This window comes from Aquarana catesbeiana, linkage group LG09 (assembly GCF_042186555.1).
Source record: "Aquarana catesbeiana isolate 2022-GZ linkage group LG09, ASM4218655v1, whole genome shotgun sequence".
Classification (NCBI taxonomy): Eukaryota; Metazoa; Chordata; class Amphibia; order Anura; family Ranidae; genus Aquarana; species Aquarana catesbeiana.
The window spans coordinates 93,138,803-93,210,891 of record NC_133332.1 but is presented as its reverse complement, the minus strand read 5'-3'; the positions used below and the strand labels follow the sequence as shown (position 1 = coordinate 93,210,891).

Genomic DNA, 72,089 nt, shown 5'->3' with positions numbered 1-72,089 from the left:
CCACTAATTTGTTAGGAGCTGACATTTTGCAGAAAATAGGAGCTAACATTACCTATCACCCAGATGGCACTGTCACCTTAGCTATAGGGGATAATCAAGAACACATGGAGATGTGTAACCTGATACAATACCTAGAGGAGGAATCGGAATTGTCCGGCACACCTCCTTCAGACTTAGATCAGATTTTGTCGTCCCTTCCAGGAGAACTATGGGAAAAACATCCAGCTGATGTTGGACTTTTGCCCATACCTCCGGTTACCCTACAGCTGATTCCAGGAGCAGTGCTTCCCCAACAAAAGCAGTATCCACTTAGTGCACCCCAAGAGACGGCCATAGAAATGCAGGTCCAATCCTTCTTAAAAAGTGGAGTTCTAAAAGAGGTAAAATCACCGGCAAACACTCCCTTGTACCCGGTTAAAAAGAAATCAGTAGCCGGTAGTCCGGTTAAGTATAGAATGGTCCAAGACCTTAGAGCGGTCAACAAAATACTAGCCCCGATGACACCTTTAGTACCCAATCCACATACATTACTGTCACAAATACCATCAACCAGTATGTACTTTACGGTTATAGATTTAGCGAATGCTTTCTTTTCCGTCCCGCTTGCTGAAGAATGCCAACTTTGGTTCGCATTTTCAATAAAAAATCGGCAACTAACCTGGACACGCCTACCTCAGGGTATGGCGCATTCACCTACCTTGTATTCGCAAGCATTGCAAACGGTGTTGGGAGAATGGGTACCACCAGATTCCTGTGTATTGTTACAATATGTGGATGATTTATTGTTATGCTGCCCTGACAAAGAAACTTGTTTGGCCACCACCCTTAATTTGTTGCGATTTTTGGCAGAAAAAGGTTGCAAGGTTAATAAGAAAAAGTTACAAGTGTGTCAGGAAAAAGTTATCTTTTTGGGACATTGTATATCACAGGGTACGAGACATCTCACTGAGGAGAGGGTTCAAGTGATAAAGGGAATGTTACCCCCACGGAATTTCAAACAATTGCGTATGTTTTTAGGTATCGTGTCATATTGTAGACAGTGGATACCACATGCTAGCGCTTTGATGCAGCCATTATACGATTGTTTGAAAATTGTACCGTATGTGCTTACAGAAGTAGCTTATGAGTCGTTTATCACTTTGAAAAAGTTGTTGATTTCTGCTATTGGTATACCAGATTACACCAAGATATTTAATCTGTACATTGCTGAGATCACTGGACACGCCACAGGTGTTCTGACACAGGCACATGTAAAACAAAGACCAGTCGCTTACTTTTCAGCAGCATTAGATCCAGTATCTAGAGGTTCACCGTCTTGTGTACGGGCGGTAGCTGCAGTGTCAATTATCATAGATAAGTCATCAGAGATTGTTCTAGACAATCCAGTCGTAGTGCATACCACACATGACATACATGCAATCTTGTCTCAGGTACAGCCCAAACACATTTCAATGGCTAGGCAATTAAGATTACAGTGTACTTTACTCTTACCTCCAAATGTTACTTTTCAGCGCTGTACAACCTTAAATTTGGCCACCTTTTTGCCTCTTCAGTCACCAGATTTGGCAAGGGGGAATGATAGTACTAATAGTACTAGTGAGAAAAGAAATGAGGACACTGACACTCTTTTGTTTAAAGAAGTAGATCAGCACGATTGTTTTCAGCTCATGGAACAGGAGACAATGGGATTCCCACATGTTACAGATACACCGATTTTAAATGCTGAGCACACCTTGTATATAGATGGTAGTAGGTTTGCTGATGACAAGGGTAAATATCACACAGGGTATGCTGTAGTGACTGATACGCAGGTAATTGAAGCACAGGCCTTACCAGCCCACATGTCAGCACAGGAAGCAGAATTAAAAGCTTTAGAACAAGCCCTAGAATACTTAAAAGAACGAGAAGGGAATATTTACACTGACTCTGCCTACGCTTATGGTGTAGCGCACGATTATGGCCACATATGGAGGGCTAGAGGTTATCTGACAGCAGCAGGTACACCTGTAAAACATGGAGAAGGGATTAAGAGAGTCCTGAACAATCTTCAAAAGGTTAAACGAGTAGCCATTATGAAGATAGCGGCACACACGAGCGCAAAAACAATTGAGGCAAAAGGAAATGCATTTGCAGATTTGACTGCAAAACGGGCAGCTCTAGGGGAAGGAAGCCCTGAGACCTTAGCAGCGGTAGAGGTGAGTATCCCAGAACCAACATGGCAGCAGCTGAGTAAATTACAGGAGCAAGCAGGGGAGAGCGAGAAAGATAAGTGGGTCAGGATGGGAGCAGCACCAGACCTTGACAATGTATGGAGGGAAGGAGGCAAAATATGCCTGCCTGCCTCTCTGTACCCAGAAATGGCAGCGGCAGTTCACCTACCCACACACGTCAGTTCCAATTCCATGTATAGGATTGTGAACCAAGGATGGCTCGCCCCTGGATTCAGTAGCACTGCAAGAAACTACTGTGCAGCCTGCCAAATCTGTCTCCTGAATAACCCAGGACAGAGAGTAAAAACCCCACAAAAACACCAGGTCCGGGCCCAATACCCCTTCCAGAGACTGCAAATTGATTACATACAAATGCCTAAGAGCGGCCCTTTTGAATTTGTCCTCGTGTGTATCGATTTATTCTCAGGTTGGCCCGAAAGTTATCCAGTAAAATCGGCTACAGCTAAAGCCACAGCTAAGAAACTGATCACTGAGTTAATACCTAGGTTTGGTCTTCCTGAAACCATAGAATCAGATAGGGGGACACACTTTACAGGAGAAATCATGCAGAATGTGATGACCATGTTAGGGGTTCAACAAAGTTTTCACACCCCTTACCACCCACAGAGTTCAGGATCAGTGGAGAGAGTAAATGGGACAATAAAGTTAAAAATACAAAAAGCCATGCAAGAGTTAAACAAGCCTTGGCCAGAATGCCTGCCTTTGGCTTTGTTCTCTATAAGGTACACTCCAACAGGAAAGACAGGATTATCCCCATATGAGATACTTTTTGGGAATGCACCTAGATTGGGTTTATACTTTCCACAGAGTATGCAATTGCAATGTGATAGTTTGACTGCATATGTGATACAATTACAACAACGTCTAACTAAGATCCACAAAAGTGTGTATTCTTCTCTTCCAGACCCTAATTCAATAACAGGTACACATACGCTGCTACCAGGAGATTATGTATATGTGAAGAAACACACCAGAAAGATATTGGAACCCAGGTTTGAAGGTCCTTACCAAGTACTCTTGACCACAGCCACCTCAGTAAAGCTGGAAGGAAAACCTACCTGGATACACGCATCACATTGCAAGAAACAACCCGAGAAAATGATGAAATATCTACTTACAGATTTTTTGTTGAAGATTGTTGTTTTACAAATATATGCATGGACTCCTGGTATTAATGTACTTGAAGTAGAGGAAACAACAACTTTCGAATGGGCTATAGATGATCCTAAAGTAGCAAATTATTATTGACAAAGGTAGACTAGTACATCTTTCCTCACAGATACAACAGGATACTGCACCACATTGGTGGGATATATTTAGTGGAATGTCTTCTACAGCAACCAATACCTTTCACTGGTTGTTAAGTCCAATGGTAATTATTATTCTAATATTAATATCACTTACAATCACGAATATATGTGTATACAGGAAAATAAATAGGAAAATTAGAAGAATAGACAGGGTATACTGATAAGTGTGTATTGACATCACCCTACTCCTATAAAACTCCTCTTCTTGAATTTTAAGATGTTGGTAATACCTAGGGGGATGGGTTCTACCCCTCTGACAACTCGCGGTCAGGGAAAGGACTCTGGGGAAAAACTGACTAGAACTTATTCATGAGGACCCAGGGGGAAGGAGAGGATGATGTCAAAGGGGGAAATTGATAGGGTTGAAATAATGACTTAGAGTTCCACTTTAATTGTTTCTGTTTTTTCTTACCTGTGTACGTATCAATTGTTCTATTTAAATTGTTTATGCTCCTTTCTTAGCTGTGTACGTATCAATTGTTCTATTTAAATTGTTTATGCTCCTTTCTTACCTGTGTACGTATCAATTGTTCTATTTAAATTGTTTATGCTCCTTTCTTACCTGTGTACGTATCAATTGTTCTATCAATCTGTATCTAGATGGAATTTGGAACTGTATAATCATTACATGTTCGCTGATGAGAAACTCTTTGTACCTTAACCTCATTTGGTAATGCCGATAAGATTACTGCTTTTGGAACTGCCTATAAAAGAAGTAAAGGGAGCAGTCCTTTTTTTTTTTGCTCAGAACTGTGATACAGACATACCTGACTCCGTGTCATTATTCTTATAGAAGCAATAATTTGGCAAAGCAATATAAACTTAAGCAACTTGTTTAAAAGTTGAACCTAACACGCTCCTGCTCTGGGTACACTTAGGGGGTCACTCTCCTGCTCTGGTTACACTTACGGGGTCACTCTCCTGCTCTGGATACACTTACGGGGTCACTCTCCTGCTCTGGGTACACTTAGGGGGTCACTCTCCTGCTCTGGGTACACTTAGGGGGTCACTCTCCTGCTCTGGGTACACTTAGGGGATCACTTTCCTGCTCTGGGTACACTTAGGGGATCACTTTCCTGCTCTGGGTACACTTAGGGGGTCACTCTCCTGCTCTGGGTACACTTAGGGGGTCACTCTCATGCTCTGGGTACACTTAGGGGGTCACTCTCCTGCTCTTGGTACTCTGAGGGGGTCACTCTCCTGCTCTGGGTACACTTAGTGGGTCACTCTCCTGCTCTGGGTACACTTAGGGGGTCACTCTCCTGCTCTGGGTACACTGGGGGGGTCACTCTCCTGCTCTGGGTACACTTAGGGGGTCACTCTCCTGCTCTGGGTACACTTAGGGGGTCACTCTCCTGCTCTGGGTACACTTAGGGGGTCACTCTCCTGCTCTGGGTACACTTAGGGGGTCACTCTCCTGCTCTTGGTACTCTGAGGGGGTCACTCTCCTGCTCTGGGTACACTTAGTGGGTCACTCTCCTGCTCTGGGTACACTTAGGGGGTCACTCTCCTGCTCTTGGTACACTTGGGGGGTTACTCTCCTGCTCTGGGTACACTTAGGGGGTCACTCTCCTGCTCTGGGTACACTTGGGGGGTTACTCTCCTGCTCTGGATACATTTACGGGGTCACTCTCCTGCTCTGGATACATTTACGGGGTCACTCTCCTGCTCTGGGTACACTTGGGGGGTTACTCTCCTGCTCTGGGTACACTTACGGGGTCACTCTCCTGCTCTCGGAACTCTGAGGTGGTCACTCTCCTGCTCTGGGTACACTTAGGGGGTCACTCTCCTGCTCTGGGTACACTTAGGGGGTCACTCTCCTGCTCTGGGTACACTTAGGGGGTCACTCTCCTGCTCTGGGTACACTTAGGGGGTCACTCTCCTGCTCTGGGTACACTTAGGGGGTCACTCTCCTGCTCTTGGTACTCTGAGGGGGTCACTCTCCTGCTCTGGGTACACTTAGTGGGTCACTCTCCTGCTCTGGGTACACTTAGGGGGTCACTCTCCTGCTCTGGGTACACTGGGGGGGTCACTCTCCTGCTCTGGGTACACTTAGGGGGTCACTCTCCTGCTCTGGGTACACTTAGGGGGTCACTTTCCTGCTCTGGGTACACTTAGGGGGTCACTCTCCTGCTCTGGGTACACTTAGGGGGTCACTCTCCTGCTCTGGATACACTTACGGGGTCACTCTCCTGCTCTGGGAACTCTGAGGTGGTCACTCTCCTGCTCTGGGTACACTTAGTGGGTCACTCTCCTGCTCTGGGTACACTTAGGGGGTCACTCTCCTGCTCTGGGTACACTTAGGGGGTCACTCTCCTGCTCTGGGTACACTTAGGGGATCACTCTCCTGCTCTTGGTACTCTGAGGGGGTCACTTTCCTGCTCTGGGTACACTTAGTGGGTCACTCTCCTGCTCTGGGTACACTTAGGGGGTCACTCTCCTGCTCTTGGTACACTTGGGGGTTACTCTCCTGCTCTGGGTACACTTAGGGGGTCACTCTCCTGCTCTGGGTACACTTGGGGGGGTTACTCTCCTGCTCTGGATACATTTACGGGGTCACTCTCCTGCTCTGGATACATTTACGGGGTCACTCTCCTGCTCTGGGTACACTTAGGGGGTCACTCTCCTGCTCTGGGTACACTTAGGGGGTCACTCTCCTGCTCTGGGTACACTTAGGGGGTCACTCTCCTGCTCTTGGTACTCTGAGGGGGTCACTCTCCTGCTCTGGGTACACTTAGTGGGTCACTCTCCTGCTCTGGGTACACTTAGGGGGTCACTCTCCTGCTCTTGGTACACTTGGGGGGGTTACTCTCCTGCTCTGGGTACACTTAGGGGGTCACTCTCCTGCTCTGGGTACACTTGGGGGGGTTACTCTCCTGCTCTGGATACATTTACGGGGTCACTCTCCTGCTCTGGATACATTTACGGGGTCACTCTCCTGCTCTGGGTACACTTGGGGGGTTACTCTCCTGCTCTGGGTACACTTGGGAGGTCACTCTCCTGCTCTGGGTACACTTAGGGGGTCACTCTCCTGCTCTGGGTACACTTAGGGGGTTACTCTCCTGCTCTGGGTACACTTAGGGGGTCACTCTCCTCCTCCGGGAACTCTGAGGGGGTCACTCTCCTGCTCTGGATACACTTAGGGGGTCACGGTCCTGCTCTGGATACACTTAGGGGGTCACGCAGCTGCTCTGGGTACACTTGGGGGGTTACTCTCCTGCTCTGGGTACACTTACGGGGTCACTCTCCTGCTCTGGATACACTTGGGGGGTCACTCTCCTGCTCTGGGAACTCTGAGGTGGTCACTCTCCTGCTCTGGGTACACTTAGTGGGTCACTCTCCTGCTCTGGGTACACTTAGGGGGTCACTCTCCTGCTCTGGGTACACTTGGGGGGGTCACTCTCCTGCTCTGGGTACACTTAGGGGGTCACTCTCCTGCTCTGGGTACACTTAGGGGGTCACTCTCCTGCTCTGGGTACACTTAGGGGATCACTCTCCTGCTCTTGGTACTCTGAGGGGGTCACTTTCCTGCTCTGGGTACACTTAGTGGGTCACTCTCCTGCTCTGGGTACACTTAGGGGGTCACTCTCCTGCTCTTGGTACACTTGGGGGGTTACTCTCCTGCTCTGGGTACACTTGGGGGGGTTACTCTCCTGCTCTGGATACATTTACGGGGTCACTCTCCTGCTCTGGATACATTTACGGGGTCACTCTCCTGCTCTGGGTACACTTAGGGGGTCACTCTCCTGCTCTGGGTACACTTAGGGGGTCACTCTCCTGCTCTGGGTACACTTAGGGGGTCACTCTCCTGCTCTTGGTACTCTGAGGGGGTCACTCTCCTGCTCTGGGTACACTTAGTGGGTCACTCTCCTGCTCTGGGTACACTTAGGGGGTCACTCTCCTGCTCTTGGTACACTTGGGGGGGTTACTCTCCTGCTCTGGGTACACTTAGGGGGTCACTCTCCTGCTCTGGGTACACTTGGGGGGGTTACTCTCCTGCTCTGGATACATTTACTGGGTCACTCTCCTGCTCTGGATACATTTACGGGGTCACTCTCCTGCTCTGGGTACACTTGGGGGGTTACTCTCCTGCTCTGGGTACACTTAGGAGGTCACTCTCCTGCTCTGGGTACACTTAGGGGGTAACTCTCCTGCTCTGGGTACACTTAGGGGGTTACTCTCCTGCTCTGGGTACACTTAGGGGGTCACTCTCCTCCTCCGGGAACTCTGAGGGGGTCACTCTCCTGCTCTGGATACACTTAGGGGGTCACGGTCCTGCTCTGGATACACTTAGGGGGTCACGCTCCTGCTCTGGGTACACTTGGGGGGTTACTCTCCTGCTCTGGGTACACTTACGGGGTCACTCTCCTGCTCTGGATACACTTGGGGGGTCACTCTCCTGCTCTGGGTACACTTAGGGGGTCACTCTCCTGCTCTGGGTACACTTAGGGGGTCACTCTCCTGCTCTTGGTACTCTGGGGGGGTCACTCTCCTGCTCTGGGTACACTTAGTGGGTCACTCTCCTGCTCTGGGTACACTTAGGGGGTCACTCTCCTGCTCTTGGTACTCTGGGGGGGGTCACTCTCCTGCTCTGGGTACACTTAGGGGGTCACTCTCCTGCTCTTGGTACACTTGGGGGGGTTACTCTCCTGCTCTGGGTACACTTAGGGGGTCACTCTCCTGCTCTGGGTACACTTGGGGGGGTTACTCTCCTGCTCTGGATACATTTACGGGGTCACTCTCCTGCTCTGAATACATTTACGGGGTCACTCTCCTGCTCTGGGTACACTTGGGGGGTTACTCTCCTGCTCTGGGTACACTTAGGAGGTCACTCTCCTGCTCTGGGTACACTTAGGGGGTCACTCTCCTGCTCTGGGTACACTTAGGGGGTTACTCTCCTGCTCTGGGTACACTGGGGGGTCACTCTCCTGCTCTGGGTACACTTAGGGGGTCACTCTCCTGCTCTGGGTACACTTAGGGGGTCACTTTCCTGCTCTGGGTACACTTAGGGGGTCACTCTCCTGCTCTGGGTACACTTAGGGGGTCACTCTCCTGCTCTGGATACACTTACGGGGTCACTCTCCTGCTCTGGGAACTCTGAGGTGGTCACTCTCCTGCTCTGGGTACACTTAGTGGGTCACTCTCCTGCTCTGGGTACACTTAGGGGGTCACTCTCCTGCTCTGGGTACACTTAGGGGGTCACTCTCCTGCTCTGGGTACACTTAGGGGATCACTCTCCTGCTCTTGGTACTCTGAGGGGGTCACTTTCCTGCTCTGGGTACACTTAGTGGGTCACTCTCCTGCTCTGGGTACACTTAGGGGGTCACTCTCCTGCTCTTGGTACACTTGGGGGTTACTCTCCTGCTCTGGGTACACTTAGGGGGTCACTCTCCTGCTCTGGGTACACTTGGGGGGGTTACTCTCCTGCTCTGGATACATTTACGGGGTCACTCTCCTGCTCTGGATACATTTACGGGGTCACTCTCCTGCTCTGGGTACACTTAGGGGGTCACTCTCCTGCTCTGGGTACACTTAGGGGGTCACTCTCCTGCTCTGGGTACACTTAGGGGGTCACTCTCCTGCTCTTGGTACTCTGAGGGGGTCACTCTCCTGCTCTGGGTACACTTAGTGGGTCACTCTCCTGCTCTGGGTACACTTAGGGGGTCACTCTCCTGCTCTGGGTACACTTGGGGGGGTTACTCTCCTGCTCTGGATACATTTACGGGGTCACTCTCCTGCTCTGGATACATTTACGGGGTCACTCTCCTGCTCTGGGTACACTTAGGGGGTCACTCTCCTGCTCTGGGTACACTTAGGGGGTCACTCTCCTGCTCTGGGTACACTTAGGGGGTCACTCTCCTGCTCTTGGTACTCTGAGGGGGTCACTCTCCTGCTCTGGGTACACTTAGGGGGTCACTCTCCTGCTCTGGATACATTTACGGGGTCACTCTCCTGCTCTGGGTACACTTGGGGGGTTACTCTCCTGCTCTGGGTACACTTAGGAGGTCACTCTCCTGCTCTGGGTACACTTAGGGGGTCACTCTCCTGCTCTGGGTACACTTAGGGGGTTACTCTCCTGCTCTGGGTACACTTAGGGGGTCACTCTCCTCCTCCGGGAACTCTGAGGGGGTCACTCTCCTGCTCTGGATACACTTAGGGGGTCACGGTCCTGCTCTGGATACACTTAGGAGGTCACGCTCCTGCTCTGGGTACACTTACGGGGTCACTCTCCTGCTCTGGATACACTTGGGGGGTCACTCTCCTGCTCTGGGTACACTTAGGGGGTCACTCTCCTGCTCTGGGTACACTTAGGGGGTCACTCTCCTGCTCTGGGTACACTTAGGGGGTCACTCTCCTGCTCTGGGTACACTTGGGGGGGTCACTCTCCTGCTCTGGGTACACTTGGGGGGGTCACTCTCCTGCTCTGGGTACACTTGGGGGGGTCACTCTCCTGCTCTGGGTACACTTAGGGGGTCACTCTCCTGCTCTGGGTACACTTAGGGGGTCACTCTCCTGCTCTGGGTACACTTAGGGGATCACTCTCCTGCTCTTGGTACTCTGAGGGGGTCACTTTCCTGCTCTGGGTACACTTAGTGGGTCACTCTCCTGCTCTGGGTACACTTAGGGGGTCACTCTCCTGCTCTTGGTACACTTGGGGGGGTTACTCTCCTGCTCTGGGTACACTTAGGGGGTCACTCTCCTGCTCTGGGTACACTTGGGGGGGTTACTCTCCTGCTCTGGATACATTTACGGGGTCACTCTCCTGCTCTGGATACATTTACGGGGTCACTCTCCTGCTCTGGGTACACTTAGGGGGTCACTCTCCTGCTCTGGGTACACTTAGGGGGTCACTCTCCTGCTCTGGGTACACTTAGGGGGTCACTCTCCTGCTCTGGGTACACTTAGGGGGTTACTCTCCTGCTCTGGGTACACTTAGGGGGTCACTCTCCTCCTCCGGGAACTCTGAGGGGGTCACTCTCCTGCTCTGGGTACACTTAGGGGGTCACTCTCCTGCTCTGGGTACACTTAGGGGGTCACTCTCCTGCTCTGGGTACACTTGGGGGGTTACTCTCCTGCTCTGGGTACACTTAGGGGGTCACTCTCCTGCTCTGGGTACACTTGGGGGGTTACTCTCCTGCTCTGGGTACACTTAGGAGGTCACTCTCCTGCTCTGGGTACACTTAGGGGGTCACTCTCCTGCTCTGGGTACACTTAGGGGGTCACTCTCCTGCTCTGGGTACACTTAGGGGGTTACTCTCCTGCTCTGGGTACACTTAGGGGGTCACTCTCCTCCTCCGGGAACTCTGAGGGGGTCACTCTCCTGCTCTGGATACACTTAGGGGGTCACGGTCCTGCTCTGGATACACTTAGGGGGTCACGCTCCTGCTCTGGGTACACTTGGGGGGTTACTCTCCTGCTCTGGGTACACTTACGGGGTCACTCTCCTGCTCTGGATACACTTGGGGGGTCACTCTCCTGCTCTGGGTACACTTAGGGGGTCACTCTCCTGCTCTGGGTACACTTAGGGGGTCACTCTCCTGCTCTTGGTACTCTGAGGGGGTCACTCTCCTGCTCTGGGTACACTTAGTGGGTCACTCTCCTGCTCTGGGTACACTTAGGGGGTCACTCTCCTGCTCTTGGTACACTTGGGGGGGTTACTCTCCTGCTCTGGGTACACTTAGGGGGTCACTCTCCTGCTCTGGGTACACTTGGGGGGGTTACTCTCCTGCTCTGGATACATTTACGGGGTCACTCTCCTGCTCTGGATACATTTACGGGGTCACTCTCCTGCTCTGGGTACACTTGGGGGGTTACTCTCCTGCTCTGGGTACACTTAGGAGGTCACTCTCCTGCTCTGGGTACACTTAGGGGGTCACTCTCCTGCTCTGGGTACACTTAGGGGGTCACTCTCCTGCTCTGGGTACACTTAGGGGGTTACTCTCCTGCTCTGGGTACACTTAGGGGGTCACTCTCCTCCTCCGGGAACTCTGAGGGGGTCACTCTCCTGCTCTGGATACACTTAGGGGGTCACGGTCCTGCTCTGGATACACTTAGGGGGTCACGCTCCTGCTCTGGGTACACTTGGGGGGTTACTCTCCTGCTCTGGGTACACTTACGGGGTCACTCTCCTGCTCTGGATACACTTGGGGGGTCACTCTCCTGCTCTGGGTACACTTAGGGGGTCACTCTCCTGCTCTGGGTACACTTAGTGGGTCACTCTCCTGCTCTTGGTACTCTGAGGGGGTCACTCTCCTGCTCTGGGTACACTTACGGGGTCACTCTCCTGCTCTGGGTACACTTAGGAGGTCACTCTCCTGCTCTGGGTACACTTAGGGGGTCACTCTCCTGCTCTGGGTACACTTAGGAGGTCACTCTCCTGCTCTGGGTACACTTACGGGGTCACTCTCCTGCTCTGTATACATTTACGGGGTCACTCTCCTGCTCTGGATACATTTACGGGGTCACTCTCCTGCTCTGGATACATTTACGGGGTCACTCTCCTGCTCTGGGTACACTTAGGGGGTCACTCTCCTCCTCTGGGAACTCTGAGGGGGTCACTCTCCTGCCTGGGTACACTTAGGGGGTCACGCTCCTGCTGTGGGTACACTTGGGGGGTCACACTCCTGCTCTGGATACACTTAGGGGGTCACGCTCCTGCTCTGGGTACACTTGGGGGGGTCACTCTCCTGCTCTGGGTACACTTAGTGGGTCACTCTCCTGCTCTTGGTACACTTAGGGGGTCACTCTCCTGCTCTTGGTACACTTAGGGGGTCACTCTCCTGCTCTGGGTACACTTAGGGGGTCACTCTCCTGCTCTGGGTACTCTGAGAGGGTCACTCTCCTGCTCTGGGTACACTTACGGGGTCACTCTCCTGCTCTGGGTACACTTACGGGGTCACTCTCCTGCTCTGGGTACACTTAGGAGGTCACTCTCCTGCTCTGGGTACACTTAGGGGGTCACTCTCCTGCTCTTGGTACACTTGGGGGGTTACTCTCCTGCTCTGGGTACACTTAGGGGGTCACGCTCCTGCTCTGGGTACACTTAGTGGGTCACTCTCCTGCTCTGGGTACACTTAGGGGGTCACTCTCCTGCTCTGGGTACTCTGAGGGGGTCACTCTCCTGCTCTGGGTACACTTACGGGGTCACTCTCCTGCTCTGGGTACACTTACGGGGTCACTCTCCTGCTCTGGGAACTCTGAGGGGGTTACTCTCCTGCTCTGGGTACACTTAGGGGGTCACTTTCCTGCTCTAGGTACTCTGAGGGGGTCACTCTCCTGCTCTGGATACATTTGCGGGGTCACTGTCCTGCTCTGGGTACACTTAGGGGGTTACTCTCCTGCTCTGGGTACACTTAGGGGGTCACTCTCCTCCTCTGGGAACTCTGAGGGGGTCACTCTCCTGCCTGGGTACACTTAGGGGGTCACGCTCCTGCTCTGGGTACACTTGGGGGGTCACGCTCCTGCTCTGGGTACACTTGGGGGGTCACGCTCCTGCTCTGGGTACACTTAGTGGGTCACTCTCCTGCTCTGGGTACACTTAGGGGGTCTCTCTCCTGCTCTGGGTACTCTGAGGGGGTCACTCTCCTGCTCTGGGTACACTTACGGGGTCACTCTCCTGCTCTGGGTACACTTACGGGGTCACTCTCCTGCTCTGGGAACTCTGAGGGGGTTACTCTCCTGCTCTGGGTACACTTAGGGGGTCACTTTCCTGCTCTAGGTACTCTGAGGGGGTCACTCTCCTGCTCTGGATACATTTGCGGGGTCACTGTCCTGCTCTGGGTACACTTAGGGGGTTACTCTCCTGCTCTGGGTACACTTAGGGGGTCACTCTCCTCCTCTGGGAACTCTGAGGGGGTCACTCTCCTGCCTGGGTACACTTAGGGGGTCACGCTCCTGCTCTGGGTACACTTGGGGGTCACGCTCCTGCTCTGGGTACACTTGGGGGGTCACGCTCCTGCTCTGGGTACACTTGGGGGGTCACGCTCCTGCTCTGGGTACACTTGGGGGGTTACTCTCCTGCTCTGGGTACACTTACGGGGTCACTCTCCTGCTCTGGATACACTTGGGGGGTCACTCTCCTGCTCTGGGTACACTTAGGGGGTCACTCTCCTGCTCTGGGTACACTTAGGGGGTCACTCTCCTGCTCTTGGTACTCTGGGGGGGTCACTCTCCTGCTCTGGGTACACTTAGTGGGTCACTCTCCTGCTCTGGGTACACTTAGGGGGTCACTCTCCTGCTCTTGGTACACTTGGGGGGGTTACTCTCCTGCTCTGGGTACACTTAGGGGGTCACTCTCCTGCTCTGGGTACACTTGGGGGGGTTACTCTCCTGCTCTGGATACATTTACGGGGTCACTCTCCTGCTCTGAATACATTTACGGGGTCACTCTCCTGCTCTGGGTACACTTGGGGGGTTACTCTCCTGCTCTGGGTACACTTAGGAGGTCACTCTCCTGCTCTGGGTACACTTAGGGGGTCACTCTCCTGCTCTGGGTACACTTAGGGGGTTACTCTCCTGCTCTGGGTACACTGGGGGGTCACTCTCCTGCTCTGGGTACACTTAGGGGGTCACTCTCCTGCTCTGGGTACACTTAGGGGGTCACTTTCCTGCTCTGGGTACACTTAGGGGGTCACTCTCCTGCTCTGGGTACACTTAGGGGGTCACTCTCCTGCTCTGGATACACTTACGGGGTCACTCTCCTGCTCTGGGAACTCTGAGGTGGTCACTCTCCTGCTCTGGGTACACTTAGTGGGTCACTCTCCTGCTCTGGGTACACTTAGGGGGTCACTCTCCTGCTCTGGGTACACTTAGGGGGTCACTCTCCTGCTCTGGGTACACTTAGGGGATCACTCTCCTGCTCTTGGTACTCTGAGGGGGTCACTTTCCTGCTCTGGGTACACTTAGTGGGTCACTCTCCTGCTCTGGGTACACTTAGGGGGTCACTCTCCTGCTCTTGGTACACTTGGGGGTTACTCTCCTGCTCTGGGTACACTTAGGGGGTCACTCTCCTGCTCTGGGTACACTTGGGGGGGTTACTCTCCTGCTCTGGATACATTTACGGGGTCACTCTCCTGCTCTGGATACATTTACGGGGTCACTCTCCTGCTCTGGGTACACTTAGGGGGTCACTCTCCTGCTCTGGGTACACTTAGGGGGTCACTCTCCTGCTCTGGGTACACTTAGGGGGTCACTCTCCTGCTCTTGGTACTCTGAGGGGGTCACTCTCCTGCTCTGGGTACACTTAGTGGGTCACTCTCCTGCTCTGGGTACACTTAGGGGGTCACTCTCCTGCTCTGGGTACACTTGGGGGGGTTACTCTCCTGCTCTGGATACATTTACGGGGTCACTCTCCTGCTCTGGATACATTTACGGGGTCACTCTCCTGCTCTGGGTACACTTAGGGGGTCACTCTCCTGCTCTGGGTACACTTAGGGGGTCACTCTCCTGCTCTGGGTACACTTAGGGGGTCACTCTCCTGCTCTTGGTACTCTGAGGGGGTCACTCTCCTGCTCTGGGTACACTTAGGGGGTCACTCTCCTGCTCTGGGTACACTTGGGGGGGTTACTCTCCTGCTCTGGATACATTTACGGGGTCACTCTCCTGCTCTGGATACATTTACGGGGTCACTCTCCTGCTCTGGGTACACTTGGGGGGTTACTCTCCTGCTCTGGGTACACTTAGGAGGTCACTCTCCTGCTCTGGGTACACTTAGGGGGTCACTCTCCTGCTCTGGGTACACTTAGGGGGTTACTCTCCTGCTCTGGGTACACTTAGGGGGTCACTCTCCTCCTCCGGGAACTCTGAGGGGGTCACTCTCCTGCTCTGGATACACTTAGGGGGTCACGGTCCTGCTCTGGATACACTTAGGAGGTCACGCTCCTGCTCTGGGTACACTTACGGGGTCACTCTCCTGCTCTGGATACACTTGGGGGGTCACTCTCCTGCTCTGGGTACACTTAGGGGGTCACTCTCCTGCTCTGGGTACACTTAGGGGGTCACTCTCCTGCTCTGGGTACACTTAGGGGGTCACTCTCCTGCTCTGGGTACACTTGGGGGGGTCACTCTCCTGCTCTGGGTACACTTAGGGGGTCACTCTCCTGCTCTGGGTACACTTAGGGGGTCACTCTCCTGCTCTGGGTACACTTAGGGGATCACTCTCCTGCTCTTGGTACTCTGAGGGGGTCACTTTCCTGCTCTGGGTACACTTAGTGGGTCACTCTCCTGCTCTGGGTACACTTAGGGGGTCACTCTCCTGCTCTTGGTACACTTGGGGGGGTTACTCTCCTGCTCTGGGTACACTTAGGGGGTCACTCTCCTGCTCTGGGTACACTTGGGGGGGTTACTCTCCTGCTCTGGATACATTTACGGGGTCACTCTCCTGCTCTGGATACATTTACGGGGTCACTCTCCTGCTCTGGGTACACTTAGGGGGTCACTCTCCTGCTCTGGGTACACTTAGGGGGTCACTCTCCTGCTCTGGGTACACTTAGGGGGTCACTCTCCTGCTCTGGGTACACTTAGGGGGTTACTCTCCTGCTCTGGGTACACTTAGGGGGTCACTCTCCTCCTCCGGGAACTCTGAGGGGGTCACTCTCCTGCTCTGGGTACACTTAGGGGGTCACTCTCCTGCTCTGGGTACACTTAGGGGGTCACTCTCCTGCTCTGGGTACACTTGGGGGGTTACTCTCCTGCTCTGGGTACACTTAGGGGGTCACTCTCCTGCTCTGGGTACACTTGGGGGGTTACTCTCCTGCTCTGGGTACACTTAGGAGGTCACTCTCCTGCTCTGGGTACACTTAGGGGGTCACTCTCCTGCTCTGGGTACACTTAGGGGGTCACTCTCCTGCTCTGGGTACACTTAGGGGGTTACTCTCCTGCTCTGGGTACACTTAGGGGGTCACTCTCCTCCTCCGGGAACTCTGAGGGGGTCACTCTCCTGCTCTGGATACACTTAGGGGGTCACGGTCCTGCTCTGGATACACTTAGGGGGTCACGCTCCTGCTCTGGGTACACTTGGGGGGTTACTCTCCTGCTCTGGGTACACTTACGGGGTCACTCTCCTGCTCTGGATACACTTGGGGGGTCACTCTCCTGCTCTGGGTACACTTAGGGGGTCACTCTCCTGCTCTGGGTACACTTAGGGGGTCACTCTCCTGCTCTTGGTACTCTGAGGGGGTCACTCTCCTGCTCTGGGTACACTTAGTGGGTCACTCTCCTGCTCTGGGTACACTTAGGGGGTCACTCTCCTGCTCTTGGTACACTTGGGGGGGTTACTCTCCTGCTCTGGGTACACTTAGGGGGTCACTCTCCTGCTCTGGGTACACTTGGGGGGGTTACTCTCCTGCTCTGGATACATTTACGGGGTCACTCTCCTGCTCTGGATACATTTACGGGGTCACTCTCCTGCTCTGGGTACACTTGGGGGGTTACTCTCCTGCTCTGGGTACACTTAGGAGGTCACTCTCCTGCTCTGGGTACACTTAGGGGGTCACTCTCCTGCTCTGGGTACACTTAGGGGGTCACTCTCCTGCTCTGGGTACACTTAGGGGGTTACTCTCCTGCTCTGGGTACACTTAGGGGGTCACTCTCCTCCTCCGGGAACTCTGAGGGGGTCACTCTCCTGCTCTGGATACACTTAGGGGGTCACGGTCCTGCTCTGGATACACTTAGGGGGTCACGCTCCTGCTCTGGGTACACTTGGGGGGTTACTCTCCTGCTCTGGGTACACTTACGGGGTCACTCTCCTGCTCTGGATACACTTGGGGGGTCACTCTCCTGCTCTGGGTACACTTAGGGGGTCACTCTCCTGCTCTGGGTACACTTAGTGGGTCACTCTCCTGCTCTTGGTACTCTGAGGGGGTCACTCTCCTGCTCTGGGTACACTTACGGGGTCACTCTCCTGCTCTGGGTACACTTAGGAGGTCACTCTCCTGCTCTGGGTACACTTAGGGGGTCACTCTCCTGCTCTGGGTACACTTAGGAGGTCACTCTCCTGCTCTGGGTACACTTACGGGGTCACTCTCCTGCTCTGTATACATTTACGGGGTCACTCTCCTGCTCTGGATACATTTACGGGGTCACTCTCCTGCTCTGGATACATTTACGGGGTCACTCTCCTGCTCTGGGTACACTTAGGGGGTCACTCTCCTCCTCTGGGAACTCTGAGGGGGTCACTCTCCTGCCTGGGTACACTTAGGGGGTCACGCTCCTGCTGTGGGTACACTTGGGGGGTCACACTCCTGCTCTGGATACACTTAGGGGGTCACGCTCCTGCTCTGGGTACACTTGGGGGGGTCACTCTCCTGCTCTGGGTACACTTAGTGGGTCACTCTCCTGCTCTTGGTACACTTAGGGGGTCACTCTCCTGCTCTTGGTACACTTAGGGGGTCACTCTCCTGCTCTGGGTACACTTAGGGGGTCACTCTCCTGCTCTGGGTACTCTGAGAGGGTCACTCTCCTGCTCTGGGTACACTTACGGGGTCACTCTCCTGCTCTGGGTACACTTACGGGGTCACTCTCCTGCTCTGGGTACACTTAGGAGGTCACTCTCCTGCTCTGGGTACACTTAGGGGGTCACTCTCCTGCTCTTGGTACACTTGGGGGGTTACTCTCCTGCTCTGGGTACACTTAGGGGGTCACGCTCCTGCTCTGGGTACACTTAGTGGGTCACTCTCCTGCTCTGGGTACACTTAGGGGGTCACTCTCCTGCTCTGGGTACTCTGAGGGGGTCACTCTCCTGCTCTGGGTACACTTACGGGGTCACTCTCCTGCTCTGGGTACACTTACGGGGTCACTCTCCTGCTCTGGGAACTCTGAGGGGGTTACTCTCCTGCTCTGGGTACACTTAGGGGGTCACTTTCCTGCTCTAGGTACTCTGAGGGGGTCACTCTCCTGCTCTGGATACATTTGCGGGGTCACTGTCCTGCTCTGGGTACACTTAGGGGGTTACTCTCCTGCTCTGGGTACACTTAGGGGGTCACTCTCCTCCTCTGGGAACTCTGAGGGGGTCACTCTCCTGCCTGGGTACACTTAGGGGGTCACGCTCCTGCTCTGGGTACACTTGGGGGGTCACGCTCCTGCTCTGGGTACACTTGGGGGGTCACGCTCCTGCTCTGGGTACACTTAGTGGGTCACTCTCCTGCTCTGGGTACACTTAGGGGGTCTCTCTCCTGCTCTGGGTACTCTGAGGGGGTCACTCTCCTGCTCTGGGTACACTTACGGGGTCACTCTCCTGCTCTGGGTACACTTACGGGGTCACTCTCCTGCTCTGGGAACTCTGAGGGGGTTACTCTCCTGCTCTGGGTACACTTAGGGGGTCACTTTCCTGCTCTAGGTACTCTGAGGGGGTCACTCTCCTGCTCTGGATACATTTGCGGGGTCACTGTCCTGCTCTGGGTACACTTAGGGGGTTACTCTCCTGCTCTGGGTACACTTAGGGGGTCACTCTCCTCCTCTGGGAACTCTGAGGGGGTCACTCTCCTGCCTGGGTACACTTAGGGGGTCACGCTCCTGCTCTGGGTACACTTGGGGGTCACGCTCCTGCTCTGGGTACACTTGGGGGGTCACGCTCCTGCTCTGGGTACACTTGGGGGGTCACGCTCCTGCTCTGGGTACACTTGGGGGGTTACTCTCCTGCTCTGGGTACACTTACGGGGTCACTCTCCTGCTCTGGATACACTTGGGGGGTCACTCTCCTGCTCTGGGTACACTTAGGGGGTCACTCTCCTGCTCTGGGTACACTTAGGGGGTCACTCTCCTGCTCTTGGTACTCTGGGGGGGTCACTCTCCTGCTCTGGGTACACTTAGTGGGTCACTCTCCTGCTCTGGGTACACTTAGGGGGTCACTCTCCTGCTCTTGGTACACTTGGGGGGGTTACTCTCCTGCTCTGGGTACACTTAGGGGGTCACTCTCCTGCTCTGGGTACACTTGGGGGGGTTACTCTCCTGCTCTGGATACATTTACGGGGTCACTCTCCTGCTCTGAATACATTTACGGGGTCACTCTCCTGCTCTGGGTACACTTGGGGGGTTACTCTCCTGCTCTGGGTACACTTAGGAGGTCACTCTCCTGCTCTGGGTACACTTAGGGGGTCACTCTCCTGCTCTGGGTACACTTAGGGGGTTACTCTCCTGCTCTGGGTACACTGGGGGGTCACTCTCCTGCTCTGGGTACACTTAGGGGGTCACTCTCCTGCTCTGGGTACACTTAGGGGGTCACTTTCCTGCTCTGGGTACACTTAGGGGGTCACTCTCCTGCTCTGGGTACACTTAGGGGGTCACTCTCCTGCTCTGGATACACTTACGGGGTCACTCTCCTGCTCTGGGAACTCTGAGGTGGTCACTCTCCTGCTCTGGGTACACTTAGTGGGTCACTCTCCTGCTCTGGGTACACTTAGGGGGTCACTCTCCTGCTCTGGGTACACTTAGGGGGTCACTCTCCTGCTCTGGGTACACTTAGGGGATCACTCTCCTGCTCTTGGTACTCTGAGGGGGTCACTTTCCTGCTCTGGGTACACTTAGTGGGTCACTCTCCTGCTCTGGGTACACTTAGGGGGTCACTCTCCTGCTCTTGGTACACTTGGGGGTTACTCTCCTGCTCTGGGTACACTTAGGGGGTCACTCTCCTGCTCTGGGTACACTTGGGGGGGTTACTCTCCTGCTCTGGATACATTTACGGGGTCACTCTCCTGCTCTGGATACATTTACGGGGTCACTCTCCTGCTCTGGGTACACTTAGGGGGTCACTCTCCTGCTCTGGGTACACTTAGGGGGTCACTCTCCTGCTCTGGGTACACTTAGGGGGTCACTCTCCTGCTCTTGGTACTCTGAGGGGGTCACTCTCCTGCTCTGGGTACACTTAGTGGGTCACTCTCCTGCTCTGGGTACACTTAGGGGGTCACTCTCCTGCTCTGGGTACACTTGGGGGGGTTACTCTCCTGCTCTGGATACATTTACGGGGTCACTCTCCTGCTCTGGATACATTTACGGGGTCACTCTCCTGCTCTGGGTACACTTAGGGGGTCACTCTCCTGCTCTGGGTACACTTAGGGGGTCACTCTCCTGCTCTGGGTACACTTAGGGGGTCACTCTCCTGCTCTTGGTACTCTGAGGGGGTCACTCTCCTGCTCTGGGTACACTTAGGGGGTCACTCTCCTGCTCTGGGTACACTTGGGGGGGTTACTCTCCTGCTCTGGATACATTTACGGGGTCACTCTCCTGCTCTGGATACATTTACGGGGTCACTCTCCTGCTCTGGGTACACTTGGGGGGTTACTCTCCTGCTCTGGGTACACTTAGGAGGTCACTCTCCTGCTCTGGGTACACTTAGGGGGTCACTCTCCTGCTCTGGGTACACTTAGGGGGTTACTCTCCTGCTCTGGGTACACTTAGGGGGTCACTCTCCTCCTCCGGGAACTCTGAGGGGGTCACTCTCCTGCTCTGGATACACTTAGGGGGTCACGGTCCTGCTCTGGATACACTTAGGAGGTCACGCTCCTGCTCTGGGTACACTTACGGGGTCACTCTCCTGCTCTGGATACACTTGGGGGGTCACTCTCCTGCTCTGGGTACACTTAGGGGGTCACTCTCCTGCTCTGGGTACACTTAGGGGGTCACTCTCCTGCTCTGGGTACACTTAGGGGGTCACTCTCCTGCTCTGGGTACACTTGGGGGGGTCACTCTCCTGCTCTGGGTACACTTAGGGGGTCACTCTCCTGCTCTGGGTACACTTAGGGGGTCACTCTCCTGCTCTGGGTACACTTAGGGGATCACTCTCCTGCTCTTGGTACTCTGAGGGGGTCACTTTCCTGCTCTGGGTACACTTAGTGGGTCACTCTCCTGCTCTGGGTACACTTAGGGGGTCACTCTCCTGCTCTTGGTACACTTGGGGGGGTTACTCTCCTGCTCTGGGTACACTTAGGGGGTCACTCTCCTGCTCTGGGTACACTTGGGGGGGTTACTCTCCTGCTCTGGATACATTTACGGGGTCACTCTCCTGCTCTGGATACATTTACGGGGTCACTCTCCTGCTCTGGGTACACTTAGGGGGTCACTCTCCTGCTCTGGGTACACTTAGGGGGTCACTCTCCTGCTCTGGGTACACTTAGGGGGTCACTCTCCTGCTCTGGGTACACTTAGGGGGTTACTCTCCTGCTCTGGGTACACTTAGGGGGTCACTCTCCTCCTCCGGGAACTCTGAGGGGGTCACTCTCCTGCTCTGGGTACACTTAGGGGGTCACTCTCCTGCTCTGGGTACACTTAGGGGGTCACTCTCCTGCTCTGGGTACACTTGGGGGGTTACTCTCCTGCTCTGGGTACACTTAGGGGGTCACTCTCCTGCTCTGGGTACACTTGGGGGGTTACTCTCCTGCTCTGGGTACACTTAGGAGGTCACTCTCCTGCTCTGGGTACACTTAGGGGGTCACTCTCCTGCTCTGGGTACACTTAGGGGGTCACTCTCCTGCTCTGGGTACACTTAGGGGGTTACTCTCCTGCTCTGGGTACACTTAGGGGGTCACTCTCCTCCTCCGGGAACTCTGAGGGGGTCACTCTCCTGCTCTGGATACACTTAGGGGGTCACGGTCCTGCTCTGGATACACTTAGGGGGTCACGCTCCTGCTCTGGGTACACTTGGGGGGTTACTCTCCTGCTCTGGGTACACTTACGGGGTCACTCTCCTGCTCTGGATACACTTGGGGGGTCACTCTCCTGCTCTGGGTACACTTAGGGGGTCACTCTCCTGCTCTGGGTACACTTAGGGGGTCACTCTCCTGCTCTTGGTACTCTGAGGGGGTCACTCTCCTGCTCTGGGTACACTTAGTGGGTCACTCTCCTGCTCTGGGTACACTTAGGGGGTCACTCTCCTGCTCTTGGTACACTTGGGGGGGTTACTCTCCTGCTCTGGGTACACTTAGGGGGTCACTCTCCTGCTCTGGGTACACTTGGGGGGGTTACTCTCCTGCTCTGGATACATTTACGGGGTCACTCTCCTGCTCTGGATACATTTACGGGGTCACTCTCCTGCTCTGGGTACACTTGGGGGGTTACTCTCCTGCTCTGGGTACACTTAGGAGGTCACTCTCCTGCTCTGGGTACACTTAGGGGGTCACTCTCCTGCTCTGGGTACACTTAGGGGGTCACTCTCCTGCTCTGGGTACACTTAGGGGGTTACTCTCCTGCTCTGGGTACACTTAGGGGGTCACTCTCCTCCTCCGGGAACTCTGAGGGGGTCACTCTCCTGCTCTGGATACACTTAGGGGGTCACGGTCCTGCTCTGGATACACTTAGGGGGTCACGCTCCTGCTCTGGGTACACTTGGGGGGTTACTCTCCTGCTCTGGGTACACTTACGGGGTCACTCTCCTGCTCTGGATACACTTGGGGGGTCACTCTCCTGCTCTGGGTACACTTAGGGGGTCACTCTCCTGCTCTGGGTACACTTAGTGGGTCACTCTCCTGCTCTTGGTACTCTGAGGGGGTCACTCTCCTGCTCTGGGTACACTTACGGGGTCACTCTCCTGCTCTGGGTACACTTAGGAGGTCACTCTCCTGCTCTGGGTACACTTAGGGGGTCACTCTCCTGCTCTGGGTACACTTAGGAGGTCACTCTCCTGCTCTGGGTACACTTACGGGGTCACTCTCCTGCTCTGTATACATTTACGGGGTCACTCTCCTGCTCTGGATACATTTACGGGGTCACTCTCCTGCTCTGGATACATTTACGGGGTCACTCTCCTGCTCTGGGTACACTTAGGGGGTCACTCTCCTCCTCTGGGAACTCTGAGGGGGTCACTCTCCTGCCTGGGTACACTTAGGGGGTCACGCTCCTGCTGTGGGTACACTTGGGGGGTCACACTCCTGCTCTGGATACACTTAGGGGGTCACGCTCCTGCTCTGGGTACACTTGGGGGGGTCACTCTCCTGCTCTGGGTACACTTAGTGGGTCACTCTCCTGCTCTTGGTACACTTAGGGGGTCACTCTCCTGCTCTTGGTACACTTAGGGGGTCACTCTCCTGCTCTGGGTACACTTAGGGGGTCACTCTCCTGCTCTGGGTACTCTGAGAGGGTCACTCTCCTGCTCTGGGTACACTTACGGGGTCACTCTCCTGCTCTGGGTACACTTACGGGGTCACTCTCCTGCTCTGGGTACACTTAGGAGGTCACTCTCCTGCTCTGGGTACACTTAGGGGGTCACTCTCCTGCTCTTGGTACACTTGGGGGGTTACTCTCCTGCTCTGGGTACACTTAGGGGGTCACGCTCCTGCTCTGGGTACACTTAGTGGGTCACTCTCCTGCTCTGGGTACACTTAGGGGGTCACTCTCCTGCTCTGGGTACTCTGAGGGGGTCACTCTCCTGCTCTGGGTACACTTACGGGGTCACTCTCCTGCTCTGGGTACACTTACGGGGTCACTCTCCTGCTCTGGGAACTCTGAGGGGGTTACTCTCCTGCTCTGGGTACACTTAGGGGGTCACTTTCCTGCTCTAGGTACTCTGAGGGGGTCACTCTCCTGCTCTGGATACATTTGCGGGGTCACTGTCCTGCTCTGGGTACACTTAGGGGGTTACTCTCCTGCTCTGGGTACACTTAGGGGGTCACTCTCCTCCTCTGGGAACTCTGAGGGGGTCACTCTCCTGCCTGGGTACACTTAGGGGGTCACGCTCCTGCTCTGGGTACACTTGGGGGGTCACGCTCCTGCTCTGGGTACACTTGGGGGGTCACGCTCCTGCTCTGGGTACACTTAGTGGGTCACTCTCCTGCTCTGGGTACACTTAGGGGGTCTCTCTCCTGCTCTGGGTACTCTGAGGGGGTCACTCTCCTGCTCTGGGTACACTTACGGGGTCACTCTCCTGCTCTGGGTACACTTACGGGGTCACTCTCCTGCTCTGGGAACTCTGAGGGGGTTACTCTCCTGCTCTGGGTACACTTAGGGGGTCACTTTCCTGCTCTAGGTACTCTGAGGGGGTCACTCTCCTGCTCTGGATACATTTGCGGGGTCACTGTCCTGCTCTGGGTACACTTAGGGGGTTACTCTCCTGCTCTGGGTACACTTAGGGGGTCACTCTCCTCCTCTGGGAACTCTGAGGGGGTCACTCTCCTGCCTGGGTACACTTAGGGGGTCACGCTCCTGCTCTGGGTACACTTGGGGGTCACGCTCCTGCTCTGGGTACACTTGGGGGGTCACGCTCCTGCTCTGGGTACACTTGGGGGGTCACGCTCCTGCTCTGGGTACACTTGGGGGGTCACGCTCCTGCTCTGGGTACACTTGGGGGGTCACTCTCCTGCTCTGGGTACACTTAGGGGGTCACTCTCCTGCTCTGGGTACACTTAGGGGGTCACTCTCCTGCTCTGAGGGGGTCACTCTCCTGCTCTGGGTACACTTATGGGGTCACTCTCCTGCTCTGGGTGCTCTGAGGGGGTCACTCTCCTGCTCTGGGCACACTTACGGGGTCACTCTCCTGCTCTGGGCACACTTACGGGGTCACTCTCCTGCTCTGGGCACTCTGAGGGGGTCACTCCTGCTCTGGGCACTTTAATCTTGACAGTCTATGGGGGAAGCTCTAAAGGGGCACTCCTATTTGTGGCACTTTTAAGAGGGAAGCATGGTCTATATTGGCACTGATCTAATTGGTCACTCCTGCTCTGGGCATTTGAAGAGGACTTTCTGCTGCTCTGGGTACTCTGAGGGGTCACTTTTTCTGCTCTGTACACTCTGAGGGGGCACTCCTCATCTGGGCATTCTAAGGAGCAAGCCTGATCTATATGGGCACTGTGATCTTAGGGGTCATTCCTGCTCTGGGCATCCTAGGGTGTCACTCCTAATCTAGGTACTTATGGAGACCACATATAGTGCTGAATTCTTCACTGTATATTCTCTGTTGTAAGTTTTACAATAAAGGGGGCTCACTGACTGCTATTATCCTGGAGGTTAATTATTGTACAGTGTTGGGTTAATTGTGTAGTTCTGATAGTTATTAATGCATATTCCTGGGGGTTTATTGCTGTGCTAAATTATTGTGCCATGCTGGGATTTAATTGTTCTGCCATGCTAAGGGGCTAATTATTGTGCAATATTGGAGGTTTATTGTGTCGTGCTTGTGGTTCATTTTTGTGCTATGCTGGAGGTTTATTTTTGTTCTGTTCCGGGGGTTAGTTATTATGTTTTGCTGGTTATTATGGCTGACCCTGACATGTACTGGAGATTATCTGGCCCTTATACTTACTGGGGAGCTATTGCTGACCTTGACACTTGCTGGGGGTTATCATTGTTATTCCCATTTGGGCTTGTTTTACTCCAGCAATCAATTCTGTGTGTCCAAAGGCACTATTTTGTCTATATAAAGGGGAAGTGCTGTGAAGAAACGCCCAATTTTCAGTCGCCATTGCAACCCAGCCTCATACTCCAGGGGGCCCATGCAGCTTCCCTCTAAACCTGTATAGGAGGGGCGACATATAGAAGAACTGATGCCCTCCATGTTCTTCTCACAGCCACTGAATGCCTGCAGGTGGTAAAGGAAGAAAAGCGGGCATTCAGTGGCTGCAAGAAGAACATGGAGGACATCAGTTCCTATATATGCCACCCCTCCTATACAGTTTACTTCTGCTGCCCACAGGTCCCTCAACGCTCTCCTGGCCCCTCTGTGATCTTCCCCAGCAACTTCTCTGCTCTCCAACCTCCTGCTGTCCTCTGGTACCACCTGTGCTCTTCTTGAGTCCCCCCCCCCCTTGCTGTTCTTTAGTCCCCTCCTGTGCTGTTTTCTGATCTGAGGTCTGTTGTTAAACTTATATTATTATATGTATATAGATGGACTGAGGAAAGGGATAGTGATCATGAAAAAGGTAAAAAGCGCCCCCCAGCACATTTCTGACCTCCACCTCTCTACTAGCACAAGTGGAAGGGGGGGGTCTATGCTTAGTGGAGAGGGGGGTCTGTACTTAGTGGAGAAGGGGGTTACGTACTGAAGGAGGGGGGTCTGTACTTAGTGGAGAGGGGGGTCCGTACTGAGGGAGGGGTTTCTATACTTAGTGGAGAGGGGGGTCCCTACTGAGGGAGGGGGGTCTATACTTAGTCTAGAGGGGGGTACGTACTGAGGGAGGGGGGTCTATATTTAATGTAATAATAAAAATACATTTCAAGCATGGTGTTGGGATAATATAAGTGCTAAAACCAGCCATTTACCCGACAAATCACTCGTCGCCGAAATCCCGTCAACCCGGAGACTACATTCAACACTTACGAATCACTCGCAAATTTCACGAACGTACCGCAATGTATATCACTCGTACTATCGTTATGTTACCATTTCGCGTTATCTGAGAAAACCACCGCGACGCAGGCGTTGCTTCATTTCAGGCATGTCTAAGTTGTTAAACATGTGTCAGTAGACAGCCATAGCGATTTGCATCCTTATCGAACCACGTCAGTTCGATACCAATCATTTCTCATTTTTGAACATTTCTAAATACATTTCTAACATTTCAAACCATTTTGAATCATTTCTTTCATTTCAGTCACGTACCGCGCTCCCATTCGAATCTAGTCGCATCTAAAGATGCACCGATTCGCTCCGGTGTGCCCCAGTAGTTACGGCCTCATTTCAGTACATGCTCCAGAGTCACGTCATTATCAGTCGCTTTCGACTCACCGATTCGTACCTCTGTCATGGTTATCATGCCACGTATCACGCTCCGTTACGAATTCAGTCGCATGGAAATGCACCGATTCGTCTCGGCGTGCCCCAGGTATTGGCCACATTTCAGTACATGCTCCAGAGTCCGATTCGCAGTCAGTCGCTATAGCGGCATGATCGATTTGCGCCTCTGTCATGGCAACAAATGTTACCCCTTTACTTACCGCGTTTCGGTTCGAATCCAGTCGCATCTTCGATGCACCGATTCGTTACGGCGTGCCCCAGGGCCCGGCCTCATTTCTGGACATGCTCCAGAGTCCGGTTCATTGTCAGTCGTAGTTTGCGGCTCAACGATTCGTGCCTCTGTCATGGGAATCATTTCAACTGTCACGAATCACGCTTCGATTCGAATCCAGTCGCATCCATGATGCAACGATTCGTCCCGGCGTGCCCCAGGTATTTTCGGCCACATTTCAGTACATTCTCCAGAGTCCGGTCGTTGTCAGTTGCAATCGCGACATGATCGACTCGTGCCTCTGTCATGGCACGTGCCTCTACCATGACAAATCATTTCATTCATTTCATCATTTCACTCATCTCACTGTCACGTACCGCGCCCCGATTCGAATCCAGTAGCATCCAAGATGCACCGATTCGTCCCGGCGCGCCCCAGTTGTCTTGGCCTCATTTCATTCGTACTCCATAGTCCGACTCGTCATTTGTCGCAGTCGAAAAAAAAACATATATGTATGTATGTATATGTGTATATATATATATATATATATATATATATATATATATATATATATATATATATATATAAAGTAGTATAAATAAAACGCTTGGACCTCAGCCAACACCTGCATCAGAACTTGGTTAGCTATCAGTTGCGGCACAACCAATTCGTGCCTTTGCCAGGGCAAACATTTCACGGTTACATACCACACTCCAATTCAAATCCAGTCGCATCCGTGATGCACCAATGTAATCCGGCATGCACCAGCGTTTCTTTTGCCTCATTTCAGTACATGCTCCAGAGTCCGGGTCGCTGTCAGTTGCAGCTGCGGCACGACCGATTCGTACCTCTGTCATGGCGAAACGTTTTTCATTCATTTCACTCTAAGGCAAACATTTCATTTATTTCGTTGTCGCATGCCGCGCCCCGATTCAAGTTCAGGGCATCCGTCAGACATCGATTCATCCTGGCAAGCCCCAGTTGGCGCGGCCTCATTGGCGCAGTCATGGCACACCAATTCGTGCCTCTGGCATGGCACAAACAGTTCACTCATTTATTTAATGCCATGCACCTGTCGCTTAAACATGTTACAATTTACCTTTCAAACCGGGTAGTCAAACCCTCCACCGGTTCTCATCTGTCATTTCCTCTAGGTCAGTCAAAAAAAAAAAAAGGGGGGGGCACCCCCGTCTTCCTTCGAAGCTCAGTCATGGTCCCGATTTATTCGTTGAAACCTTCGCCTTGCTGCTATTCCCCCTCATAGTCACAGCACATCCAAGTTTAACTTTTTGCAATCGTCGCAAATACGCATCCAAACACAACTTCTTGCATTTCATTGCAAGCACACATCGAAACATAACTTCTTGCTATTGTTGCAAGCACACATCCCATCATGACTTCTTGCAATCGTTGCAAGTACGCATCCAAACAGAACGTCTTGCAATCGTTGCAAGCACACATCCAAGCACAAATTCTCGCAATCATTTCAAACACGCATCCAATCATAAACTTCTTGCAAACGTTGCAGGCATGCATTCAAGCATAACTTTTTGCAGTCGTTGCGAGTACGCATCCAAGCTTAAACTCTTGCAGTCTTGCAAGCACATGCAGCAATAAGAACTTTTCACAGTCACTACAAACACATCTCCACCGACAGAAACCCCCTTGCAGTCGTTGCAAGCACACATTCAAGCACGAATCTTACAATTATTACAAGACACGCATCTTAGCACAACTTCTTGCAAACGTTGCAAGCATGCATCCAAGCATAACTTCTTGCAATCATTGCAAGCACGCATCCAGTCACAACTTCTTGCAAAATGTTGCAGGGACACACCCAAGCATAATTTCTTGCAATCATGGCAAGCATGCATTCAAACACAACTTTATAATCGTTGCAGACACGCATCCAAGTATAACTCCTTGCAGCCCGTGCAAGCACATGCAGTAATACGGACTTCCCGCAGTCACGGCAAACACATCACCATTGACACAAACTCCCTGGCAATTGTTGCAAACACGTATTTAAGCACAACTCTTGCAATCGTTGCAGGGCTCGCATCTTAGCATGACTTCTTGCAATCAGTACACATTTCCAGTGGCACACAATCAGTCACACATCATTCTTCTGTGGCACTTAATCGGCCACTTGTCTCCAGTGGCATTTCATACGAACCACTCATCAATTTCTGTGTCATTTCTCGCTTAGGTCAGTTGACTTCAGGTTCCATCCCCGCACCAGGTATCGTATTCCCACACACAGCTGGCTCCTCTTAACATCATCAGGCTATACCTAGCCAACATCCAGCATTTCTTGCCCTCACAGGACCCCAGAGAGTCATCCGTGTTTACGGCTCATACAGTAGGATCCTTTCTACGTGGCGTCCAGAAGCATCAGCCCATAGCTAAATGGCAAACGCTTGCCCATCACAACTGCCATCTTCAGGGACATGTCAACACCTCAGACATTCCCCAGTCTAGCCATACAAGCAGCCATCTACCTGGCCCTCTGTGGTTTTCTACGGCCTAACAAATTCACTTCACTGGCACAGGCAGCCAGGTACTACGTAGACACAACTTGACTCGCTGGTAATACCATTATGTCCTTCAGCTTGTAGTCTCAAAAAACTCAATAATCCGGAACCGAGGTCTACAATAACCTCCTCCGAGTTAACGAATACCACGCAGGCCAGCCTCCCCCTTGACAAACTGACCCGTATCAGGTTAGTTCCCCAAGACTTCACCTATACACGGGTGTGTACTAACAAGTAGCTGCAGTCTTTCCTAAAAATGTGGACCTATCAATGTCGGAAGGTCCCGTAGTACGTGGATCGGTGTATCAACGATTATACCTTAACTCTAGGGTCTTATCACCTACGTCGCCCTTGTCACCCCAGGTAGCGACAGATGCCACAGCCACCACAGGCATCGCGGCAATTTTTGGCCATTCATCGGTTACAAGTACATGGCCCCCAGAGACACTCCTAAAACCCCGGGTTTACCCGGACTTCCTCCCTCTTCAAGTTACACCCGGTCATGGCAACCGCTTAACTCCAGGGTCTTAACTGGACAGGACAGGCCGTGGCTTTGCCACCGACATGCGGTCCGAGGCGAGCCTCTTAATGAAGCCAGGTCCGCATCGCTCTGTGATGTCCTTCCTGCGCACGCTGGTGTAATTATCTTGGCAACACCAGTTTAATGTCCACGGCATGTTCGTTCCAGGCTGCCATCTTCTGGGACATGTCTACTATATTAACCAGTACGCTATTGGGCCTTCTCCCCAGTTTGGCCATACAAGCAGCCATTTATTTGGCCTATCACGGGTTCTGGCGGCCCAGCGAGTTCACCCGCAGCAATCCCGCAGGCCAAGTTCTGAGTAGTTGGCTCGCTGCCAACACCATTTCATCCTCCACCCTGCAGTGTCCAAAACCCAGCAATCAAGCTCCAGGATAGACATCCATCTCCATAAAGTAAACAACGTCCGGTGGCCAGTAACCATACTCGACCGCCTACTGTCACTCCTACCGGAACACTCAAACTCTAGTCCCCTATTACCTTTCGGCCAACCCTCGAGTGCCTGCCAGTTCATCAAACACCTGGGGTTCTTCTACGCTGCACAAACCTCGACCCCAGTCAGCACTCCAGTCACTCTTTAGTATTGGGGCAGCCTTGGCAGCATGTCGTCATGGGTCCCAGACCACGTCATCAAGAGACCTAGCAGGTGAAACTCTGCCTACCTCGCCCGGTACGTCCCCACTCCTTAGGTGGAAACGGCACAAGCATTCACCAAACTTGCTCAAATAAATAAAGCCAGAACTCATAAAACCACACCCCTGCCTGAATGTTTTTGCCCCCTTATTCTGGCATACCGACCAGCAGACCAAGGCACACTTTCAGGTCCATTTCATCTGGTAAGTCCACACTTCCAGGTCTATTTCCGATGGTAAGTTTTATGTTAACTACAAATGTTATCTATGTCCATATCGGACATAGGGCTCCACCCATCAGTAGGAAGGCCAGTATGGTGGCCTGAATTTATGGGAGGAGCCCGGGGGGTATTTAAGCAGCCCGCTCACCTGTGGTGCTTGTCGGTTTCCTGTGCGCGATACCCACCCTCCCATCCCCATTTCAAGGCATTCATTTCATTCATTCATTTCTCTCTACAGAATAATCATTTCTTAAACTAGGGTATGCCCCCTTATTCTGGCATACCGACCAGCAGACCAAGGCACACTTTCAGGTCCATTTCATATGGTAAGTCCACACTTCCAGGTCTATTTCCGATGGTAAGTTTTATGTTAACTACAAATGTTATCTATGTCCATATCGGACATAGGGCTCCACCCATAAATATATATATATATATATAATGTGCAAAGTGATTTATATATGAATTTATGTTTTACTCAAACACAGATGCCGAGTGAGTTAGGGAACAAGCAAGCCCTGAAGAAGCGGATATAAACCGCAAAACATGTTGGCTATCCTATTGTAACATCATTGATATGTTGTATATACATTCTTGTTTTTACTTATAGGGGGCTGATACATCACCCCCCCCAACCATCTCCCAGTACTGACCCTAGAGAATACGGAACCAACTAACATTTCCTAGTGCTAAGTTATTTGTGTGTATCCATAGGTGTGCGCAGGGGGTGTGCCAGTTGTGCCTGGGTACACCCTAATCACTGTGTGGTGCTGATCCCCCCCCCCATTGCCTGGGCTTCCCCTGTGTTGCTCCCTCTTGCAGTGCTGCTGGCTTCCCTCCTCTCTTTTCCCCTGAGCTCCTGCGAGGGATGTTTCAGAATGGAGTGCTAGTAAATTTGTAAGTTACTATCCCCTTCCTTTTCTAAATGAACACACTAACGGCATTCGTTTATAACTGTAGCATAGTAAACTGTGTTTACTATGCTTCAGTGTATGAATGAACACAACAAACTAAATGTCATGTTTTGGGGGTTTGTAACCATCAGGCCTAAAATGTGCATTTTAACATGAGCAGCGGGAGAGTCATCCAGCTGTTGAAATGAGCACAGGACCCCTTCTGTACTCTTATAGCCCCTGGGACTTAACGAGCACAGAGATCCCAGCCTACCTTCTGTGCATACATACAGCACCATCCAACCATCAGACTGGACAAACAGACTTGCACACAATATTATCCTCCTTTTCTCCAAGCGTCTTCCAGGACAGCCCATGAGACCTTGGGCTCCTCCTACCAGGACAGGAAACACGTCACCCCCACCAGATAAAAGGGCGGTCCTCCAGGCCCATGTCAGTTATTTGTGTTTCCTCCGGACGGGGGGTAACATGTTCATGGAACCTGCTCCCATAGGCCTTATAAGCAGGGGCTTTGTATGGCCTTTTTCTGGGGCATATCACTTACCTCTTCCTCTGCCAGAAGCAGCACACCGCTGGGGAGGTTGGCTGTGTTGCTGTTCTCTGTCCTCAGTGCCTGGAGAGGGCCAGGACCGGTGTGAGGTCGTGCCCCTAGCGCAGTGCATTGCACTCTAGCTCAGCTGAGCTTCGGTTGTCCTTCCCTGCCGACAGCCTGGCTGATCTGAGCAAGGAATGGAGGAAGCCGCAGCGTTCGAGGGGGCGGAGCTATTGCGCTCCAAGCTGGCCCACAGGAAGTGCCTGGAGAGGGTTACTTCCGGGGCATATGACATCATCATCGGGCGCCGGAGACGAGGTTCCAGTCTTCATAAACGGCGCGAACGGAGAACGCTGGCTGCTGGTGTTTCTTGGTGTTAAGCAGCCAGGCTGTGGATGACCAAGAGGGGCAGAATGGATCCTCCTGCAGTACCTGCACAGGCAGCGGATGCAGTTCCCAACACCAGCACCTCACAGGTAAGCCTGGGGTGTTCTGTCACCACCTTACTATCCCTGTGAGTGTTCCCTCCCCCTCCCCCCTCTGTAGTAGTGGGTGTAAGGGGACACATTTCCTCCCTCCTGCACGTGGTGTTACGGAGTGATTGTGTGGCTTTAATTACATTGTGGGTCATTTATTTTGTCTTGCACTCAGGACAAGGCCCAAGCGCAGCCACTTAAAAGGAAATGTGCAGTTTGCGCAAACAAATTGAGCTCCTCATGGAGCAAAGCAGTTTGTCGCACCTGTATAGAAGGCCTAGTAAAGGATGACCCGGTTGCCTCTTGCCAGAAGATGCTTACTTCTGTTAGGGATGAGCTTGCATCCACCTTCAGTTCCTTTAGAACGCTTATTGACAAGCTCCAGACTCCAGCAGAGAGTCCGTCTTCACTGAAGGCGTCTGTAAGCACTCCGCAGCAGGCAGAGAGTGAAGACTCTGAGGCTGAGGTCAGATCTACCCGTTCTTCTCTGGAAGAATCAGGGTCAGATACAGAGCCCAGAGATAGAGAATCCACTCGAGGCTCAAGATTTAAGTTATCTGTTGAGGATGTAGATGACTTATTAAAGGCTATCTATACTACCCTTGAATTAAAAGAGGAAGAGGTTCAGTTATCGAAACATGATCTTATGTATAAAGGATTACATAAGAGAAAATCAAGAGTGTTTCCAGTTCATAGTTCTTTGGTTGACACTATTAAACTGGAATGGGATAATCCTGAGAGAAAACCATTCTTCTCCAGTAACCTGAAAAGGAGGTTTCCTTTTGATGAGGACACTGCGCAGCCAGGGAATGAGAATCCCAAGTTAGACGCACCTCTTTCAAAAGTTTCAAAAAAACTCGGACCTGGCGTTTGATGATATGGGTACGCTTAAGGATCCGATGGACAAGAGGGGGGATATCCTTCTCCACAGAGCCTGGGACTCAGCAGTTGGAAACCTGAAACCAGCTTTGGCTTCCACTTGTGTGGCCAGAAATCTAGAGGTTTGGTTGACTCAGATTCAGTCACATCTGTCAGCAGGTACCTCCAGAGAGCAAATTTTAAAGTCTTTTCCTCTCCTATTTCAGGCAGTGGGTTTTTTGGCAGATTCTTCCACTGAGTCGGTAAGAATGTCAGCCAGGACTTCGGCTCTAGTGAACTCGGCCAGGAGAAGCCTTTGGCTTAAGACCTGGTCAGGGGACTCGGCCTCCAAGTTGCGCCTTTGTGGCCTTCCTTTAACTGGCGATCATTTATTTGGCCCAGGTCTACAGGAGGCACTGGAACGCACGGCTGATAAGAAAAAGGCGTTTCCAGAGAAAAAGAGAGTTCAGACAGCCAGAAAAATTTTTCGTGGCCAAAACAGGCAACAGAGTCCTAGAGAAAAGGACAGCAGGCCGAAAAAGCATTGGACTGGGCACAAAGGCAGAGGCAAAGGGGAGTGCTATTTAACCCTCCTCAACAGCCGCCAAGCCGCAGTGACTTGTGTTCCCCGGTGGGAGGGAGATTGAGGGCCTTCATCCCACAGTGGGCAGCAGTCACTCTGAGCCCCTTCGTCCTGGACCTAGTGACCAACGGGTACAGGCTGGAGTTTGTTCACCAACCACCAGAACGTTTGTTGGTCACATTTCCTCCACAAGATCGGGAGAAAGCAAGGGCTCTGGGTCTCCAGATCGGAGACCTATTAGATCAAAAAGTCCTGATTCTTGTTCCTCGATCGGAGCGGGGCAAGGGATTCTATCCCCATGTATTTGTGGTCAGAAAGCCAGCAGGAAAGTTTCGACTTATCCTGAATCTCCGGACCTTAAACAAGTCCATCAGATACAAGCATTTCCGTATGGAGACGGTTTTTACAATCAAAAACCTACTATACCCAAACTGCTTTATGGCCACGTTGGACTTAAGGGATGCTTATCTTCACATCCCTATCCATCCAGCCTTCCAAAAGTTTTTGAGATTGGCAGTGAAGACGGGTATGGGGACCCGACATTTTCAATTTCAGGCCCTCCCCTTCGGTCTTTCCTCAGCCCCACGCATCTTTACGAAGGTGTTGGGGGAAGTGCTGGCTCCTCTAAGATTAAAGGCAATAACGGTTATCCCTTACTTAGACGACCTCCTGATAGTGGCAAAATCATACCAAAGGCTGTTGGAAGATCTCCAGGCTGTACAGGACTTCTTACAGTCCCTAGGCTGGCTAATAAACAAAGAAAAATCGTCCTTGATTCCAGCCCAGAAAGTAACTTATCTGGGTTACGATTTTTGCTCCGTGAACCAAAAAGTTTTTCTTCCTCAGGAGAAGATTACCAAAGTGTTCCAGACTATGTCTACATTGCAGACCAACCAGTCGGTCTCTCTGAGACAGGTGTCGAGGGCAGTGGGTCTTATGACCTCATGTTTTCCCGCAGTACCATGGGCGAGACTCCGTCAGCGTCCGTTACAAAGGTTTCTTTTAAGAAACTGGGACGGGGATGTAAGGTCCCTGGAGTCAAGGATCTGGCTTCCCGACAGGATAAAAAGAAGCCTGTGGTGGTGGAGAGCTGGTCAGCACCTAGCAGGAGGTCTCCCATGGTCCTTTCCCATTTCCCGAAGGATTACCACGGATGCGAGTTCCTGGGGATGGGGGGCCCACCTCAGCAATGCAGTAGCACAAGGAGAGTGGTCCCCAGAGGAGGCAAGGGCCTCATCCAATCAAAGAGAGCTGCTTGCAGTCCAGAGAGCCCTCCAGTCTTTTCAGATGGAGATCAGGGGTCACAACCTCCAAATCCTGTCAGACAATATAGCGTCAGTCGCGTATATCAACAAGCAGGGAGGCACGAGAAGCCGGAGGCTTCAGTCCATTGCCCAGGAGATCCTTTCATGGGCAGAGGGGAATCTAGCCTCCATTTCTGCTGTACACCTGAAGGGGAAAAACAATTGCCTGGCAGATTATCTCAGCCGTCACAGGATAGACCGAGACAACTGGTCCCTTCATCCCGAAGTCTTTGCAGACCTCACCAAGAGATGGGGTTATCCGGTAGCGGATTTGTTCGCAAACTGAAACAACCGCAAGACGGAGATATTCTTTTCCATGAACCCGGCAGACCAAGCCTTGGGGATCGATGCTCTGGCGAACCCGTGGCCTCCAGGCCTATGTTATGCCTTTCCGCCAATCAGGCTGATTCCAGAAGTCCTCCGGAAGTTTCGGCTGGAAGAGACAGATCTGATTCTAATTGCCCCGTTTTGGCCCAAGAGGCCATGGTTTTCCCTGCTACAGTCTCTGGTTTCAGAGCCTCCGTGGAGTCTTCCGAAAAGGGAAGACCTATTATTGCAGGGTCCAGTATCACACCCTCAGGTGGTTTCCTTAAACTTGACGGCCTGGTATCTGAAGAAAAGATACTGAGCGCCCAAGGGTTCTCTGACAAAGTAGTCAGGACTCTCGTTAATTGCAGGAAGCCAGTTACTAGAGCCATATATTCCAAAGTTTGGAAAAAGTTTAACTCATGGTTATCTGAAAATGATAAATTAACTCATGATATTCCGTCTATTTTGGAATTTTTCCAAGAGGGTGTCGACAAAGGTCTTTCTGTTAGTACCCTAAAGGTACAGGCGGCAGCTATTAGTGTGTTCCTCCAGTTTTCTCTCCTGGAAAATCCCACTATAGCCAGATTTTTCAAATCTATCTCTAGGGCCAGACCAGTAGTAGTGAGAAGTTGTCCAACGTGGGATCTGTCCCTAGTACTTCAAACTCTGGTAGAATTTCCGTTTGAACCTCTGGAAAGTATGTCAGTTAAATTACTTACATTAAAAACTGTGTTCCTTATAGCTGTTACCTCAGCTCGTAGGGTAAGTGAGTTGCAGGCCCTATTAGTTAGGGAGCCCTTCCTCACGATTTTTGAGGATCGAGTTGTGTTACGAACCGATCCAGGTTTTTTGCCCAAGGTGGCAAGTACATTCCACCGATCTCAAAACATTGTATTGCCAACCTTTTGTAGTTCGCCACAGGGCGACTTAGAAAGAAAATTTAGTTTTCTAGATGTAAGAAGGATTCTTTTGGTCTATCTTGAGGTCACGAAGACCTTTAGGAAAACTGATGCCTTGTTTGTCCTCTTTTCTGGAGTTCACAAGGGGAATAGTGCATCTAAAGCCACATTGGCTAGATGGATAAAGAAAGCCATCTTGGAAGCTTACAAAATTAGGGAGGTCCCTACACCTTTTGTTACTGCACACTCAACTAGAGCCTTGTCTACGTCTTGGGCTGAGAGGGCTGGTGCCTCACCGGAACAAATTTGCAGGGCTGCCACTTGGTCCAGTTACTCGACCTTCATTAAACATTATCGCCTGGATCTCCTATCAGCTCAGGAGCAGGCGTTTGGTCGTAAGGTCCTTCAGGCAGTTGTCCCTCCCTAGACTGGTAAGTTCTGGCTCATCGTCTCATGGGCTGTCCTGGAAGACGCTTGGAGAAAAGCTGAGTTAGACTTACCGGTAACTCCTTTTCTGAGAGTCTTCCAGGACAGCTGGATTCCCACCCGGTATTGTCCGAAGTTATGTGTATTATGCATATGTTTTGCAGGGTCCTACGGTTCTTGAGAATACTGACATGGGCCTGGAGGACCGCCCTTTTATCTGGTGGGGGTGACGTGTTTCCTGTCCTGGTAGGAGGAGCCCAAGGTCTCATGGGCTGTCCTGGAAGACTCTCAGAAAAGGAGTTACCGGTAAGTCTAACTCAGCTTTTCTCTCTCTCTCACCCCCCTCTCTATCGCCTCCATTTTTGATCTCTCTCTCTCTCTCTCTCTCTCTCCTTCCCTCTCTCCCCTCTGTTTCTCTCTCTCTCTCTCTCTCTCTCTCCCCTCTGTTTCTCTCTCTCCCCTCTGTTTCTCTCTCTCTCTGTCTCTCTCTCTCTCTCCCCTCTGTTTCTCTCTCTCTCTCTCTCTCTCTCTCTCTCTCTCTCTCTCTCCCCTCCCCTCTGTTTATCACTCTCCCTCCCCTCCCCTTTTTATTTTTAAATATTTTTTTCTTACTTTCAAAGTAAAGGCATAATGTGCTAGTATGCATCATATACTAGCACATTATGTGAAACTTACCTGCAAACAAAGCCCTCGTCGTCCCCGCTCAAGGCCGCATCCATCTTCGCCTGTCTCTCATTACTCCCCACCCCACTCTTTATTTTTCACCCCCATCTCGCTTATCCCTCTCTATATATCTCACTCCCCTCTCTCTCACACACCCTCTCTCTTTCACCCCCTTCTATGTACCTCACTCCCTCTCTTTAACCCCCCCCGTCTCTCACACACCCTCTCTCTTTCCCCCCCTCTATATATCTCACTCCCTCTCCCCCCCTGTCTCTCACCCCCCCTCTCTCTTTCACCCCCCCTCTCTTTCACCCCCCCTCTATATATCTCACTCCCTCTCTTTAACCCCCCCCCCCTCGTCTCTCACACCCCCTCTCTCTCTTTCTTTCACCCCCCTCTATATATCTCACCCCCCCCCCCCGTCTCTCACACCCCCTCTCTCTTTCTTTCACCCCCTTCTATATATCTCACTCCCCCCCCCTCATCTCTCACCCCCTCTCTCTTTTTTTTCACCCTCCTCTATATATCTTACTCCCTCCCCCCCCCCTGTCTCTCACACCCCCTCTCTCTCACACCCCCTCTCTCTCTTTCACCCCCCTCTATATATCTCACCCCCCCCCTGTCTCTCTCACCCCCTCTCTCTTTCACCCTACTCTCTTACCCTGTTGTTTTCAGTTCCTTACTCCTCAACCCAGTGCTGCTATCCCCTGCTCCTCACCCTCATCCGAAGCTGCTGTCTTCGGCTCCTCACCTCCCCCTCACATCTAACGCTGCTTAAAGAGGAAGTAAACTCTTCTTTTTTTTTTTTTTAATCTTTTTTTTCTTACCTGCAAAGTTAAGGCATAATGTGCTAGTATGCATCATATACTAGCACATTATGTGAAACTTGCCTGCAAACAAAGCCCTCGTCTTTCCCGCTCGAGGCCACATCCATCTTCACCCACCTTCCTTCCGGGTCCGCGGACTCCGGCTGTGTGACTGGCCGGAGCCACGTGACGTCACTCCTGCGCATGCGTGCGGGAGCCGCCGTTCACAGAGCCCTGAAGAAATGGCATGGGCGACCATTCCGTCAGAGCGCATGCGCCGATGACGTCATCAGCGCAGTATACAGTAAATATCTCCTAAACTATGCAAGTTTAGAAGATATTTACAGCACCTATAGGTAAGCGTTATTATAGGCTTACCTATAGGTACAAACATTAGAGGGAAGTTTACATCCTCTAAGGATTTTGGGTTGCATTGGTGGAATGTACATAGTAATGGTCAGCCCAGTCGGGGCAGACAAAGCCAATGTCCTTAAATTCTAACTGTTCTTCACTTGAAAGAGGAGTCTTCTTTTCTTCATAACGAGATAGCTTTACCTTTTTTTTCAAATCTGCATGAATGAAGGGTCTATGTTTTACAGGGGAACGTATTCTGCCAGCTTTCAGTTTTTGCCAATTAAAATTGCAAAAAAATGAGTCTCTCCTTATCCCATTGGCAAAACTTGCTCTATCCTTTGGTTCTTTTACCAACAGTTTCCTCACAAAGCCGCTTCCTTTTAAATTAAGAACATGACACGGTGGAACCCTGTGAACAATCATCCCATGTATTTCTGCTATTGTCCCTCCATCGAAGGGGAGTTTTCTGGCCAGCATCTCGAAGACAGTTACTCCGAGTGAAAACCAATCAGCACTCACATTGTAGGGCTTGCCTAGTATTACTTCGGGGGCTGTATATTGTGGTGTCCCAGCAGTTCCATATTTTTTTTTTTTCCAATCAGGATTTTTTAAGGCAAGGCCAAAATCTGTGAGTTTTACATGTCCATCGCTTGTGAATAAGACATTGTCAGGCTTTATGTCTCTATGGATAATGTATTTGCGATGTAAAAACTGAATGGCACACACTAGTTCCGCAGTGATAAATCTCACCACTGTAAAGCTCAGTTTTCTTCTGCGCTGATATATCAGGTCATGAAGGGTCCCTCCTTTTGCCAGTTCCATAACATAATATACATAGTTATCATTGTGGAATGCCGCATACCCAGCAATTAAAAATTGGCATCCGTGTGTTAGTTGCAAGACCTTGTGCTCCCCAATGAAACCTTTGCAATGTAGCAGTCTCCTCTTTTTCAATCTTTTTACTGCTACATGTTTTCCTTTCTCATGATCGGTAGCCAGCAAGACGCGCCCAAAGTGTCCTGCCCCAAGTAGCTTGTAGAAGGTGAATTTTTCAGCCGAGAAGGCGACAAGGCCTGTCTGGAGGCTGGTGCAGGACTGCCCTGGTTTTTCATCTTTTCCAGCAATCAAGGGTACAGGTTTGGGGTCTATAGCTGCTGTTTTTTCTGAAGTGCCTTTTTCTTGTTTACTTGATGCTTGTCTTGAAACTAAGCCTCCCTCTGACTTAGAATTCATCTTTCCCCCCATCTCCTCACCTGATTCACAAGAGTGGTATGTATCACTGTTTGTATGCTCATCGGATGCTGAGCTACTTCTTTTCTCTGAGCCAGTGATGACATCTGGTGTTTCCTGATGTTGGAATTCTTCTGGTTTTTCTGAAGTGCCTACCACAATCAAGGGTACAGGTTCGGGGTCTATAGCTGCTGGTTTTCCTGAAGTGCCTTGTTCTTGTTTACTTGATGCTTGTCTTGAAACTAAGCCTCCTTCTGCCTTAGAATTCATCTTTCCCCCCATCTCCTCACCTGATTCACAAGAGTAATATCTATCACTGCTTGTATGCTCATCGGATGCTGAGCTACTTCTTTTCTCTGAGCCAGTGATGACATCTGGTGTTTCCTGATGTTGGAATTCTTCTTGCTGTGATTCCTTTGGAAAATGCTCTGTGAAGCTCCTTCTCTCATTCTCTGGAGAACCTTGAGGCTTTTCCAGGGTCTCAGGAACTGCTGGCTTTTCTGTAATCTCAACCACTACTGCCTTTTCTGGGGTCTTGAGAACTACTGGCTTTTCTGGGGTCTCAAGAACTACTGGCTTTTCTGGGGTCTCAAGAACTACTGGCTTTTCTGGACTCTCAAGAACTACTGGCTTTTCTGGGCTCTCAAGAACTACTGGCTTTTCTGGGCTCTCAAGAACTACTGGCTTTTCTGGGCTCTCAAGAACTACTGGCTTTTCTGGGGTCTCAACAACTGCTGCCTTTTCTGTAGGGCTCTTTTTAGGCTTTAGGAAAGCTCGAACTCTCTCTCTAAAACCTCGTTTGGCCTTCTTTGTTGGAGTCTTTTTCTCATCTTTCTCTTTAGGACCCTCATCCTTTGTCAGTCTAAGCGAAGCAAATAATCTTACCCAGAATTTTTTCTGGGTCACCTTTTTATCATGCTTCCTTTGGTCTGGCTTTTCTGTTGGTGCCTGGGTGTTCTGTCCAACATACTTACCTTGTTTTGTTTCCTCTTCCGGTGACTGGGGGTCCTTCCTTCTCAGAAAATCGAAAATTTTATTTTTAAATATCCTGCATTTCTTTGCAGGGCTTTTTGTCTTTGTGAAATACATTAATAGATGTTGTTAAACTGAATACAATTTAAAAAAAATCAAGATAATTCGCAATAGGAATCTCTGAAAGTCACAAATTCACAAGACAATATAAACAGTAAATACCGCGCTGTGATGAATTATAAAGTGAATAATAACAAATATTGAAAAAAATATTGAAAGAAATAAATAAATAAAATAAAAACATTTTTTTTCAAAAAGCTGCCGCTACAAGTGAGATACACACCCAACAAACCAACTAGCAATAAGTAGCAGCGCTAATTACCTAAAAAACGTACACCAGAAATGATATATATAGTGACATATATGATTAAATATATGTGAATACACAACAGCCCATAAATTAAATGGGTTAAATACACATAAAAAAACAACTCTAGAAAGGCATCATCAAGTCCATTTAGATATAAATGAGGAATTATATAATCCTGTGATAGTATCTCCCAAGTGATGTTTGCTGGGTAAACAAATGAGTCCTCCACCGCACCAATGTGATAACACCAGTAAATATATATGCTTACCACAAGGCAAGCTCAATAAGCTTGTGACCTTAACCCGGTCGGGGCCTTTAAAAAGAAGGGATGAATGGAGGCGATGATCCACCACACCACATAGAGGAGTCGTCCCCGTAAAACTTTTCATAGACACTTCCAGAGCACCGGAACACAAGTTACTCAAGGGGTCCCCAAGAGAAAGAAGGGAAACGACATAGCGTAATCCAGTAGACTAATTTATTAATTAAAAGTAGAAAACACACTTACATGGTATAAAGGAATAAAAGCATGGAATGACATAAGCCGGCCGGCTAAAGCAATCGCCCGTCCACCACCTGAACACGCGAGACGTCAGCACGTCAGCTCCTCCCGACGCGCGTTTCGCCACACGATGACGTTGTCTGGGTATAAATAATAACAATGGAAACCAAGCCTCGATCTGGATCCAGAGCAGGAAATCATCTAGCATTCCATCTAGTCACATGGAACGAATCCAATTCCGCCATTTTGGACAATGGAAGACCATGTCTGGCAACAACTCAAACTTTATAATGAATAAAAAAGCGTAAATAAATTTAAACAACGCCTGAAATAATTCACACAAAAATCGTTTGACCTCCACTTAGCATCAACCGGAATAAATTAATAGCATTCATGGGATACCAAGGGGGCCATTATAATTTGATTAATATAATTGATATGAAAATAAAAATATACAATATAAAAGAAAAAATAGGAAAGGGTAAATAATATTATTAGAATTAATATAAATGAATATTGTAAGTAAGAAATAATGAGAGGAACAAAAAGGGTCAGGCTAGGGATGAACTAATAAATATAAATGGAGCTTTAATCTATAAAAAATCTTAAAAGGATTATTCTAAATATTAACTATAAAAAATTTATCATGGTCACATTTAAGGATTTACATAAGGATCAGTCAAATCAGGTAATTAATACCAAGTGGAGGATACTAATATCTCACCTTCTCACAAGAAAATGGTTCTAATAAATATCTATAATGAATATTGATCTTTAGGGGGACCCATCTCTACACTATGGCAGGACTAAAGATGATTTCCTGTGGTCCACAGCAAGTTAGGTTTGAACAATACACAAAAACGGATAACCAAATCTAATAAAAGCCATCTCCTCCATGGGTTCAATCAATTATGTTAAACCAGTACTCTCAATTCGTACAGCGAACTGAAATAAAGTATCTCCAAAGGAGGAAATAAAATACAAAACTCTTCATTTACTTTATACAGGAACACTGTAAGAACAGACTCCCAATGGATATGGGCCTAGACTCCTCCCAAATACCCCAGGCAGAAATATATTCAAGAGTTGTCAATAAAGGCATTTGTGTCAATTGAGTCCATGTGGGGTGTAACATTTAATTTTGTGGATCCATAGCATCTCTAGTCTGGAGATACTCCTAACGAGAGAGCTACCCCTCCAGTGCGGTCGATATTTATCAATCCCCAAGAAAATAGTATTGGAGGGATCTTTATTATGCGTGTTTAAATAATGCTTAGAAACTGGGTGTTTTGGGAATCCATTTTTAATATTGGTGATATGTTCATTTAGTCTGACGGAGAGGGGTCGCCTAGTCCTGCCCACATATTGTAACCCGCAAGGGCACGAGTAGGTAGACGACCCCCTCCGTCGAACAAGTGATAAATGGCTCGATATCGTATTCCTTTTGTGTGCTGTGGGCAGTAAACCTTCGAGTACATCTTTGGGTGCCTCTATTAATAGAGCACACTCGACATCTACCACATTTATAATATCCTGTCAAATTACCAAAAAAACAAGGTTTCTTAATAGGGGGGTCCAAAACATTAGGAGCCAATCTGTTCCTCAAACACGATGCCCCTTTAAATACCACCTGTGGTTTGGCTGGTAAAATAGATTTAAGAACAGGATCATTTTCCAAGATATGCCAATGTTTACGGATCAAGTTTTTTATATTATTATGCTGTACAGAATAGGTAGTGATAAAGGGAATACGAGAGGAGTCCCACTCACGGGGTGGTCTAGTACCCAGGAGTTCACTCCTATCTAAGTTACGAACTATTTCCAAGTCAGATTTCAAAGTTTCTAAGGGATAACCCTTCTCTAGAAATCTCTGGATCAGCACATCTGCCTGTTCCAAAAATTTGGAGTCATCCGAACAGTTTCGCTTTAATCGCGTGAACTGACTTTTGGGTACAGAATGAAGCCATGATCTATGATGACAGCTATCCAGAGATATATAGGAATTTCGGTCTGTACTTTTGAAGAATGTGGAAGTGGTAAACTGGTTATGACAGACAGCTATATTTAAGTCTAGGAAGTTGATATCAGATTGACTGGCCTCAAAATTCAAGATAATCCCCCTGTTGTTTCTATTGAGCTCTTCCATAAACAAATCCAATTCGTCACGGGGCCCATCCCACAGGAGGAGGACGTCGTCAATGTACCTGGCCCACAGCTTGAGTTGGGGCCTTTGGCAAACATGGACGACGTCCTCCTCCCATAGGGCCATAAAGAGGTTAGCAAGGCTGGGGGCATACTTAGCCCCCATAGCTACTCCTCGATCCTGGCAGAAGAACTGTCCGTCAAACCAAAAATAGTTATGCGACGCCGCATACCTTAAGAGATCCATGATAAAATTTATCTGTTCATCGAACAACTCTGAATCCTGTCTCAAATAATATTCAACAGCAAAGAGGCCAAGATCATGGGGTATTACCATGTACAGGGATGTCACGTCTGCAGTGACCATCCACATAGACGGGGTGGGAGAATGGTTGGATAAAATATTAATGACGTGTTTCGAATCCCTGATAAGGGAGGGCATCTTAGCAACCAAAGGCTGCAAGAAATAATCTATGTACTTGCCCACCCGGGACGTAAGGGAATCTATTCCACTTACAATAGGACGTCCCGGGGGGCAAGTAGGATGTTTGTGAACCTTGGGTAGGTAATATATAACCGGCGTGCGCGGTGCCTTGGGTATAAGGTAGAGCCTCTCTTTTTTGTTGATGATACCCTGTAAAAAACCATTATCAACTATCTTGGTGAGTTCCCTAAGATAGGAATTCTTTGGGTCTGTTTTCAAAGGAGTATATGTGTCCCTATCATTCAGGATCCTATACATTTCTGCCAAATAATCACATCTATTGAGAATAACAATCCCCCCCCCCTTGTCAGCAGGTCTGATAAGTATCTCTTTATTTTTACATAGTGAATCAAGCCCAGCTTGAAAATCGCGATTATTATTTGCCCTTTTAATGGGCATTTTTTCCAAATCTTTGAGCAAGACATCTCTAAACACTCTAATAGATGGAGCCATCGCCCCAGGGGGGTTGAACAAAGAAGCGTTGGCAAGTCCAGTATGTTGGTAGTCATTAAATATATTCCTTCTCTCTGTGACTGGGTTAGAAAGCATATATCTTTTGATATTAACTCTACGGATGAATTTGTGAACATCCATATAAGTTTCAAATTTGTTGAGCTTACGGGGGGGTGCAAATTTAAGACCCTTATCAAGTACTTGTTTCTCCTTATCATTTAAAATTACTGTGCTTAAATTAAAAATGCCCTTTCCCGCTAAAGTTTTTTTCTTTTTTGTTCGAATTCGTCTGCCACCTCTAGTTCCTCTCCTTGATCCGCGGTTCTCTTGGTACCTTGATTGGGCCTGTGAAAACCCCACTGTTGTAAATCATAGCCCCCCATAGCTAAGTTGTTAGGATTCAACCCACCACCATTGTTAAGGTGAAGGGATGAACTGGAGGTTCCATTATTTCTGACGGGGTAGGAGTTACCACTCCCTTCAGCAAAATCTCCTATCGGACCTTCCAGGTCTCGCAGAGGATAAAATCTGTTTTGCATGTTACCACCAAAACCAAAGCAGTTGTCAGTGACATTGGTACCTGATGTATTTTGGTGATTGTCTATCGGAAATTGTGGATAGTAGTAATCAGAATTATTACGATATGGTGCCCCATCTCTTAACGGAAATGGACCCCTGGACCCTCCCATCTGGGGAGGATACTGGGGGCCACGGACAGGGGGGCCTCCATAATTGTACCCAACACCATTGTGAGAGGTGTCTCGTGGATAAGAGGCACGTACTTGATTTTGACCAGAGCCATGGTAGGGAGTGTTGGAATTCCGACCACCTCTATTTGTTTGATTAGGTCTGGAGGGGCGTTGGGAGGGACCAGATTGATAGTTTTGTGGTGGACCTCCTCTCGCCTGATTATTATGCCTAATGGGGGATTGGTAAGATCCCCTTCTCCCCCTATCGTTATTCCTATACAGGTTATTAGGGATAGGTAGTTTACCATGGTTAGAGTTAGCCACAGGGGGGGCTGTTTCCATTGCGGTGTTATCCTGACTGGCATTCGTTGACAACAGTTTTTTCTGCCATTCAAACACCACCCCACCATGATAATCAGCTAGGTCCCTCTTGTATTTTTTCTTTTTTTTATATTTCTGTTCTCTATCCTCTTTTTCCAAAACATTTAATAAACCTTGTGACTTGTCTTTATATTCTACAGTATCTTGAAGCGGGGTTAGTTTATCTTTAAGAGTCTTGATTTCTTCATCTAATCGTGAGAGTTTAACTACCTTTCTTTCAATCAAGAATCTCAAGAGGCTAACCCCAGCTTCATTGAAATATTTATACCAGTCTTCCAATTGAATATCCCCTTTTTGTGGGCTGACCTCCCACCTTAAACTTCTAGGGACCATATTCAGCTTGACGTATGTCTCCAGGTAAGCAACATCCCATTTTGTATGAATCTCTGATATGGTGAGGTTTTTTAATCTAGTGAAGAGGCCACTAAGGTCCCCCTCCTCCTCCTTATAAGGTTCAAATACCCCATTAGTATTGACCTTTTTTGAGGCCCTATAATCAAAAATATCCATTATGGCCAGATGGATATTTACACCTATATAGTAAAAGTAAGAATTAAATTTAATTGTGAAAAAGCTGCAGTATGTGGGTATCAAAAACAAGACAATATAAACAGTAAATAACAGTAAACAGTAAATTCACAAGAGCAATGCAAGCTGCTTCCTCTCAGTTTGAAGGTCTGCAGATCACTGATCTGGTCCTGAACTGTTACAACTGTTATATTGTCTCCTGGCAACAGTGGTCACTATGATGTGTGTGTGTGTGTGGTGTGTTTTTTTTTTTTTTTCAACTGGACCAACTTTATTTGTCATGCTAGATGAACATTTGATTTTTTCAGCCTAACCTGTCTAGCTATGTAATATTCTGTTGTTACAATATGACTTCTGTGTTTGGCTTATGTGGTGCTTGCTGTAAAGAGGAGTTTGTGGATTATTTTGTATTTAACTTTTAATGGAGATTTTTTTTAATTTTTTTTTACCGCATCCAGGGCTGCAGATAAGCCAGTACAAATAGCCCTGTTGTACCGGGCACAGCCAGCAGGGGGGGCCGGGCAATCTGAATGAATGAGAGTATTTCTCCAAGAAGCTGGCTTCCTTCTGTAGTTTAGGAGTCTCTCATGTCCCAAATGCTGCTGCCGCCTCCCACCTGTGTGCTGTGTGTGAAAGCCACTGCATGGAGGCTCTGACAGAACAGGCTGCTGTCTGGACGGACGGTCTAATCCCCTGTCATTACCCTTTGGTGATAAGAGAACACACGTAACAGTCACTACATTCCCAGCATGAAGCACAGGAAGACGTCTTTCAGGTGTTGAGCTGCTTGAGCGGGGGAGGAGAGGGGTCATTTACAACATCAAGTCAGATAGCCGATGTGCTGAGTGTTAGGAAGCCGCACATCCCCCACCTCTGCTGCACCTTCCTATCCAGTCTGTGTCTATCACACAGGGGGGCTGCACACTTGTGTTCTGTCTACTTTCTTCTTGGGATCCTTATGTAGGAATCTTGTACCTCATGAGATCTTCTCTTATCAGTATACTCCTTTCTGATTGCTGTTTGGAATGCTATCCTCTTTTTTTCCCCAGTGTTTTGGTAATGAGCCAAGTGATACTAAAGGGGTTTTATTTTATTTTTTTATTAACAACATATTATTTCCTGCCAACCATCTCCTGTATCATGTCTGCAGTCTCTGATCATCTCCTGTATCATGTCTGCAGTCTCTGATCATCTCCTGTACTATGTCTGCAGTCTCTGATCATCTCCTGTATCATGTCTGCAGTCTCTGATCATCTCCTGTATCATGTCTGCAGTCTCTGATCATCTCCTGTACTATGTCTGCAGTCTCTGACCATCTCCTGCACTATGTCTGCAGTCTCTGATCATCTCCTGTATCATGTCTGCAGTCTTTGACCATCTCCTGTATTATGTCTGCAGTCTCTGACCATCTCCTGTATTATGTCTGCAGTCTCTGATCATCTCCTGTACCATGTCTGCAGTCTCTGATCATCTCCTGTATCATGTCTGCAGTCTTTGACCATCTCCTGTATTATGTCTGCAGTCTCTGACCATCTCCTGTATTATGTCTGCAGTCTCTGATCATCTCCTGTACCATGTCTGCAGTCTCTGATCATCTCCTGTACCATGTCTGCAGTCTCTGATCATCTCCTGTACCATGTCTGCAGTCTCTGATCATCTCCTGTACCATGTCTGCAGTCTCTGATCATCTCCTGTATCATGTCTGCAGTCTCTGATCATCTCCTGTATTATGTCTGCAGTCTCTGATCATCTCCTGTACCATGTCTGCAGTCTCTGACCGTCTCCTGCACCAGGTCTGCAGTCTCTGACCGTCTCCTGCACCACGTCTGCAGTCTCTGACCGTCTTCTGCACCACGTCTGCAGTCTCTGACCGTTTCCTGCACCACGTCTGCAGTCTCTGACCGTCTCCTGCACCACGTCTGCAGTCTCTGACCGTCTCCTGCACCACGTCTGCAGTCTCTGACCGTCTCCTGCACCACGTCTGCAGTCTCTGACCGTCTCCTGCACCACGTCTGCAGTCTCTGACCGTCTCCTGCACCACGTCTGCAGTCTCTGACCGTCTCCTGCACCACGTCTGCAGTCTCTGACCGTCTCCTGCACCACGTCTGCAGTCTCTGACCGTCTCCTGCACCACGTCTGCAGTCTCTGACCGTCTCCTGCACCACGTCTGCAGTCTCTGACCGTCTCCTGCACCACGTCTGCAGTCTCTGACCGTCTCCTGCACCACGTCTGCAGTCTCTGACCGTCTCCTGTATTACGTCTGCAGTCTCTGATCGTCTCCTGCATCATGTCTGCAGTCTCTGACCGTCTCCTGCACCATGTCTGCAGTCTCTGACCATCTCCTGTATCATGTCTGCAGTCTCTGATCATCTCCTGTATCATGTCTGCAGTCTCTGATCATCTCCTGTATCATGTCTGCAGTCTTTGACCATCTCCTGTATCATGTCTGCAGTCTTTGACCATCTCCTGTATTATGTCTGCAGTCTCTGACCATCTCCTGTATTATGTCTGCAGTCTCTGATCATCTCCTGTACCATGTCTGCAGTCTCTGATCATCTCCTGTATCATGTCTGCAGTCTCTGACCATCTCCTGTATCATGTCTGCAGTCTCTGATCATCTCCTGTATCATGTCTGCAGTCTCTGATCATCTCCTGTATCATGTCTGCAGTCTCTGACCATCTCCTGTATCATGTCTGCAGTCTCTGATCATCTCCTGCATCATGTCTGCAGTCTCTGACCATCTCCTGCACCATGTCTGCAGTCTCTGACCATCTCCTGCACTATGTCTGCAGTCTCTGATCATCTCCTGTATCATGTCTGCAGTCTTTGACCATCTCCTGTATCATGTCTGCAGTCTCTGACCATCTCCTGTATTATGTCTGCAGTCTCTGATCATCTCCTGTACCATGTCTGCAGTCTCTGATCATCTCCTGTACCATGTCTGCAGTCTCTGATCATCTCCTGTATCATGTCTGCAGTCTCTGATCATCTCCTGCATCATGTCTGCAGTCTCTGACCATCTCCTGCACCATGTCTGCAGTCTCTGACCATCTCCTGCACCATGTCTGCAGTCTCTGACCATCTCCTGCACTATGTCTGCAGTCTCTGATCATCTCCTGTATCATGTCTGCAGTCTTTGACCATCTCCTGTATCATGTCTGCAGTCTCTGACCATCTCCTGTATTATGTCTGCAGTCTCTGATCATCTCCTGTACCATGTCTGCAGTCTCTGATCATCTCCTGTACCATGTCTGCAGTCTCTGATCATCTCCTGTACCATGTCTGCAGTCTCTGATCATCTCCTGTATCATGTCTGCAGTCTCTGATCATCTCCTGTTCCATGTCTGCAGTCTCTGATCGTCTCCTGTACCATGTCTGCATTCTCTGACCGTCTCCTGCACCATGTCTGCAGTCTCTGATCGTCTCCTGTATCATGTCTGCAGTCTCTGATCATCTCCTGTTCCATGTCTGCAGTCTCTGATCGTCTCCTGTACCATGTCTGCATTCTCTGACCGTCTCCTGCACCAGGTCTGCAGTCTCTGACCGTCTCCTGCACCAGGTCTGCAGTCTCTGACCGTCTCCTGCACCAGGTCTGCAGTCTCTGACCGTCTGCTGCACCACGTCTGCAGTCTCTGACCGTCTGCTGCACCACGTCTGCAGTCTCTGACCGTCTGCTGCACCACGTCTGCAGTCTCTGACCGTCTCTTGTAGTATGTCTGCAGTCTCTGACCGTCTCTTGTACTATATCTGCAGTCTTGTACCATCTCCTGTAGGATGTCTGCAGTCTCTCTGCAGGCATTACATGTGTTATGGCATTGGCAGGCGGTCTGTTCTCATCTGAAAACAGTATTTCTTTTGGATAATGAAACTTATAACTGGCTGGAGAAAGATAAATAGCACTTGAAGACAAACCTGCACTTTTTTCAAGGTGGGTCTGGGGAGGAGCCAGGGGGCGGGGCCATGGGTGGGGCTGAAGAAGGGACCAGGGGTGGGTCTGAAGGGGGCCCAGTCAGGTAGGCTGTATGGGGCCCCATGATTTCTATCAGCAGCCCTGACCGCATCCATTGGTATAATGTGATTTCTATGTACATGATTACTTGTAAAGCTGTAACAATTGGAATTATAAGTAGGTGACATCTGTATACAGGGCTTACTACGGTATATACATAAGCCGAGTTCCACCCAAAAGGGGAAGCTCCGCTTATTTGTCGTTCCCCCTCCTGCGGTGCCACACATGTCACCTTTCAGGGGAGAGGAGGGGGGCGGGTACCTGTTTCTTTGACCAGTTAGAGAAGAAATTTGATGGGGCGGTATGATGGGGGCAGTTTTGATGGGGCAATTATGATGGGGCAGTATGATGGGGAAATTTTGAAGGTGGCAGTATGATGGGGCAATTTTGATGGTGGCAGTATGATTAGGCAATTTGATAGGGGCAATTTTGATGGGGCAGTATGATGGGGGCAGTATGATATTCTGTTGGATATTTTCACTCAAAGCCCACGGCTGCTCTCTCTCCACTCACACGGGCGCTCCAATCTCCGGCTGCTTCGCTCTCCTTCTCTGACAGGAGGGGGGATGGACAGTAAACACAGAGAGCCCTCTTCCTAATAATAGTCCCTGCTTACATCAGGGTTGCCATCAGAGTCCCCCCACAGCAGGTGTCCCCCTCAGAGTCCCCCCACAGCAGGTGTCCCCCTCAGAGTCCCCCAACAGCAGGTGTCCCCCTCAGAGTCGCCCCACAGCAGGTGTCCCCCATCAGAGTTCCCCCACAGCAGATGTCCCCCATCAGAGTCCCCCCACAGCAGATGGCCCCCCACAGCAGATGTCCCCCATCAGAGTCCACCCACAGCAATGTCCCCCATCAGCGTCCCCCCACAGGGGATATCCCCCCACAGCAGATGTCCCCCATCAGAGTCCTCCCACAGCAGATGTCCCCCATCAGAGTCCTCCCACAGCAGCTGTCCCCCATCAGAGTCCCCCCACAGCAGCTGTCCCCCCATCAGAGGTCCCCCCCATCAGAGGTCCCCCCACAGAAGAGGTCCCCCCACAGCAGATGTCCCCCCACAGCAGATGTCCCCCATCAGAGTCCCCCCACAGCAAATGTCCCCCATCAGCGTCCCCCCACAGCAGATGTCCCCCATCTGAGTCCCCCCACAGCAGATGTCCCCCCACAGCAGATGTCCCCCATCTGAGTCCCCCCACAGCAGATGTCCCCCATCAGAGTCCCCCCACAGCAGATGTCCCCCATCAGAGTCCCCCCACAGCAGATGTCCCTCATCAGAGTCCCCTCACAGCAGATGTCCCCCATCAGAGTCCCCTCACAGCAGATGTCCCCCATCAGAGTCCCCTCACAGCAGATGTCCCCCATCAGAGTCCCCCCACAGCAGATGTCCCCTTGGATCAGTACCTGTCCAATAGATCCCTGTAGCTCTGGCGCGCTGTGAGCAGAAGCACGTTGCAGGGAGGCGGGGCATACATGGCATCTTGGGTTACTAGAAGGGCGGCACTCGGAGAGCATGGAGTGCACTGGATGATTGGCAGCAGCTCTGACTAACCCAGAAGCCTCTCATCACACCGCCTATGGGAGAAGAGCCGACACATGCAGTGGAGGCGGGGCAGACAGGAGACTGCTCCACGTGCGCCAGACAGAGAGATTAGTGGAGCCTAGTACCGGAACGTGTTTTCCGGTACTAGGCTCCACTGCGGTACCTAGCACGGACCCCGGGGACAGTGGGAGCGGTATCCTCTCAGTTCCCGCCAGAGAGCAAGTGAGATGGGTAACCGCAGCACCCGCTACATGCGCTCTGCCAGTGGACTCAGACGAGGGGGGGAGGGGAGCACTCTGGAGCTTCGGTGCCCCCACCTCTGCGGAGCACCCCGCGCACCCACCCAGGATCGGCCCTGGTCCTATGCCTACATACGTTTGCTAATAGGTGTCCCTCATTCCCATCTCAGAAAGTTGGGAGGTATGTTCTAGGGGAAATGGCCAATTGTGGTATATGCATAGTTACATTGGTCCAAGCTGGGCCTCTGTAACTGTGTATAAAATATCCATTCCTGAGAACATGTGTCCCCTTGAAGGCTGAACCCCAGGATCTTTTTTTGCTACAAACCTCACTCTACCATGTGGGGTCGTTTTCACTCCTGAGTCCAGAAAATTTAAGTTGTATTGCCTATGTGACATCACAACATTCCCTCTAGGATTCCATCAGCTGGGAGAAGGGATCTGTGGGGCTCTCTATGTCACATTCCGCAGATGTAGGTATTTCTCATAGAACCACACTGCACTCCTTCCATAGCGTGCCAATTAATGGCTGTAGATAAACTGGAGTGATCCGCAGACTGGATCTTCCCACTACAGGCCAGGCAGCACTGCCCTACCAATACTAAAGTTGATTGGCTCCAGGTGAGGGTGCTGCTGTGGCCATCAGTTTTAAAAGGTATGTTAGGGCAAAATATAAAATAACATATTTTGTACATCTCTGTGATACATGCACATGTTTCCCTATGTTTTATTCTTTTAAACAACATGCAAGTATAGAAAAATAACTGTTATGCCCCGTACACACGATCGGATTTTCCGACAGCAAATGTTGGATGTGAGCTTGTTGGTGGAAAGTCCGTTTGTGTGTATGCTGCATCGAACATTTGTTGTCGGACTTTCCCCCAACAAATGTTGGCTAGCAGGTTCTCAAATTTTCCGCCCACAAATGTTTGTTGTCAGACTTTTTGATTGTGTGTACACAAGTCTGTCGGACAAAAGTCCATGTATGCTCGGAATCAAGTACGAGCCGGAAGCGCTCGATCTTGTAAAACTAGCGTTCGTAATGGAGATATCACGTACGTCTTGTATGTCACTACGTTCGTAATTGTTTGCTAACATTTGTGTGACCGTGTGTATGCAAGACAAGTTGGAGCCAACATCCTTCAAACAAAAATCCACGGTTTTGTTGTCGGAAAGTCCGATTGTGTGTACGGGGCAAAAATGTGCAAGAAATGTAGTGTGCTTCTGCCTTCTTCTTTGACATGACAATACAATCAGTGGACTTCATAGAGTTTCCTAAACACGCTTTGGAGAACCTTCGTACCTGGGCAGCACAATTGTCAGTGCTTGAGAAAGATTCATGTACCTGTTGGGAACCAAAAGATGAATTTGTTGAAGGAGGCGGCCTGCACTGAGGCCAGAGGTTTCTTAGTTCAGCTCACCTGGGCCCGATAAAATCACAGGCTCCGCATTCCTAACCTCCCTCCCAGGTGCAGCGTCTGAGAAGTGTTGTTGTGGGGTATGTGGAGCAGGATGGGGAATTCAGAGACTACTTCCCTATCATGTCCATCTCCATCATGAATGACAGTTCAAGACGGTGGGCGGATTCAGTAACTGCTATTGGACTGAATAACAGCGATGAAATCCACCCACAGTCATCTGCTGACAATTACAAGGCAGGCAGACCTGATAGAGAGCTAGTCTCTAAGAGTTACCCACCAGGCCTCACTCACTCTGTGTGACCTCATACATCACTGGTTGTTAGGACACTGTCGGCTATGAATCCCCAGCCCCACAGTTTCCAGCTGGGAGATTCCTGTCATTGTCCAAACATGGTCATTTGGGTAATGACATCAACCTGCATTTACATTCAATCTCAGCCAGGGACTCTCCATTCACACTTGGCGTTTCCGGAACATGCGACAAATCACATAGATAACACACGTTTTGCTATGCAATTTTGGAAATGCACTGCAAATGCATGTCGCGCTTTCAATGCCATTAATTGTTTATGACATTCTAAATGCAGGTAGCAGGCACACGTTTTGATGCATGGCAAATGCCAAACGCGTGGTGAAAAAACATGCCATGTTCCATACTCGAAAAGGTTCTGGAGCTTCTTTGGCATTTATGTTGTGCATAGGGCTAGCCCGTTCAAGTTAATGGGCTGCTCTATGTGTGGTGAGTAGAAGCATGTGAAAAGCATACAAAAAACAAAACGCAAGCAGGAACACAAGTTTCCTCTACATGAAGATGTGAATACGGCTGGAATCTCCGAGCTGACAGCTGAATGGGGCCTGGGAATGAGTCACTGGCTGCTAAGAGGCCGCCATCCTAACAACCCACAAGCTCTGTCTGGGAAGCTGTCACATTCATGCTGATGGGTTTAGTTCCACTTTGACTGAATGGCTTTTCATTTGCTAAAGCATTGCCACTTTTTTCATAAAATAATGCTGATCTTTTCCAGCCTTTTTACAGACCCTTTGTGTCTATATGAACTCGCTCTAATCACTGGCTTCCTGGTGAACAACGGATTCTGCCTGTACAACGAATGTCAGCACAACCACTTGTAGTCTCCTCTAGGGGAGTATGTGACAGGGTGACAATGAAGGAGCACAGTTGGGAGACAGTTGTCACAGCATAGCAGGAAGCACCTGATCAGTGAAAATTATGGCAGGATCACCAGAAACATTTAGGAAAAGCTACAGATTTTAAAAAATTTAATTAAAGATTTTTTACAATTTATTTAAACTTCATTACTTTAGGAAGTCCACGCTTACATATTATGTATAGCCCTCATTCTGGAAAATGGGTGTCTGGCCAGACCCTGAACTGCTGCCCATCTCTCCATTTACAGGTGTCTACTTTAGCTATCCATCTGCCAAGGAGTCACCAATGCCTGCGTGCTCCTTGGCTGGAGTTGCGTGCATAAATCCTGCCCGCCCTGTTCCCTCCTCCCAGCAATCTGCGTTACCCTACCCTCACTGGATGGAACTGGTGAACATACTTATTTCCTGTGATAGTCAGCAACATCTAGTGGTCATAATGCAGAAGTTTTATCCATTTCCACTTTAGATCTGCAGAGAATATGGCCTGAGAACATTTGATTTTGCCCCAGTATGTCCAACCTTAAACAGTAAATGAAAACAATAGTGTAGCTCCAATATACAGATTATGTAAACTTGATGTGTAATAAACATAAAAACTGATTTGATCAGCAGACAGGCGGTAAGGATACTAGACAGGCTTGTGATGAGATTTACTTATCCCTAGTTGGAGTACATCAGAAGGTGCCATTGGAAGTGGGTTGCAGTACTGACTCCTGAGGGATTTCCATTCATACATACAGTGCTGCGGTAATGGTAGCCATTTGCTCTGGTGCGTTTCGAATTCACTTGATCTTGGTGGCTGGACCTCTGAACACCTTGAGAAGTATCTTCACATATGTAACCAGGTCCAGGGTTCCTTGAGGCCTAATGGTGACCTCCAGAGTTAGGGACAGCTGACATCCTTCTGTGTAGAGTGGGTTACAAGGCAGGGTGAGTGTAATGCAAGATGAAATGGTGGGCGCCAGACACTTTTTGATTGCAAAGAGATTTATTGTCTCCTGAACAGAACTGGGGAGAGAGGGTTAGAGCCAGGACACCCTTCGGTAGATGCAATGATAATTGGCCGACTCCGAGACTTCTATAGGTAGACAGCTATACAGGTGAAGCCTCCAGCCGGACACCGCTTCTGTATAGGTAGGACCGCTGTCTCCTATGGCAATAATCTTGTAGCAGTTACTAATGGTAGTTGAATTCAACTATTGGCAACACAAACAGTTCTCCGCTTACTCCATAATCACTCAGTGTGGATCTTCACTCAATGAACTCCCAGTCTTTCACTAGACTTCAGATCCAATATCCACTGGATCCGTGAGCTCTTCCACTGTTAGCACTCAGTATCTTCCTCAAGCATCACCCCCGCTTCCCTGCTGGGTCCCTGGCTTGGCACTTACAGATACTATACAAGCGTCACCCCTGCTGACCCGCTAGGTCTCTGGCTTGGCACACACTGATGCTCCACAAGCGTCACCTTTGCTGTCCCGCTGGGTCCCTGGCTTGGCACTCACTGATATTTTCCCACTTCTTCACCGTCCCCGGTTGGTGAGAAGACTGCTCTGGTTCTGGCTTCAGCTTACTCACAGTGGTCTCTGGTAACAAGGTGTATGGTCCCTTAGTGATGACAGCTTCCCCTCTACCTCCGCCCTTATCTGGTTCCCCGTGCGGCTGAACCACTACTTCTGGTTGGACTACGAGCCAGTAGTCCCAACCCTACGTGGCTTCTCCTGCTCCTGGATAGGCCTCAGGCAGCCTAGCAGCCAGGTGTCCCCGGGATAGGCCTCAGACTTCCGGCCTAGCAGCTCGCAGCAGCATAACACACGTCCACCCAGACAGCCGTTCAGGTGGCACAGAACCCTGATCACGTGACTCCACCCAAATAAATAGGCTATCCCAGCAGGCCAAGGGACCAAAGAAAATCCCTGCCCATTGACTGAGACACCCCATCCATTCATGGCTGAGCTTGCAAAGCCCCTGTCTTATCTAATGCCACCAGCATAGTGCCACCTATTGACAGAAGAAAAAAGGTGCAACAAGTCCAGATTTAGAGAGGAATCAATTGATCTAACAATTGGCCAAGGCAACTATCGCCTGGCAACTAAAGTTGATAGCAACCCTGCCTAAACATCAGGGTGCTACTCGTATATTGGCATTGCTGTGTCAACTGTATTTTTCACCAATTATGCCATGGGACTCATTCTCTGTCACCTTTTGGACTTTTTGTGATTTTTATTTTTGCACCAGTTTTTATGTTTATTATTGCACATCAAGTTTATATATTCTGTATATTGGTGGTACACTATTGTTTTTCAAGTGTTCCTATATACCTGGCGGTACTGGGTATTTCTGAAGGTTCTTGTGGCAAATTGAAATGGTGAAGGAGTGAGTAGTGGGGTTTATCTTAATGTTGATCCTATCAGCTATGCAGCTTGGAGCTTATGCAAAGCCGAGGACATTCCCCTTGTCACCTTTCACTTTATTTTTCCATTCACATCAGGACATTTTAGGAATGTGCGCAAAACACGTGACATGCATGAGGTGCCATTATTTGGTAATGGCACCCCAACACAGCAAGCAAATGTGCATTTTGCTGCCAAAAAAACTTTCAGCAAACACATTAAAAGCGCCACAAAAAACACACAACGGGAATGTGGCAAAAAGCTCCATGAGTGACTTTGCTGCGTTTGTCGCATGTGGGGTAGCCATTTGAAATCAATTGGCTGCTCTGTCATATGAAAAATCTTTTAAAATCGTGCATTTCAAATACTCTAGGTGTGAATGCAGCCTAAGGGCCCTTTCATACCGAACGCAGTTGGATGCATTTTGAACTGCACTCCTGCTACATAGACGGTCCAAAATCAAGGTAATCCTATGGGCATAGTTCACATCATTGCAGAGCAGTTCAGCACAGTTAAAAAAAAGTAGAGCATGCTGCATTTTTCCACACGGCAAATGCAGGTAACGCACTACAAACACGATTTGAATGTACCGCACTGCGCCACTTTAAGCCAAGAAAGCCAAGCCCAAAAATGTATAGAAAAATGCACTGCAAACGCAGCAGCTCAAAATGCAGTCAAGCGCACATCAAGCGTGTGTGGCAAGAGCACTTCAAATGCATGTAAACATGCAGTAAAAAACGCACAGTTATGTGCACCTTCTGGTATGAATGGGCCCTAATGCTCCATACACACGATCAGAAATTCCATCAGAAAAAACTTGGATGGTTTTTCCGACGGAATTCCGCTCAAGCTTACCTTGCACACACGGTCACACAGAAGCTCTCTGAACTTTCGAACGTCAAAAACACGGTGACGTACAACACTATGATGTGCCGAGAAAATGAAGTTCAATGCTTCCGAGCATGCGTCGAATTGTTCCCGAGCATGCGTGATTTTTTGCGCGTCTGAATTGCATACAGACGATCGCGTTTTCGGATAGGAACTTTTTCCAACCGAAAAATAGAGAACATGCTCTCAATCTTTTGCTAGCTGGAATTCTGCCAGCAAAAGTCTGATGGAGCATACACACGGTCGGATTTCCTGACCAAGAGCTCACATCCGACTTTTGCTGGCGGAATTTCTGATCGTGTGTACGGGGCATAAGGGCTCTTTCACACGGGGCGGATCAGTGATGATCCGCCCCGTGAACACCCGCTTGCTCAGCGGGGATCGCTCCGCCGATCCCTGCTGAGCAGAAAGATGACGGGTCCGTCGCTGCACACTGTGCAGCGACGGACCTGTCAGAGTGCCGCTCTCCCCTATGGGGGATCGGATGATGACGGATCGTAGTGTCCGTCGTCACCCGATCCGATCCAAAAAGGGATGGAAAAGTAGGTTTTTCCTCCGTTAAACTTTTCCGATCGGAGCGGTTCAGATGTCAGCGGACATGTCACCGCTGACATCCGACGCTCCATAGGGATACATGTATGTCCGTTTTTCATCCGAAAACGGAAGGATGAAAAACGGACATACATGTATCCCTCGTGTGAAAGAGGCCTAAGGGTATGCAAGCAAATCCTCTCATGTGAGTTCCCAGAGGAGCCAGGAGGGGGCAGCATTCCCTCTTGAAAGATCACAACGTCGATAGAATTAAACGCAAAGTGCAAAATATTCCTGTAACTATACCTTACATGCAAATCAAATGAATCTAATGTAAACAATCATATGTGTATTAAAATATATATATATATATATATATATATATATATATATAAACTTTCTGTTTATGGTTTGCATTTATCTATGTAGATGGAGGCTACTTTTTACCCCCTTATCTCTAGGCTGGAAAAACAATGGACTAATTTCAATAATGTATGGTAGTGATTTTGATGATCTAAACTGCCTTGACTGGGGTTGGAGAAACTGCAGTTTTTTGTTCGTGAAAATGAGTTGCTTTTTTACATTGAATTACAATGTGAATTCAGCCCAGATCACTGCATTATCATTGAATTCTACAACATGCGTTTACATAAAAGCACAAAAAAGTTGCAACGAGAATGACAATTTTTTAACGCACCGCACCATAGTTTTTTAACTTATTTTATTGAGAATGATCAATATAAAATAGGTGGACAGTCACGAGGCACCTTAATAATGCTAACATTCATGGGAAACATGTCTCTACCAAGACGGTTGCCTCCATACATTGACAGTGCAGAAAAAGGCATTGTAAGGCTGTAATGGAGAAAGATCAGCTGCAGGGAGACCACAGGCAATACCACTGACTAGTTCTTTGCCCTCTGCCTTTGTTTTTTTTGGGGTACAGCTTCCAGAGTTAAGTTCCCCTTTAAGTGACTTTGTATCTGTGCAAAACACATTTATTTAAATTTACTTAAACGGTTCAAATAATTATTCTATCTTTAGATTATTTTCAAGAACTGTCTGAATTTGGTCAACTTTTATATTGCCTAGTATTCATACACGTTCCTGGTGCTTATTTTAAAACTAAAGACATGAACTGCTGAGCCTGCCAATTGCCTTACAAAAAAAAGACTATAAAAAGGCTATAAAGTAGTGATTGCCAATCCACACTCCTATATCAATTTAAATAGAGCCTATTCCCCTTTAATCGTGTCAGCCGTAGGCCTCATTCACAATTACATAATTCAGCGAATAATATGCCTAGCATTAAAAACACGTTGTTTTCTTGCAGCTGGGGAGCCAAAGGTGCGGTATACAGCGGCCAAAGAAATTAATGGCTGTACACCCCTTGTGTAAACACTGAGGCTTGTATGCATCAGCATTCACCAACACATGCATGTACAACAAAAATTCACAAATGCGACAGTTAAATACATTGTATGTGCATGCAAGGGCAAAAGGCATATTTTATGAATAATTACATCCTTGTGCATGTAGCCTTAAAGGTGAGCTTTCCCTAAACTTTCCACTTTTTCTCCTCCTCTGCCCCCCTCCTCTACCACTATTGGAAGGCTATATTTTTTTTCTTGGAGCGGGTACCTAATTCTGACAGGTAGCCACTCCACTTCCGATCGAATCGCCCCCACTTCCCCCCTTGCCCGCAACCTCCTGTCTTAGGAGGCTGTGGGTCCATTGAGAAAGTGCAGCACTACTCGTACATGTGCAGTGGGAAGTACCAAGAAATCACAGCTGGCTTCCCTCATCCAAGGTGACACTGGGGTTCCAAAGACTGGTGAAGAACCAGCTCAGGTGAGGACAGTACTGGACAAAAATAAGTGGGTGTTTATTAAAAGTCATAAATGCAAAAACAACCCAGGGATACCCATAGAGACTATAGGCCTTAGTATGAAGTAGCTGCCAGCGGACTTGTTACTTTAATAGCTATTTGTTTTACCAACTTACTTGGAAGTGATTTCTGTCTGCGTTTTCATCTGCAAGTTCTGAGGCAAATTACACCAATTGCAACAATAAGCAACCTCATAATCACGGAAATTGTATGGTTTGACAGCTCATGTGAGTTTCTCATTGCGATACAGCCTTCCAGACTTGGCTATCTTACACCAAAGAGAAATTTTATTCAACAGCTACTTTCGCTAATGCATTGGCAGCAAAAGCATTGATCTGTTTGCCCTTGTCGAGGAGGACTGCAGGATGCTTCCATTAGTAACACTCCATTCAATCCAGTTTAACATCCAGTTTTCCTTCCAGTTAATGGGAATAGCCATTGCCTCAGTGTAGATTACAATTTATTGCATGTTGCTGTTATGGCACCGGAACGTCAGGCTGGACCGTGGGCACCGGAACGTCAGGCTGGACCGTGAGCACCGGAACGTCAGGCTGGACCGTGAGCACCGGAACGTCAGGCTGGACCGTGGGCACCGGAACGTCAGGCTGGACCGTGAGCACCGGAACGTCAGGCTGGACCGTGGGCACCGGAACGTCAGGCTGGAACGTGGGCACCGGAACGTCAGGCTGGAACGTGGGCACCGGAACGTCAGGCCGGAACGTGGGCACTGAAACATCAGGCTGGACCATGGGCACTGAAACATCAGGCTGAACAGCAAATACTGGAGGATCAGCCTGGACAGCAGGCTCAAGGTTGGCAGGGTTAGGTGGGTCATCAGGTTCAGAACTATCAGAGGCTAGCCTAACCCTATTGGCAATCATGGAGGCAGGCTGGAGTGGAGCGGCTGACGTGGAGGCAGGCTGGAGCAGATCGGCTGGTGTGGAAGCAGGCTGGAACAGATCGACTGGCGTGGAAGCAGGCTGGAGCAGATTGACTGATGTGGATGCAGGCTGGAGCGGATCGGCTGATGTGGAAGCAGGCTGGAGCAGATTGAGTGGTGTAGAGGCAGGCTGGAGCAGATCAGCTGGCGTGGAAGCAGGCTGGAGCAGATCGGCTGGCGTGGAAGCAGGCTGGAGCAGATCGGCTGGCGTGGAAGCAGGCTGGAGCAGATTGGCTGGTGGGGAAGCAGGCTGGAGCAGATCGGCTGGTGTGGAAGCAGGCTGGAGCAGATCGGCTGGCGTGGAAGCAGGCTGGAGCAGATCGACTGGTGTGGAAGCAGGCTGGAGCAGATCGACTGGTATGGAAGCAAGCTGGAGCAGATTGGCTGGTGTGGAAGCAGGCTGGAGCTGATTGGCTGGCGTGGAGGCAGGCTGGGATAATGGCAAGATTGTATGAGTTGGAAAAAACTTCCGTTTCTTCTTTGGTTTAGCCACTGAAGTTCTGTAAGTGACTGCAGGGCTGTAAGTAAGGGGTGCAGCTGGTTGAAGAGGGAGCAATTGTTGCAGGAGGCAGATAGGTTAAAGGCAGGATAGGTGCAGCAAGTTGAAACAGAATACTGATATTTAATTGGTAGCAGGGTATAGTGGGCTGTGACTGTGGTTGTCATGGGTGATGGAGAGAGAGACCACTGAGCAGGCAGGTCTCTGGCAACAGGAATGGGCTGTTGCAATCTGACTGAGGCTGAGTGTAATAGATCTGACCATGCCTGTAGTAAAGGTTGAACAAAATACGTCTTACATACTGCCTGTCTAACCAGGGACAGCACCGCGTTAATACACTCTAACATCACCTGCTGAGAACATGAGGAATAATGCTCAAAGAAAGAAACCGGGTCATCCTCCAATAACCACACTAGAGACTCAACCTGATCAAAACTGAAGGGGGGAGAAAAATCATCACTGCCTTTTGGAGTACTGGACAAGGCTAGCCCTGCCCACACCTGAATCAGAGGCTGAACAGCATACAGGCCTGATTAACTAGGGAATAAGCCGGTCGGATACATTCTAGTAGCTGGTCACTGGTCCACTCTTTCAATATTTGGCGGCAGTATTCACCATCCTCTGTCACAAGCAAAGAATAATAAAAAACTTCTTCTGGATGCATCTTAGCAAAAAAAACAGAACCAAGATGGTTCCTATGTGTAGCCACTTCTGGTCAGGGATGTCCTTGATATTGTGTCATGGACTGGTGTGATCAGAACTGTGTGGACTGTAACAGAGTGAACCAAACACATGTAAAGTGAAAATAATATAATTTATTATAGGAAAAGTAAATAAACAAAAGTAAATGCACCTCCAATATGACAAACGGTGATTAACCAGCAACCTACCCCAGTGACACACAACAAATAATGAATGAACCCCACTTGGTCCAAGGAGACCAGCTTAGGAAGCAGAGGGAGTATTCAATTTGCGAGTATTTTCTTGTAAATTTTCCCATTTTAGGAGTGATATAGGCCTGTAGTTTGACATAATGGTGGTATCTTTACCTGGTTTCGGTATCGGAGTTATGTGGGCTTTGAGAAAGCCTTTGCTAGCATGAGAGGAGGCTGATAGTGAGTTAAAAGTTTTCAAGAAGTAAGGGAGTATCGTGTCCGTGAAGGATTTGTAGTAGCTAACAGTCAAGACGTCAGGGCCGGGGATTTTGCCCCCTTTTGTTTCAAGGCCTCAATGGACTCATCCAAAGAGATTGGTCTGTCTAGGTCTGCTGCCTCCGAGGAAGTGATGGGTTTGGGGCTGTATTGAGAAAGGAAGGTTGTAATCATCTCCTTTCTATCTGTGGCTTCCTCTGGCATAGTTGGGGTGGATAAGTTTTATAGAGTTTGGTATAAAATTGTTTAAACTGATCAGCAATGTCTTCTGATGTGGCAATCGTGTTGCCTAAGGGGTCTGAGATGGAGTCAGTTGTTGATGTCACCTTTTTAGTTTGGAGGGCTCTAGCGAGCAATTTTCCGGACTTGTTACCGAATTCATAAAATAGCTGCTGTGTCAATGCGTATTTGTGTCTGATTGTTTTCCCCAGCTCTTTGAGCAGGGCTTCCCTAGCCTGTAATAGCTTGGTTAGTGTCTGCGTCGCCAGTGTGATTGTTTATGCTTTTTTTCAAGAGAAAGAATGCGCTCCGACAATTCTGCAATACGTGCTTGTCTAGCTTTCCGCCGCTTAGCGGCAATGGACATAAGTTCACCCCTGATGACACATTGGTGTGCTGCCCATTGTCATTGGAGTTATTTCTGCAGATTCATTCTCATGAAAATATTGTGATAAGCGCAAGTCGAGTATCTCCAAAGTTTCAGGGTCATTCAGGAGGGAATTATCAACTCACCAGATTGCTGATCTCGTGGGCATTGTTGGGAATGCTATGTTAATGGAGATGGGATTATGGTCCAAGAGGAGCATAGGGTCTATGGTCTCGTTTATGAGGGACGCTAAATCGGTTTGTGTGAAGAATAAATAGTCAAGACCCGTGTATTTGTTATGGGGTGGGGAGAAGAATGTGAAGTCCTTGGTGTTGGGATGCAGGGTGCGCCATGTGTCGTGCAAGGTTAGGTTGCTAAGCTGTGTTTTGATTGCTCAAAAGGCTCTGTACGTTAAGGCAGAGGAGCCTGATGAGGTATCCAAGGAGAGAGTGAGGGCCAGATTAACATCTCCCCCTACAATAAGAATGCCAGTTTGAAATGAGGTGAGGCGCTGTAAGGTGTTACGAAAGAAGGGCACTTGTCGCTTATCAGGAGCGTATAGGTTCGCTAGCGTGATGGGTTTATATGTAGAGTTTATATCGGCCCTTAGTATCTTGCAGGATATCTAGAATCTGGATAGGACAATTTTTGGAATACACCCTTGGATTTAGATTCGTCATTGTATGCATGGTAGGCTATGGGATAGAAGTTACTATGGAGTTTAGGGATGTTATCAGATCGAAAATGCATCTCTTGAAGAAACATCACATCTGCTTTAGTTTTTTGTAAGGTTAGAAGTAGTTGCAACCTTTTTTAGGGGGTATTTAGTCCACGTATATTTAGGGAGTATAGCTAAACCTGGGGGGGGAGGGTGATTGGCACCATGATGCGGCATGATCAAGAGGGGGGGATCTGCACACAAGGGGGAGATGAATCAAGGAGTCTCAGGGATGGGGAGGGGGGGAGGTTATGGCTTGGGGGGGGAGTAGGAGAGGATCTCTCCTATGTATTGAACCGAGGATAGGGGGGACCTGCCCTCAAAAAGATTGGTGTTGGTTAGGTACAATGTATAGATAGTGTGTACCGACTCGTAGGTAACAAACACTACACTATGCCACTGTGCGGGATAGATTTATGTGTATTACATGTCTACCCGCCGCTACAGGGTATTACGGCACATGTAGCACCCTCTACCAGAAGGTAGGTGCTAGTAAGGGTTATTTTACTAGGTTTGTTTAGCACAGGCAAATTTAGGCAGGCTTATGCTGCAAGTTAGGCCTGTCTGTTTTGATCTGGGGGCTGGGAGTGGTTAGAGTAGCAGTGGGTGTGACCACCTGTACCATAGTTGCCAACATTGAAAAAAAAATATGTGGGACACTTTTTTGGCTGCAGGCGGAGCCGTACAATAATTAGGGGGCGGGGCATTCATTTGTAGGCGTGGCTTAGCAAAAATTTGTGAGTGCCGCGGCGAAAATGGGTGTTGCTTACATGAAAGTGGGCGTGGCTTACATGAAAGTGGGTGTGGCTCAAGAGGGTGTGGTTAGAGTCTGAGATGAATGAGGGATGGAGAGGGAAAGGGGGAGAGGGAGAGAAAGGGGGAGGCGGAAATGACGGGACAGCAGCCCCAGATCCTATACAATAGAAATATGTGTATTCTAGAAAGTTTAACAATCAGCAGATAAAGATACTCCAACGCCTGGTGTTAACGCTTCAATCATCCCGGCACCATGGTTGTTATGGTGTCAGGATGATTGAAGTGCATTATTTCTATTATTACATTGTAATATAAAATTAAATCATTCAACTCACCATAATGCCGAATCAGTGGGATCCCTGAGCGTCTCACTAGCCACGCCGCCTGCCACCAGTCTGTCCTTGCATCAGGTGCCCCCGGCAGAGTCTGTCCTTGCATCAGGTGCCCCCGCCAGAGTCTGTCCTTGCATCAGGTGCCCCCGCCAGAGTCTGTCCTTGCATCAGGTGCCCCCGCCAGAGTCTGTATAGACCCCCTCAGTGCAGATCTCCTCCATCAGTGCAGACCCCCCTCAGTGCAGCCCCCCCCTATTAGTGCAGCCCCCCCTCTATTAGTGCAGCCTCCCCCTCAATGCAGCCCGGCCCCCGCTCAGTGCAGGAGCGGCCGGTGTTCTGCCGAGAAAGTTCCCCTCGGCAATGGAGGACCCCCTGTACTGCGCAGGCGCAGTACTTGCGCAGTACGGGGCTGGGGAACTTTCAGCAAGACACGGCTCGCTTCAGTGGAGAGGGGAGGGGCCGTGCAGCTAAAGAAGCCGCTTCATTGGCTGCACGGATCGAGCCCCCTTCCTCTCTCCACTCAACACTAGAGGAAGATAGAGCTGCGGTGCCGGCCGCCATTTTGCTGGAGCCCACTGCTCCAAAAACAAAAAAACCAACATTCCCGATTTTCATTATGGAAAATCCCGATTCGGGACAGCCTCCAATCGGGATGAGGGTCCCAAAATTGGGATTGTCCGGGGAAAATCGGGACTGTTGGCAACTATGCCTGTACTTCAGTTCTGAGGCGCCTCCCCTGCTTTCAGGGAGAATGTTCTGGAAGAGGAGGCTGGGCCAAGAGCTGGATTGGTAGGCAGCACATGTGGGAGCCCTGACCAATCCCTAACTGGCATTGGCAGGGGACGGGCCTCCTATATATGCTGAGGTCACATGCTGCTGGGAAGAAGTCGACTGGGTGACGTGAGGAATCGGAGTGTTAGAATGGAGTGCTAGACAGCCGCAGGAGCACACCCTCGCACTCTGGGGGAGGGGTGTGGGATTGCAGGAGGAGGCCCGGGGAGAACTGTGAGGGAACATTGCCTCTACACGGTCATTGGCAATGTCTCTGTCACCACACAGTCGGTGGCAGGGAACTCCTGGAGCAGAGGGGCAGGAGAAGCTGTCGGAACGCATGGTCCGGGAAAGTTCCTCATCAAGGACTCTGGGCTGGAAGGTCGGTGAGTGTTACCACAGTGGATGGCTGGAGGTGCCAGGGATTCTGTAAGGGGGGAACTCTAGCACTAGCAGAGTCTTTATCATGCATACGGTGGATGGTGAAGAGTCCTGGATCAGAGAAGAGACTGTGGGGATGTGTGTCAAATCAGTGTGGCCGGCTTGCACATGGTTTGCAATTTGGACTTGCTGGGAGCAGTAGTCCATTTCCTAAAACATAGACTTTAACCTACTAGGCCTCCAGGGAGAGGTTCTGCAGGCCTCAGGCCTAGTAGCAGCGAGTCACCAGAGCCAGGAGAAGGGCTTATTCAGAGTGAGCTCTTCATACCCATTAGAAGAGGATGTGTTATACCTTAAACGTTATTACAAGTTGTGAAGGAGGAAAGAAAGTGTGCAAGGAGAAGCAAGTTTGAGCAGGTGATGAAGAGAACTAAGACCATTGCTTTTAAACGGTCAAAAGTGATGTTTCTGTCCCCCACGCGGTGACGGATGGAAGGCTCTTAGGAACAGCAGTCTGCATGGAGATGCAGAGGGAGCAGTAGTCTGCATGGAGATGCAAAGGGAGTAACAGTCTGCAGGGAGCTGCAGGAGAATTCTACTTAGTCAAGTGTGCACATTCATTCTTCAGGCTCTAACTATGATCAAAGTAACCGAAATGTGTAACTGTGATGGCAATATTTGATTCCATGGGCATCGCATATCCCAATCCCTCTCCAAGTTGTACCCCCCAATAAAACAACAAAAACAAAGCTCGCAAATGACTGTTCATTGTCTCTGGAAAGGATGCATGAAGTCTGGCAGTGGGGTGATTTGGCGGATTGTTTGTCAGTAGTGCCAACACCATGGCTACACACATATGTGGAGGTGCACGGTAAGTGGGCTTTCTTCAAAGGGTTGGCTGAGCCTCTATATGGTCAGAATAGGGATCAGGCCTACTGTATCATGCAGTATTAACTTTGAATAAGGCTCAGTAAGAGGAGAGTAAGCAGTTCGGAACAACAATTCGTCCAACATTCAACCCATTAACTCGTTCCAACTTGTAAGGATAATGCGAAAAGGCATAGTCACTGCCTGATGCACGCTGTTATTAACAAAAACATTTGTAACAGAATATACATATGTACCTCTAAAACACATAGTCAACTCGTTTTCAAAAAATCACGCTCAGTACCCAAAGGTGTCTGGTGGGGGATGGTGCAGTGTTAGGCACTCCCGAAGTATGTCCAAGAGTAACAAGTATCTGGGGTAACGAGTATACCGGCTGATCGTGAGTAATATAATAGTACCATTGGCTGTTGGGCAGGCATTGTAGCTTAGGATAAGGGTGGCGGGAGGTAACAGGTAAAGCGTGAGGCCGTGCCCTTTAAGAACCTGAGGCGGTCTAAGTGGTGATGCCACACCATCCCGTGTAACTATAGTATGTCTACACCAAACGAAGGCGAGCTCCGCCTGTCTCTGAACCTGTGAGGTAACCTAAGTATTACTAGTTTGTGTGTAGGTACTGCCACATGGACCATCCAAAAGCACTGAATTGGGGGTATCTCCTGTGGAAAGTACTGTAGCTGGGGCCATTGTTTAGGAGAGCGTTGGTTCATGGGTCCCAGGTACACGGCCTGGGGAGGCATATAGGGTCTGCTATGCGGTGCAGTAACTAGCCTTATGGGCGGTAGAATTTACCCCCATTCACATAGTGGGGACCTGCTAAGTCAGTACGTCTCCTCCACCCTCCCTGTATGGGGAAAACAATAGAATACCATTCTGGTGGGCTGTATAGAAAGGTTAACACCCCGGTATGGGTTGAGATGTATAGTTCATCCGTTTGTAGCCCTTAAAAGGGTGCAAGATCACCCGTTTGCAAATACAGACAACAGTGTGTGGAGTAGATCTGTCCCTTTGGAACTACACAAGGATGCATGCTGGAATCTCTGTGGGATTGTGACATGACCGTTGATCACGTGTAGCTGGAGGGAGAGGGAGGGAGTAATTAGATTCCTTATTGTCCGTAGGACAGAATTTGTTTGAACCCCATTGAGGGGAAGGGGGTTATAGGGTCAGCAGCAGTTTTGAGAGGGAGAAACCCCAGCATACATCGTTGTAGTGTAGCTTATTTTACATCAAACCCTACATACAATAAATACGTTAGATTCATCAACTGGCAGTGCCGTGAGGTATCAAAGCATAAAGCTAGAGCGAGCGAATGCCCCATCCCCCCCCGTGGAAGTTCTTGCATCAGTTGGGGATGAACCCTCATGCATTTTCCAGTAAGGACCCCAAGTTGAGAGGGGAGCAGCAGGCAAAGATGAATAGATGTGCAGTGCGATGGTAGGCCTGGACAGTCTCACCGACTTGTAGTGGAATGCAGTCAAATAGCAGGGATGCAAGTGAATGGGGGTGATGCTGGCAGAATGTTCTTAACTTCCAGCAAGTAAAGTCTATTTATAATAGAGATAGCTGTATCGGCAGAGATTGCACCGGACCAGTTAAGACAATTATGAGGTTGCGAGCAAGGAGGAACAGACAAAACAGAAAAACTTATCTGAACCAAACAGGTCTTGCCGCAGTTAACAGTAAGGGGTGTCTGTGGTGTTTTCAGTTGTCACGTCGGGCCCTTCGTGGTCGCGGTGATTCAGTAGGACGTGAACTGTTGTGGGACCCTCGGACGGCGGTGTGGGATCTGCTTCCTGAAGGTGATCGAGGATTGTGTATATCCAGGCGCAGGTCAGATATGGCTGCTGACAGCGTGTTTTTTATATCTGCCGCAATGGTGTACAGATCATGAAGGCTGGGGTGCTGTTGGGGATGTTCAGTGCTCTCCCCCGGTGCAGTGTGAGCAGGCGGAGTTCCAGTCAGCGGTGGAGCTGCGGCTTGTGACTGACCGTGATGCCGTATTGCACCTTTGGGTCCAGAACAGCTCCGGTATGTTCTGGCTCAATCCTCCTTGTTGCTCGTGAGGAGAGCGGGAGCGAGTGGCGGATGAGTTCCGGGATGCCGTCCCCATGTTTGTATGGCGATCTGGGGTGAATCGTACCTCCTGTGGAGCGATAAAGACCCGTAGCGGCGGGAGCTCTGGTCTCAAGCAGCCATCTTCCAGCGAGGTCAAACCACGCCCCCAGTGGTATAAATTTTTAGGCCTTATTTACGCAGTCAAAATTGGATCCACTGGTGGGATTTTTCCGGTCAAATCTAGGGCCTCATTCACACGTGTGGACGAACAGTGGTAAAAACCGGCAGTTGATCTACATTTTTACTACCCCACAACTGCTGAGCTGCAAGTTAAAGAGGAGGGCCCATCAAAAAAAAAATTAAAAGTCAGCAGCTACAAATACTGCAGCTGCTGACTTTTAATTGGACACTTACCTGTCCCAGGGTCCAGCGATGCAGGGGATCGAAGCCCCGCTCATCTCCCCCTCCGTTCAGCGGCGCCAGCATTGCAACTGTGAAGCCACAGCCCGGCACCCACTGCACATGCGTGAGCGGCGCCGCGCGCCGTGATTGGCAGCTCAGTCACCTGGGACCTGTAATGGGTCCCAGATGATTGACAGGAGGGAGGAAACAGAGCTGAGCCCTTCCTGTGCCTGGGGGGAAGTGATGTCACCAGCCCAGGCACTGGAAGAGGCAGACTACGAGGGACCCCCTAGCAACAGGCATTTAGAGGTAAGTTAAAAAAAAAAAATTTCCAAATGTTTTTTTTTATTTTTTTTTTAGCCCCCCCTTCCTGGATTCTGTGCAACCGCAGATGTGCTGCAGGACTTTGGTTCCCAAGTGAGCCCGTCGCACATCTGTGCATGCATGGCTTTCCCCACGCATGCACAAAGATGGCTGTTTTGGAATTTTCAAAAATGTTTGCACAGGAAATCTCCTCCTGCTTGTGCACAGATTGTCTTTGAATTTATTCTTTAAAACAATGTTAACAATTTATATGGAAACATAAATTTGTAGTTATCTGTTAAGCCACTTCAGTCTGTTTTCGTGATACCATTCTCCTGTGTCAGCCATCAGCTGCTGCAGGGAAAAGAAGGGAGCACCGACAACAGACAGGTGATTGAAGCCTATGGTGGCGTCACTGCTCCCAGGCATTACCAGCCATTGTCAGAGCACTCTCTCCTCTCCCCTGCAGCCACCGCTTGCTGACATAGGGTAGATCATATGAATGGCCAAGTCCAGCTTGAAAATAGGTAAGTACACAGATCTTCTTATACTGTTTAGTCAGAATAGGTATTAGACAGGGGAAGCAAGTGTTTTTACTCTAATAATGCCAGCATGTTTCCTTGTCTAAGATCTCTGATCACTCCCTATGATGGGGGGTGATCAGAGATCTTAAAGGGTAACTCCACTTTTGTGGAAAAAAAATAACAAATAAAAAAATAAAATAATATAGTAAATAAATCTGTGACACAAGTCACATTGTAATTGAATGTTTTTAAAAACGACCTTTTCAATCTGCAGCTCTGTGATTTTCTGTAAAATGTAATGCAATATGGCTACCTGAATAACCCCCAGAAACATAATTTCCTGCTTATGTGATTGGCTCACTGATTTTCCCAGAAGTCTGCACTAAGATGCAAGTCAGATATCGGGCATCACCTGCAACAAAAATGTAATTTTTGGTGAGATACTCCCAATAGGTAATCACGTCTAAAGGGGTGCAGACCCATCAATTTTCCTCATTAGTG

General features: G+C 49.6%; 1 protein-coding gene across 1 annotated transcript; it reads right to left on the bottom strand.

Moving 5' to 3' along the window:
- Positions 1-38,920: 38,920 nt before the first annotated feature.
- On the bottom strand, positions 38,921-41,776 carry LOC141108962 (uncharacterized). Its single transcript, XM_073600921.1, has one exon. It carries the CDS (start codon positions 41,774-41,776, stop codon positions 39,518-39,520), a length of 2,259 nt encoding a protein of 752 aa, XP_073457022.1. The 3' UTR covers positions 38,921-39,517.
- Between the last annotated feature and the right edge of the window lie 30,313 nt (positions 41,777-72,089).

What these genes read in the sequence shown, in the direction of transcription:
- LOC141108962 (XM_073600921.1), bottom strand. Translation starts at nt 41,776, where the DNA reads ATGTATTTCACAAAGACAAAAAGCCCTGCAAAGAAATGCAGGATATTT.